We start from the raw sequence: 66,993 nt of genomic DNA on the forward strand, positions 1-66,993 counted from the left end.
TATGTTACACTTCTGAATAGGATTTGGTTTTTGTAGATTTATACCTTGGAGAAATGTAAATGTCTCTTAGCTAAACTAAAAAAAGGTAGTGCTAGCCTTGGGAGTGAGTAACTTATAGTAATGTTTCCGAACCAGTGTGCCTTCAGACCTGATCAGGTGTGCCACAGAAAAGTCACCACTGCCTGATTCTCAGATCCAGACCAGCACCTGAGCTCTGTTCTCAGCATATCACAGCATGTAGAAGCTCCTTTCATAGAAACGGTCCATCCAGTCTGCCCAGCAAGCTTTCACTCCCCCTCCCCACTTATCTGTTACTCTTGTCCCTTGTGACTTTTTTTGTTCTATTTCCCTTCCACCCCCGCCATCAATGTAGTTAGCAGTGCTGGAGCTGCATCTAAGAGAAGTATTTAGCTAATTGTTTAGGGGTAGTAACCGCCGTCATAGCAAGCTACTCCCACGCATGTTTATCCAGCCTGTGCAACTCAGTCCTTGTAGGTTGTTGTCTGAATATAAATCATCTTTTCAACATTCCCCATGCCATTGAAGCAGAGATCTTTTCATCATTCCCCCTGCTGTTGAAGCAGAGAACTATGCTGGATATTATTGAAAGTGAAGTATCAGGCTTATTTGGTTTGGGGTAGTAACCGCCATATCAAGCAAGCTACTTCCTGCTTTTTTGTGGATGCAAATCCTTTGTTTTCACATTTCCTCTTGCCGTTGAAGCATAGAGCAATGTTGGAGTCTCATTAACCGTGTGCTATGTTTATTGAATTAGGATATTAATCTCCAGGTTGTAGCCGTCATTCACAGATGCTTCCCCTTCCAAGCTACAGCATGAGCCCTGGACTGGAAATTAATAAGCACCATGCAGAGTGTGGATAGCAGAACCCCACTTTGTTTGGCACACATCTCTTCCTCCCCCTGCGCTTCCTCTTGAATCCTTCCAGCCTGTCTTGTCCCTAGGCTTAATGAGATAGGTAAAACATATACTGAGCACTGGATGTGACATTTTTAGTGTTGGGAGCACCAGCAATGGAGGAGCGCTGGCAGCATTGGTAAATAACTGACGGGTTGCTTCTCTTGTACTTGTATGTAAAGAGAAGAGGTCCTTAGGGATCATATGTTATCTTGGCCCCTCCCCAGCCGCTCTTTATTTTTAAATTTCAGAGAGAGGCTGGCAGGTTTTTCAGTGCTTCTGGCCATATGACTCCTCTCCATGTCCACATTGCCTGTTCCATGGAGGCTGGTGTCGCACATAAAATTGTTAATTGAGGTGAGCCTTAGGCTTGAAAAAGTTGGGAAACACTGATTTATGGAATCTGCCAGGTCCTTGTGATCCAGCCTGGGCACTGTAGGTGGCAGGATAGTATTTTTAGGTGCTGACTACAGGGGCCTTAGGGCCCTGATCTCAGATCGGCCACGGGCTTCAATGTTTTGTTGGGCCAGCCTGGGTGTTGCTCCAGCCCATGGCGATGAGCTCCCCTGTGTAATTTTCTGTACCCTTCATTTTAATACCGAGGTTGCGAGTTCTCTCAGTTGCTGCAACACCATTCCCTCTTCAGCAGGGAAACACCTCGGGAACCTGTGCTCCAGCTGGGCCTCCAAAGCTCAGTAGCCGGAGGTGGATGAATCAGGATAGGAGGCTCTCTTCATTTAAATTGGTTGTAATCTGCTTTGAGCCCTCAACTGTTCGTAAGTACGAACTGTTACCTTCACCCAAAATTAATTCCTAGACCCTGCTGCAGCCTCCGACGAGGAGCTGCTAAGGAATCTCTTGCGTAAGGCACGGAAACTTCCCGTGGCCCAGGCACCCTGCGCGCCCGGCACAAACTCTATGGTGAGTCGGACGCTCTAGCGGAGCGGCGTCTTGGTGCAGCCTGCGCCTGACGTCACGGGTGCCGGAAGTGACGCGAGGCGCGTGTGCGGCCTGGCTGCGTTCCTCAGGCTGCGGAGGTGACGGCGCCGGGCGGTGAGTCTCGGGTTGCGGGTCACTGCGGGAGGCTGGAGGCGGGCGGAGAGCCGGGGCTCGGGGGAAATCCCTCCGGCGTGCGCGCTGGGCCCCGAGAGGGAGCGCTGTGCGGTGATGAAATGCAGCCCCGCGCCGCTCGTGGGAGGTTCCGGGCCCTGGGGCGGCCTGCTGGCAGCTTCTGAGCAAGTGACCTCTTTACATTCATACACGCGCGCGCCCCCGCCTACCCGGAGCGAGGGAAGCCCCCTTTGATGCAGCCATTTAAGCTGACATTCATTATTGCACCTGTGCATTTACAGTGCATGCTAAGTTTGGTTTAGTAAGTGGTCTCGTGTGACACTTTCCTCCGAGAAGGACCTCCCCAGAGCTGGTGCCCCTCTTTATCTCGCTCTCCACAGGTCTGTCTGTATATGTATGTGCATTTAGTATAAATGAACGGAGTGAAGGGCTTTATTACAGTATAATGCTTCCGTTGTCCTCTCCCATCGATGAGCAAGCAGAAAATGATCAGTCATAGAACATTCAAATTGCATCTAGAAGCAGAAGGTGCTGGATTTCAGTAAACTTTTTTTTATGGCAGACCCACTGTGCACACGTTTCAGCATTATACACAAGCCTTGACAGAATCAGACCCAGCTGAAAACTTCAGCCAGCATGGATTGCCCCTTAAAGTAAGTGATCAGCTAGCACTTGAGAGAGAGCTGATGAAAAGTCAATGATGTGAAAAGCTCAGAGAGAATTAATGTGCATTTGTTCACAAGTGTGATAACCCCATTCTGTTATGAGGAGAGGCATTTTTTAAACCAGTTTGTTTGCTTTCCTACTAAATTCAGATTTAATACAAATCTGTGTAGACTGGCAGAGTTGCTTCAGTAAACTTGGTAGTAATTAGTTAATACAAATGTATGAACAAAGTTGTACCAAAATTGGTGTAGCATACACCTGATTCTTATCTCTTCCTCCGTTTCAGATTGTTCTACTTCAAATGGGGGATGAAAAAGATAATTGGAAAGTGAAAACGTTAGATGAGATTTTGCAAGAAAAAAAACGAAGGAAAGAGCAAGAAGAAAAGGCAGAGATTAAACGCATAAAAAATGTAAGTCGCCCTTTCCAAACACAACTTCTAACTAGCTAAATAAGTTTGGATCTACAGAATCTGTTCACTGCTTCTGTTCTGCAAGTGATGAGATTAACAAGAACATCGGGCAAGACCACCTCTTGCATGAGCCCGCAATTTTGGATCTCCCTGCCTGAAAATAATCTAATCTTTAGACAGTTGGTTCTTCCAACAGGCTTTTTATAGCTTTGCTGATTTATTTTATTTTGTTTTTTTTGTGAGATTAGTTTTATGGTACTTATTATGAAGGATTTATTTCTCTCCTTTATTTTGCCTTTTTAGTATTTGAGTCTGTTTTAATTGTTTGGTAATTATGATGATGGTAATTTGTGTTGAGCAATTTTTAATTGGAAAAGTAAAAGACTGATTTCTGTAAAAAAATTATGGATAAATATTTTTTAATGAGAGAGCTTTTTAACCACTGGGCTACACTACTAATTTTATTGAACACCCCATACAAAGGATCTTCTTTTTTTTTTTTCTCAGAATTTAATAAGAGCTACTCGTTTCTATTGGTTTATTCCACTTGATAATCCCTATATTTTACAGCTTGTAATTCAAAGCAATGTACAATAAAATTTATAAATTAACAGATTAAAGCTAAGTTTGAAACACATTAATGTAGAACACACAATATAAATGTAAAAAATTTAAAACAAAAGAGCTCTATTTTTACTATATATAGTTATTGTTTATCAGTATCGTTAAACACTTAAGGGTAAAGGCACCTCTTTGCATTAATTTGTGTGTGCTACTTTTTATTTTTTTTGGCATGTATCAATAGAAGTTATGGAGGCATTGCTTTAAGAGATTCACAATACATTTTTAATATTCCTTTTGTTTGCTACTATAAAGGTTTAGTATGGCATGGTTGTAACGCTGGAGCCTTGTGTTTGAGTATGCCATGGAGGTGATGCACTCAAGTTCTGGGGACAGAGGAGGCAGCTACCACTGTTGCAAAAGCCATGAGAATTAGTCTCAGAAAAGACTTCCCATCCAGTATTGGCCAATGAATGAGCTTGTGTTGCTTGAGCATGCTGCTGTAAGGGTGAGGGTGTGGGTTAGATTTAAAAGAGGGAAAATTGGGGTTGAGAAACATTTCCATTTTGTAGATTTTTTTTATTTTTTTTTTTGAGGTACCAAGATCATGCAGAGGAGTAAATTTCTTCAGGACAGAGATGAATATCTCCCTGAGAGAATGTTGCGTTATTTGAATTAGAATTTAACATAACATAAGGAATGCTATTCTGGGTCAGTCTACTGTTCATCAAGCCTAGCATCCTGTCTCTGATAGTGGCCAGTCCGGGTCACATGGAAGTACCCGGCTGATCCCAGCATGAATGTCTGTTTCATGTTGCTGTCCCCAAGAATGAAGAGGAGGAGAAACCAAAATCCCATAGTTAAATATTTGTAGACCCAGAAATTTGTGCAAATCTTTTTTTTTTTTAAACTCTGTTCTACTAGCCTTAACTACATCTTCTGGCAACAAGTTCCACAGTTTAAGTGAAAAATAATTTATTACATTTTTTTTTAATTTTCTAGCAGTTTCAGGCTGTGCCTCCTCCTCCTCTTACTGCTATTTGATAGTGAAAATAATTGCCATACTACATGTCATTCTATAAAGCTTCAGTCTGAGCCATTCCTGTAATCAATCTTATTATCCTTCTCCATTTCTGTTCTGCTTTATCTATTTTGAAGTGCAGTCAGTAAAGGATTTCTTTTATCAGGCCTTTGGATATTCGGCCATTGATGTTGGTCAGGAATTGTACAGCAATTTTGATGTATTTGGCTTTTCTGGAAGTTCCTGTTCGTGAATTTTACAGTTCATGAAAGGATTCTTCAGAGCACAGTGGCACTCTGAGACATGGGTTGTTGCAGTTATCTGTAAGATAGTACTGTGCAGAAAGAAATGCAGAATTTACTGGAAATTTAGTTGATGCTAAAAGTGATTTTCTGATCACTTAGAATGCAGTATCAGGTACATCTAGTGTGGCATTTGTTGAATTCATTCACATATTCCCAGGATCACTTGTTAACTTGCATGATCTACAGGAATTTCACTGGGACAAAAGAACAAGATGCCCTCTTACTCGAAGGTGAATAGAAATGTGAGTTAAGGATCCCTATTTCACTTGTAGTGTTTTGTACGTTTGCCAAAACTATACGCTTTCATGTTTTCACTCTTTTAGTCTGATGACCGGGATTCAAAGCGAGATTCCCTGGAAGAGGGAGAGCTAAGAGACCACAGGATGGAGATTACAATCAGGAATTCTCCATACAGGAGAGAGGATTCCATGGAAGATAGGTAGGGAGAGGAAGGAAAATCAGTCGTCTTTCTAACCCCCAGTGTCCTTGTTAAGCACTTTGGATCGATGCCATCTGTGTAACATTCCTTTTGAGAGCCAAATCTAAAAACCTACTGACACGTTCTCTTTCTGAGCTAAAACATCACATGTCTCTCTGTAAGAGCATCACCAGGAGGTCAGTTTTGTGCCTCTATACTGTAACTGACACTATTCTGGAGAGTCATTTGTAAAATACTTGTTGGAAATTGAGAGCTTTAACAGACTGCCCTTCAAGTCACTGGATAGCAAACACAATATTTTGTAACAATTCTCTGGTAAATGCTTCTCTAATAGACCATGAGGTGGCTTATTCTGTGTTTTACATTACAGAGGAGAGGAAGATGACTCCTTAGCTATCAAACCCCCTCAGCAAGCATCGCGAAAGGAAAAAACACACCACAGGAAGGAAGAGAAGAGGAAAGAAAAACGCAGACATCGCAGTCACTCTGCTGAAGGAGGTATTGCCAAGAGTGACATCCCCATTTCCCTTTGCACAAACCCAATTGTTTATTCTTCCAAGAAAACCTGCTCATGTAAATTAAAGGTGTGACAGAGTTAGAGATTTGAATGTATGTCAACGTGTGGACTCCTTCAGGAAGCTGATTAAATATGTAGGCATCTCACTAGGTACTGTTCACTTTTTATCAACCAAGAGGTTGATAACTTGAAAAATATCAAATAGCAGGCTGTTAAAGGAATCATCTGTTAGGCTGAAGACTTCTTTACAGTCTGCGGAATAGAAACTTCCTCCTGCTGACTGACTAATGTCACCCATTACCCATGCTGCGTGGAGAGGAGACGCGAGGTCCAGTATCAGGTCCTGAAGGGACATGCAATGTTTTGGTTCTGGCCATCGAACAGTTTTTTTTTATGGTGACCAGATTCAAGCTCACCTCTGCAGAAGATAACACATACCTCGGCTAGAAATGCAGGAGCCGGAAAATAGTCCTCTGATATCAGAAACCATGATAACCTGGGAAAGGCAAAAGCCCTCTAAACTTCCACACAGGACTGTGTGCCTTGAAAGAATCCCAGAACAGTACAGTTCTTATCTCTTCATTGCGTTCCTCAGTCTGGAAAGCTGATTTCTGTGTTCCTCCCAGCTACCGAAACTACAGGAGAGATTTTTGGGTTTTTTTTTTCAGCTACCAAAAGAAAGCAACACAGAAACTGAAACAAATATAGTTTGTAATTAAAAGCTCTCCAAACCCACAGTTCCCTGTAGTACCCACATCATTCCAGACTCCTGGGTTTTGCCTCCCTGCCAGCAGATGGAGACAGAGAGTCTCACTGACACTGTACATAACCCAGTGAGCCACCTGTAGTCCCTCAGTATTTCTCTGTCTCCAGAAGATGGTAGAGGTGCAAAAGCTCTGTCTGTAAATTAGTAAAAAAAAAAAAAAAAAGAGTAAAAAGGAAAGAAGAGGATTTCTTCCCAGAAGGTTGGCAGGTCCTGGACCATCCCTTCTGGTGCTGAAGTGGACGAGCAGGGGGCTGGGGACCCTTATTTGGCTCGCTCCTTTTGCAGCCGGGGGTAGATAATGGTGGGCCAGTTCCCTCACCCCCAGGACAACAACCGGAGCCTGCTGCTCATCTTCAAGGGAAGTGTCAAACTTTTACAGTTTAAAAAAAAAAAAAGAGGGTTTCTTTTTCTTGTCGCTTGACTGGGGGGGGGCGGGGGCAGATCGCAGGCAGCTGAGCAGGAGCAAGGCTGCGATGGCTCTGGCTTTTTTTTTTCTTCGGCATCCTCTGAGCGGCTATCGGGGTGCGCGGTCAAGCTGGCAGGAGCTATGCTGCATGGCAGCTGGTGCTCCGCGTGCGGTGATGTGTGCGCCTGTCCCGAACCAGCGTTTTCTCCCGCTGCCTCTCCGGGAGAGAGCGCAGCTTGGGAACACCCGAAAAAGGGTCGAGGAGGCATCGTAAGACCGCAGGGCTTGCGGGTGATGCCAGCACAGCAACGGGCACCTTCTCAGCACAGGAACTGCGGCCATTTTGGCTTCCCTCGCGGCTGCCTCTGAAACTGTGGTGGAGGGGAGAGGGGAATCTTCCTCCACCACTGTCTCCTGCCGATCGGAGTCCTATGGAGGACCGGGGGGGCCTGGGAACCTTTGTCGGGGGAAGATGAGGACCTCCTGGGGCAGGATCCTGATAATCCTGCAGTTTTTTTCTTCAGATTGTATTCTTTTGATGCATAAGGCGTATCTCGCCAGGCGAGGCTGCAGGAAAGCATTTTTCCAGGCAAGAGTGTTCGCAGGGTCTGTGGCCTAGGAAGAGGTCCAAAATTTTGCGGACCAGTGGTGCAGCCAGGATTCAGTGAGTCCTGGGTAAGGCTGCGGATGAGGCCTTGGGGGATTCGGAGGACGGGGGAGCCTCCTGTAGAGGTCCCTCCTGAGGTGGGTTCTTCTCCGGAGGGACACGATCCGGACGAGGGGGCACAGTCCAGCCCCAGTCGTTGAAGACGACGATCCGAAGGGAAGAACTGTGGCCCCCGATTCTGTGTCCTTAAGGAGCTGGGAATGAAGGCTCCGCAAGAAGAATCTGATCAGAAAGAGGTGGACCCAGTCATGGATGGCTTAAGAAGTCCGGCGAAAGCCTTCCCCTTCCATAAATCGGTAAAGAAGTTAGTGGTCAGGGAGTGGGATACTCCAAAGACCGGTTTGAAGGTTGGTGGAGCAGTGGATAAATTATATCCATTACCGGAGGACACGCTTGAATTGTTGAGGCTGCCAAAGGTGGATGCTTCAGTGTCGGCGGTTACGAAGAAAACATCCATTCCAGTGGCCGGTTCTGCAGTGCTTAAAGATATGGAGGACAGGAAATAAGAAGCCCATCTCAAAAAGATCTTTGAGGTGTCTTCTCTGGGCATTCGTGCTGCGGTTTGCAGCAGTTTTTGCTTCATTCTGGTCTGCGCTGGGTACAGCAGCTGCAGGCTGACAAAGCGATGTCCGCGTCAGAGGCAAATCAGGCAGAGCAGCTGGAAGCCATGGTGGCCTAAGGAGCAGATGCATTATATGACCTCATCAGAACATCCTCCAGGACTATGATGTCGGTGGTCTCGGACAGGCGGCTCCTTTTGGTTGAGTTACTGGTCAGCGGACGTTTGGGCTAAGTCTCAGTTAGGGGCGTTAGCTTTTAAAGGGAAACTGCTTTTCGGAGAGGTCTTAGAGGAGCTCATAAAGCATCTGGGAGAGATTAAAGGGCATAGGTTGCCCGAGGATAAGCCAAAGGATGGAAGAGGGTCTTTTTCTATCCAGCCCCACTTTAGGGTGAATTGACGGTTTCGGCAGAACAGGGCTTCGGGAGATAAGGCAGTAGTTGTGGAACCAGTCCTTTTGAGGCCGAAAGCCGAACAGAGATGGTTCCAGCCAGGAGGCATCTGGATCCAACTCCGCCCAATGAATCGAGGCCGGTCCAGTCCTCGATTCCAGTCATAGGGAGTCAGTTGACTCTTTCCTACAAGGAGTGGGCCATGGACACAACGGACTAATGGGTCCTAAGTGAGATAAGACAAGATTATGCTTTAGAATTTGCTAGTCCACAAAAGGACTTGTTCATGGTCTCTCCTTGCGCTTCCCGTACAGGAAACCATCAATCACTTGCAGATGCTAGGAACCGTTGTTCTCATTCCCATAGAGGAACGGTGGACAGGGAGGTATTCCATTTATTTTATGGTCCCAAAGAAGAAAGGGGCCTTCTGCCCTATTTTGGATTAAAAAAAAGTGAATGTGGCTCTCAAAGTTCCTTGGCAGTGCAACGGTGGGCAAAGAAGAGTTTCTGGCCCCTCTAGATTTGACAAAAGCTTACTTACACAGAGCAATCCGGCTGGATCATCAGAGATTTCTGAGGTTCATGATTCTCAGGACACATTTTTAATTTTGCGCCCTTCCATTTGGGTTGGCAACTGCTCTGAAGACCTTCATCTCAAGGTGATGGTCATGGTGGTGGCAGTTCTGAGGAAGAGGGCGTTCTAGTTTACCCGGATCTGGATGATTGGCTTATTCGAGCAAACTCAGAGGTTATTTGCAGACAAACCGTGGCATTGTACTGCAGTGGTTAAGATCCCTGGGTTGGCTAGTGAAGCTGTCAAAGTCATCTTTCCCCTACTCAGGTGTTGGAGTTCCTGGGGGCACATTTTGTACCAGAGAAGGCATTTGCAGTCTGCAGAGGCAGGTTCGCAGCTTGTTGGAGAGAGCAGTTCCCAGGGTGTGGGATTACCTGCAGATTCTCTGTTCTATGGTGTCCATGTTGGAATTGGTTCTGCAGAGGCCTCATATGAGCAGAGCATTGCTTTCCCGGTGGAATCCGTTGTCAGAACCATTTCATCTGCCACTGCCTCTTATGAAGATAGCCAGGTCCAGTCTCTCATGGTGGCTTGGTCAGGGTGTAGACTTGGAGGTTCCGAATTGGGTAGTAGTCACCTCTGATTCCTGTCTCTCCGGATGGGGAGCTGTGTGCCAGACTGTCAGCACAGGGCTGGTGGTCGCCGAAAGAGGCGTTGTGGTCTATCAGTCTCTTAGAGACTAGCAGTGTGGCTCACATTGCATGCCTTTTTACCTCTCTTACATGGGCAGCCGGTAAGGATTTTGTCGGACAATGCGACGGTGGCTTACGTCAACCGACAGGGTGGAACCAAGAGTCAGGAGGCCCAGGAGTTAATATGCTGGGCAGAGCAGCATCTGGAATTATTGGCATCTTCTCCCATCGCAAATGGGGCATGCCCCACATGGACGATGGCAACTCAAAGGAATGCCAAGGCTCCACACTTCTTCAGTCACAGAAGGGAACGCAAGTGGAAGGGGTCGATGCCTTAGTGCTTCCGTGGTCGCAAGGGGTGGTTCTGTACGTATTTCTGCCGAGGCTGCTGGTGGGCAAATTGTTGTGGTGAATAGAGATTCATCCAGGAGAGTTGATTGTAGTGGCGCCAGAGTGGCTTGGTATCCATGGTTTGTGGATTTGATCAATCTAGCGGTGGACGGGCCGCTGCATCTCGCCCATCTTCTAAACCTTCTGCATCAAGGTCCCATATTTTCAGATCAGGCAGCTCACTTCTGTCTCGCGGCTTGGCTTTTAAGAGGAAGTGTTTAAGATGGAAAGGGTAACCCAAGGATGTCCTTTCCACTCTGCTGCAAGCTAGGAAGACTTCAACATCCTTAGCTTATGTGAGGGTGTGGAAAGGTTTTGAGACTTAGTGCGCAGAGCAGGGGGTTGAATCTAGTCAAGTATTTGTGGCGCGCATTTTGACCACCTTACAACAAGGGTTCGTGAAGGGTTTGGCCTTTAACTCCCTCAGAGTCCAGGTGGTGGCATTGGGCTGTCTTAGAGGCAAGGTGCAGGGAGCAGCCCTAGCTGCACATTCAGATAGGAGTTTTCTCCAGGGGGCAAAGCATTTGCAACCTCTGGTGAGGAAGTTGTCCCTCCTGGAGCCTTAACTTGGTCTTCAAGGGGATGAGTGCAGCTCAGTTCGAGCCACTTAGGGCAACTATGGAAGATCTTGCCTTAAATGGTATTTTTTTTTTATGGCAATTTCTTCTGCTAGAAGGATTTCAGAACTACAGGCTCTGTCAGGTAGGGGATCCTTTTCTGAGAATTACGGATTCTGGAGTCTCTGCATGCGGTTCCTTTCTTCCGAAGGTGGTAACGTCGTTTCACTTGAGTCAATCAGTAGAGCTTCCGGCCTTCCTAAACCCAAACGTGGCGTCGCCTCACGCAAGAGAGTTGTGTCTCTTGGATGTAAAGTGAACCTTATGGTATCTCAAAGTCACTAATAGCTTTCAGCTATTGGATCATCTTTTTGTGCTATGGAGTGGCACAGAAAAGGGACATAAGGCTTCAAAGTCCACCATAGCGCAGTGGTTGAAAGAAGCGCTAGGTTTGGCGTACCTCTGTCAGGGCTGTCCTATCCCTGAGGGTTTGAAGGCTCACTCTACTCGATCTCAGGCAGCATCTTGGGCTGTACGACAGCAACTATCGCCACAAGAGGTTTGTAGGGGCTGCTACTCGGAAGTCGTTGCACACTTTCGCCAGACATTATCATTTGGATGTCCAGGCTCCGAAGGCCATGGGCTTTGGTGAAAGTGTATTTTGAGCGGGACTCTCGCAGTCCCACCCTGTTTAAGGAAGCCTGGGTAGGTCCCAGGAGTCTGGACTGATCTGGGTACATACAGGGAAAGGAAAATTGGTTCTCCCTGCTAATATTTGTTCCTGTAGTACCACAGAGCAGTCCAGAGTCCCGCCCAGTTGATGTGGGGAGAATTGGAGAGTCCGCTCGATCTGTTATTGTAATTAGTCTGAAGAATGGCACATGTTTTGTTTAGTTCCTCGCGTGGTTAAGGTTGGGAAGGATCGTTCCACTTCCTACTGCTCATTCAGGGGGACGTGTTTGTTTTCTTGTAATTATATTCGTTACTAAACCAGTTTTCCTTTGTGGCTTCTCTTAAACAGAAAAGCATCCTGCAATGCTGGGTCAGACCAAAGGTCCATCGAGCCCAGCATCCCTTCTCCATCAGGTTCACAAGTAACCAGCAGATCCCAAAGGGTAGACCAAGTCCTTGTTCCCACTCCCAGGGGTCATCGGTGGCTTTCCCCACCTGGCTAATTGTCGAAACTCCCTTTAAACCCCGCTATGCCAGATGCCTTCACCACATTCTCTGGCCACAAATTCTACAGCTTGATTGTACGTTGAGTGGGAAAATCACTTTCACCAATTTGCCCTAAAACTGCTCTCTGTTAAGTTTCATGGATTGTCCCCTAGTCTTGCTACTATTCGAATCTACCTGTTTCACCCCACTCGTGATTTTATAAATCTCTGTAAATAAATAGAAGTAGGCTAAAAATTTACAAAATGTAAAATTCCTTCTGATTGTAAAAGGAAAATGCTTCCTATATCTCAGTTTCCAGAAATATGCATAATAAATTTATGGCGTGTGACCGCATCATGACGGTGGTCCGCACGCGAACGTTTACTGCTGATAATACAAGGCTTCAGCAGTTTATTGTAAATATCTTTCTATAAGCCGGTAATGTTGATGCTGAAACTTGAAAGCTTTTAAAGCTGGGCACTTCTTTTGCATGATCAGCTTTTGTGATTTAATAAAAAAAAATAATTGTGACCTAGCAGAAGGTGCTCGAAGCTTAACTTTGTGCGCTGCCTAAACTGTCGTAGGGAAGCATGCCAGGGTTAAAGAGAAGGAGAGGGAGCACGAACGCAGGAAGAGACACCGGGAGGAGCAGGACAAAGCCCGCCGGGAGTGGGAGAGACAGAAGCGGAGAGAAATGGCCAGAGAGCATTCCAGGAGAGAGAGGTAAAAGGGGGCCACTCTCAGTCTTCTCTAGCCTCGGGTACTAGATCAGTCTAAGCAGGACCTGCAGGTACGGCACGAACTTAGGAGCCCGGCCCTGGCTTCTGCTGAAAGTCAGGGCCAAAGTGCACACTGATTCTGGCTGCTGATGCAAGATACAGAACAAATGGGTTTGTGTCCTGATTTTGTATTCAGGTTTTGGTGTTTGCACAAGATGCTTCACTAATCATAAGAGAAGCAATTAGCAGCCACTGTTAATTTAATTTCTGGAACTTCTGGTTTTCTTAGACCTTCTTATTGTCTAGCAGCACAGCTGGAACTGAACTGTACCGTACTTCCATAATGTCTCGCCACAGTCGCTGACATTTAATGCAGATCAGCTGAACCAAGGAAGGGGGGGGGGGGACTGAAACGGCGCTGAAAAACGTGACTCGACAGAGCAAAACAAGAACGGCTGCCATCCTCTGTAATCTGATACTCAGTGCGATGTATTGTTTGCAGGGATCGCCTGGAACAACTGGAGCGCAAACGAGAGCGCGAGAGGAAGATGCGAGAGCAGCAGAAAGAGCAGAAGGAACGAGACAGGCGAGCTGAGGAGAGGCGCAAGGAGCGGGAAGTCCGGCGAGAGGGTAGGGGCCTAGGAGTTGAATGTGTACACGGCATGGTTTCCGTGATTCGCAGGCAGAGCCACGGGCGTGCACGGTTCAGTATCTTTATTTCATTTCACACCGGAAGCAGAAGGGGCAGGCGGAGCCTGGTGACCAGCCAGATGGCTGTATTTGTAAAATATGTCCATTCTTTGACCTTTATCAGAGTCACTTTACTCGACCCGTGTTTATAACAAGAAATGTCATGTCTGAGGAGGAGCTGGGTTAAAGAAAGAAATCTTGGGATAACAGGACTCTCTGCGGATTGTGATGCAGAATTATCCTAAGACTTTTCAAGACCATGTTTGTCCCTTCTCTAGACTGGTCAGATCTGCAAAGAATCCAGTTTTCTGCAGGGCCAGTATGGCTCCTCCTGACTGTAATGTGTTGGCCTTTGCCTTCCACAGACAAGTGTCGGGGCACAGATGTTTTATGTATATCATGCTGTGCAAGGTAACATTAGTGTTCAGACACATTGCGCTTCATATTAAGACTCCACGAGCACAGAGCTGCCCAAACCTGTCTTGGCACCCCCTCAGTTAGTCAAGTTTTCAGGATGTCCACTGTGAAAATGCATGCAAGAAATCTGCATTTATTGGAGACTTTGCGTTTGTGGATTTCCCTGTACGTACCCCGATCAGTCCAGACTCCTAGGTTTTGCCTCCCTGCCAGCAGATGGAGATAGAGAAAGTTTTACTGACATTGTTACTTAACCACGTGTGCCTCCTGCAGTCCCTCAGTATTTCTCTGTCTCCACCAGTTCCTTGTACGTACCTGGATCAGTCCAGACTCCTAGGTTTTGCCTCCCTTCCAGCAGATGGAGACAGAGAGTCTCACTGACACTGCTACATAACCCAGTGTGCCATCTGCAGTCCCTCAGTATTTCTCTGTCTCCAGCAGATGGTAGACTACAAAATCTGCAGTCTGGGCAATTTTCAGATTTTGAACCTTCCTCCCAGGGATTTGTTTTGGATCCTGGTGGGTTCTTCCCTGACTGTTTGAGGTGGACGAGTTTGGGGTTGGTGACCCTTTAGTACGCTCGCTCCTTGTGCCCATGGGGTGTAAGTCTGGTGGTCCAGATCCCGCCCCTCCGCAAGGCCGCTTAGGTGGCTACAAGCTCTGGGTAGTTTTTTTTCTCCTGAGGCACTCTATTTTTGGTTCCTTCGTTTTTTGAGCTCTCTTCTTCAGCCTTGGGAGTTTTCAATAAAGTTAAAAAAAAAAAAAAAAAAAAGTCTTAGGCAGCAGCCCAGCAATGCTGTGCGGGCGACTTCCTCCTTTTGCTTTGGTGGCTGAGCAGTTTGAGTGGGGTGTTAGAGTGTGGGTTTTTCCTGCTTTGAGGTAGGTTCCCCGACTACAGTGATGGGCCACGGGTCGGCATGCCACGCATGCGGCTCGGCGCACTTGCAGCTTAACAGGCTCCGCTTGTGCTCTGGCTGTTCAGCGGGCGGGGAGGGCTCATCTGACGGCCGGGCGTGCGCTAAAAAGAAACGGAGGACTCCCGCTTCTGTTCCGGCATTGCTGCCTGGTTCGTGTGGGGGTGAAGATCCCTTCCCACTCAGGGCGGGAGCAGCGGCCATTTTGAATTAGCTTATGGCTGTTCCCACGTCGTTGGAGGGGGGGGAGAGGGGATGTCCTGTGCGTTTGTTTCCGGGCATGTTCAGGCTCCGGGGAGGATCAGGGAGGCTCGGAGGGGGAAGAGGTTCCCGTGCTTCCTGTCCCCGGGTTCCTCTTCTGCTGGGGCTGGGATCTCTAAGCCGTTTGCGGCTGACTTTGTACTGCTGCTGCATGAGGCTTATCTGGCCAAGCAGCAGGCAGCCTGTTCTCGTTTGTCGTCAGAGGGACGTGCTGGGGGGCCCAAGCAGGAAGCGCGTTTCCTCTGTTCAGAAACTATCGGGTCCCCCTCCGGGATCAGTGCCAGGTGGAGTTGACTCTGAGGATGTCCCAGTGAGGTCAGGGCATCCTGCTGGCAATGACTTGCTGTTAGATCCAGGTCTGGGGGATGGACCCGAAGGTAGCCCTTTAATTCCTCCGGCTGTTCAGGTGCTGGGGGCTGAGGATCCTCAGGAAGGAAGATTCTGATTTGGAAGGGACGGATCCGGTCCTGGATGGGCTGAGGGGTTCCCAGACGGCCTTCCCTGATCGCAGGTCGGTGGCAAGGGAGTGGGAAGCTCCTGATTCAGGGGTAAAGGTGGGAAGGGCTCTACCCATTACCCGAGCAGATGCTGGAGCTTTTCTCACTTCCTAAGGTTGGCTCTGCGGTTTCGGCAGTTACTAAAAAGACGACCATCCCGGTGGTAGGATCTGCAGCGTTGAAAGACGTGCAGGATCGTAAACTTGGAAGAACAGCTGAAGAGGATTTTTGGGGTTTCGTGCAGCAGAAAGTCTCCCAAAGTCAGGTGGAGAGGGCTGAACGTGTCGGGCCGGATGCTGTCTATGATTTGGTTCGGACGTCGTCTCAGATTATGGTGACTGCAGTGTCCGCCAGAAGGTTGCTTAGGTCACGTAACTGGTCAGCAGACCTCTCGTCTAAGCCTCAGCTAGGTTTGCTTCCTTTTAAAGGCCGGCTCCTGTTAGGTGAGGACCTGGAGCAGTTCATGCGGACTCCAGGTGATGATAAGGTTTTTTTTCAGGTCCGTTCTCGTTTTCGGGATGTTCGGAGGACTTGCCCGGCAGGGGCAGCGCCAGGTCTGCTAAAGCAGTTTTCCCTTTGGGGGTCAGTGCTTTCAGGGATCCCGGAAACCGTTCAGAGGCGCTGCCAGTGGTAGCACAGCCGGAGTTAAGTCCTCGTGGTCAGGCGAGGCTGCTCCACCCTTTTTTATAGGGGGTGGCCTGGCCCGGTTTTACGCGGAGTGGGCCAAGATTACTCAGAACCAGTGGGTTCTCAGTGTGATGAGAGACGGCTGCGCGTTAGAATTTGCTCGTCGTTTCCGAGACTTGTTTCTACTTTCCCCTTCTGGTTCCATAGACCAACAAATGACAGCTCGAGAAACACTGGGCCACCTGCGAAAACTGGAGGCGGGAACTCCGGTGGCCACGCGAGGAGCTTAGGTATTCCATTTACTTCATGGCTCCAAAGAAGGAAAGGCGCTTTCTGCCCAGTTCTCAGTCTGAAAAAGTAAATGCAGCCCTCAGGGTGCCGCGTTTCTGTGTGGAGACGACGAGGTCGGTGATTGCAGCGGTTTGCAAGGGAGAATTTCTGGCATCTCTGGACCTAACGGAGGCGAATCTCCACATTCCCAGACTCTCAACGCTTTCTGTGCTTCATGATTCTGGGCCAGCACTTTCAGTTTCAGGCCCACCCTTTTGGGTTGGCCATGGCACCAGGCACCTTCAGCAAGTAAGGTGGCGGCAAGCTGGTGGCGGCAGTGGCTTTGGATCAGGAAGGGGTTCTGGTGTATCCTTATTTAGTTATTTATTCACTTTTTTTTATACCGGTATTCGTGGGAACATCATATCGCTCTACATCAATACAATAAAAACGTAACATGATCAAATTAAAAAACATTCGTAAAATATATAAATCATTAAAATTATACTACGTCTATGTAAAATTAACTCATATTAGCTAAAAGCATAGATAAGACCAAAATAAAAAGTAGTAAAATAAGTGAATAACTCAGTTAAACATAAATAACGTAAAACAAGGTAAAATAAAATGAACTCTAGTCAGAAATGAGAAATATGAAAAAGAAGAAACCAGGGGCTGGGTCTGTTTAGGCTGAAGCCCGGTCGAAAGCTTGCTCAAATAGCCACGTCTTCAATTTGTTCTGAAATGATTGTGTGTGGGAATCTAGCCTTATGTCTAGGGGCAATGTATTCCATGTTTTCGGACCAGCTAGAGAAAGAGCTCTCGGGAACCGTATTCAGGTGCGCTAATTTTGGTGACGGGATGGATAATGATGCTTTTCTGGAAGATCTTCAATTTCATTGTGGGGTGTGAATATGTAAGGCCGCGTTTAGCCATTCAGTTTTTTCACCATGTATAGTTTTATGACTTAGGATCAGACATTTGAACTAGATTCTGTAATAAATGGGAAGCCAATGGAGGTCTTTCAGAACAGGGGTAATATGATTGTGTTTTTTGGTATTAGTGAAAAGGCGGGTGGCGGCATTTTGAAGCAGTTGGAAGACGCAGGAAGACCTAGAAGCAGGGCATTACAGTAGTCTAGTTTAGAAAGTAGGAGGGCCTGAAGTACTGTCCTAAAATCATTAAAATGTAATAGAGGTTTAAGTTGGGGTTTTTTTAAATCTGTAATTTATAAAATCCTTTTTTAACTATGGCTTTGACAGACTTATTGAAGTTGAATTTGCTGTCTATAATAATACCTAAATCTCTAATTTCACATAACATAGACTGGATTGAGACCGTTTTATATCAGAAATTATCTTATCGCTGAGTTTGTTACAAATCAATAAAATCTCTGTTTTTGAATGATTTAAGGATAAAAACATCTGTTTAAGGAGTTGTTGAAGGGAATTAAAATATATGTTCCAGACAACTGGCTTATCAGGGTGAAGTCAGAGGTTGTTTGTCGCCCGTCGGTATTCTTGAGTTGCTCGGCTGGGTGGTAAATTTGGCGAAGAGTCACCTGTCGTGGCGGACAGTACCTTCTTGGTTAACTAAGGTGGTGTCCACGTTTCATGTGAATCAAACAGTGGAGCTTCCCGCTTTTCCTGGTTGGACACCTCTGCTCCTCATGTGAGGGAGCTCAAGTTGTTAGATGTAAGGAGAGCGTTGTTGAGATATCTCAAGATGACTAATGAATTCCGGGGGTCGGATCATTGCTTTGCTCTGTAGAGTGGGCCGAAAAGAGGTTTGAAGGCATCCAAGGCTACTATTGCACAATGGCTTAAGGAAGCTATTGGATCCTCTTACTAAGAGTTGTCCAGTTCCTGGGGGCTTGCATGCTCATTCTACGCTTTCTCAAGCGGCGGCATGGGTGGAGACTCAAATTAGTTTCTCCGCAGGAGATTTGCAGAGCAGCGACCTGGAAATCACTACATACCCTTGCAAGGCACTATTGGCTGGATGTTGTCTAATGTGGGGGATGTGGGTTTCCTATCTTTTGGCGAAGCTGTTCTGCGAGTGGGACTCTCCAGGTCCCACCCTGAGTAGGGAGTTGGACTGATCTGGATACCTACAGGGAAAGGAAAATTGGTTCTTTAACCTGCTAATTTTTGTTCCTGTAGTACCACAGATCAGTCCAGAACCCGCCTGATTGGTAGAAGGGGAGAATCCGCTCATTCTGTTTTTATAGTATGAAATGCAGGATTGTTTAAATAAGATTAGTTGAAGAGAGTTTTGTGGTTTTGAAAGTTATGGATAGATTTTTTTTTTCTTTTTGGCTTGAGTACAGACTAATACTGATGAACTTCAGGTGGCACACGTAGTTAAGTAGCAGTGTCAGTAAAACTTTCTCTGTCTCCATCTGCTGGCAGGAAGGCAAAACACAGGACTGATCTGTGGTACTACAGGAATGAAAATTAGCAGGTAAGAACCAATTTTCCTTTATCTCGTGCATGCTCATTGAGGATGTCGAGAGAATCTGCCTGCTTGTGGGTTACCAGGACAGATTTGGGAGTGTACAAATGTTTTAAAAGCCTGTGCTTTTGTAAAGTGACGTTAAACCCGATGCAGTCGGCGGCTAGAGATTAATGTGCTCTCCTTTTCATTATTGACCTTTGATTCATTTTAAGGCGCCTTTCTCCCCTGCATGGGTCTTCCTCTGCTTTTAAAAGAAAATACACAGAGGGGTCCGTATGGGGCAGAGGGATGGAAGTGCTCCAAACCTGGTGCCGCCTTCAGTCTCCTGTGGCTCTCTGCATCAGATATGCTGAGGGAATTTCTTCGCATGGTCAGTGACCTGCAGCAAAGGGAGGCTGGCCCTAGTCCATTATTGTTAATATTTCAGTCAGTGGTTCTGAAACCTTTTTTTTTTTTCCCATTTCAAGCCTGTCCAGAAGCTGGTACAAAATCCCAAGGTCCGGTGTGAAATCAACTGCCTGACATGTCACAGTGTTAGTAATTCTCTCTATTATTAATGTTATAAACTGCAAACCTCTCAGATTTTCAGGCAGTGCAGCTACAAAAGCCAGCAGCTTTTTTTTGTTAACATAAAAGGCATCCACCCATTGCTGCTGCTGTCTCTGTGTCCGCCTGGGGTTTTCCTCTGGTTGCTCTTGGGCCTTTTCCTGCAGTTTCAGAACCACTGACGATAAGGTGCCCCGTTGCTCCAGCCCGATGTTGCAAAGGGCCTTTTGTTATGTGACTTTTCAATCGCGTCTGCCTCGCACTGTAACAAACCTGCCAGTTTAGCTTACCGACCTGTAAACGTACAGTATGCCTGCCTTCCAGGGCTCTCAGGACCTGCGCTTCATCTGCGCAGGAAGGCAGAAAGCTTGCAAGACTCAGAGAGTGAGAAAATGCAGTGCAGTACTGAGTTTCCCATTGCAGATGCAAGGATACTTGTAGAGTTTAGCACGCAAAGTAAGTTTGCTGGATTTTTTTTTTTTTTTTTAAATAATGTTATTGTCACAACATGGTAGTGTTCTTGTACTGCACTGTAGTTACACAATAGCGACTGAGGCAATGTGTGTACTGCAGTCTAACATGGATCTGGGTATACCCAATGGAAGACTGACTTCCTTAAAAAAAACCCCATGGAAATTCTGGTGCAGCTAGCAAGAGAGAAGTTCTGCATGGTGCGGATGTGTCTGAAGGGCCTTTTCCAGGCTTTAGTGGATGAAGGAAAGAGAAAACCAGGTCAGGGGGAGTTAGCAGGTTTGGAAAAGAGGCCTGCAGCACGGGGGGCTTGGCCATACTCCTCTGTGGGCTGGCGTTTCTGTCTGCCAGGGCCCGTGAAGGTGTTGGGGGCAGGAGAGGAGTGGTTACCTGATGTAGCTTCATCCTAGCCGGCTGTTATCAGGTAAAGCTGAAGGAAGTTTTACATCCGGCTGACTGTGTGGAGAGTGTGACGCGTTCCTGTAGAAAGTCAGCAGGAAAAGGCAGTGCCTCAGAGAAACACAGTTTTGGCCACTTCAAATAATCCCTTCCCCCATAACAAGAATACAGCATAAAAAATGAGGAACAAGTGTCACAAACAAAGCATTTATATATTACTCAAAGAACAGGATTTTATTTTATCCCGAGACAAAGAAGAAGTTTCATGCAAAAAAGTTTTTTTACAAAATGTTTCACAAATATCTGTTCCACAGGTATTACAAACCATCTTTTCATAGATATATATACACCAATATCAAATATCACACATAATATTTAAAATGTAATTCCTGCTCGTACCCCAGATCAGTCCAGACAAGTGGGTTTTGCCTCCCTACCAGCAGATGGAGACAGAGAACTAAAAGCTTTGAGGCTCTGCTACATAACCGAGAGCCACCCGCAGTCCCTGGATATCTCTCTGTCTCCAGCAGATGGTAGAGGTGCAGACCTGCAGCCTGGAGTTTCAAAAAGAGACATTTTCAGGAGATTTTGGCTCCCCGAGGTGCTAGGTTCCTTCGTGGGCCATCCCTCTGGTTGAGCAGGGCGAGCGGGGGTTGGAGATCCCTGTTCTGACTCAGCTCGTGGGGGGGGGGGGGGTGTGAAAGCCAGGGGTCCTGGTTCCCTCACCTCCTCTAGGTCCCTGGCACCCTCTGCACTCGGCCTCCTTCGGAAGCAGGGAAGTATCTGGATTTTCTTTCCTTCCCTGGCCCTGTTTGTGAGTGGCTGTATGTTTTAAGTTGTTTGGGGGAAAAAAAAAAGAGCTGATTCTGGGCAGGAGAGGAGCAGGGCCCGGGCAGGAGAGCCGCTGGATTTCTCTGCTGGGAGGCAGATGGGGGGGGGGGGGGGGGGGGGGGTGGAGTGCAAATTTGTTCCTCGTTTGGACCCGGGGGCTGTTTCAGCACCGGACAGCGCTGTTTTCTCCTCGCATCGGGCCTGATCGCGCCGGCATGCTGCCTTCCACGCAGTGCGGGAAAGTTTGTCGAGGCTGCGGATGGAAACGGGATTTTGTTCTTCTGCTCCAAGAGGCCTTTTGGGCCAGAAAGGGAGCAGGGACTAAGAGGTCTATTGGGCCAGAAGCCTAGGGATCGGGGGCATGCAAAGTCTGGAGGGACCCTGCGAGCCTTGGATCTCGAGTTGGACCACGGTAGAAGAAGATTCTTCAAAGGAGACAGATGCAGGGAGGGCCGATGCATCTGGACGCAGACCCTGTTAGTACCTTAGTGGATCCGGATCAGGATCCTGTTTCTGCGTAGGGGGATCCAGTGCAGGATCTGGATGAGGTTCTAGTCAGGTGGTTTGGCTGTTGTGTGGGATGAGCTGGGCCCACTAATTCCCCAGTTGCTGGAGGAGCTGGGGATTAAGTTCACTCAGGAGGATTCGGATAATGAAAGGGTAAACCCGGTCCTAGAGGGATTATGGGGACCCTCTAAGGCGCTTCCGGGAATCGGGAATGGGAATGTCCTGAAGCGGGTTTGAAGGAGGCCGGGGCTATGGCTAAGTTGTATCCTTTGCCGGAACAGACGTTGGAGTCATGGAAGATTCCCAAGGTGGATGCGGCGGTGTCCACGGTTCAGCCTGGAGTCTGCGTGCGGAAGCTCTGATGCAGAGAGCCTGCTCGTGCTGGGGGCAGAACTCGCACCACGAGTGGCTCTGGATCAGCCGCCGAGGCAGCTCAAGCTTACCCGCTTGGAAGTGGGCGTGGCCTGGGTAGCAGGTGCCCTGTGTGACATGATCCCATCTCCGCCAGGAGCGCGGTCTCTGCGATGGCGGCGCAGAGACTCCTATGGCTGCAGAATTGGCCGGCGGATGTGCTGTCTAACCGCCCCTTCAGGGGCGGGCTGCTGTTTGGGGGAGCATATGGAGCAGCTCGTGAAGCAGTTGGGAGAGTTGAAGGGTAATAAGTTGCCTGAGGACAGGAAAACTCCCCCAAGAAGTCTTTTCCTCCATGAGCTCACTTCTGAGAGGCAAGAAGGTTTTGCGCTGGCAGCAGCCCTGGGCCGGCGGCACAGAACCAGAATTCGGGCAGGCACAGTCCTTTTGAGCCCAATGCAGACCTCTGAGGGATGGTGGGTCCCAGGGAGGGGGAGGGAGGCTGTCCCTCTTTTTCACCAGGAGTGGGCCAGGATCACCTCGGACCAGTGGGTCCTGGAAGTGGTCAGTTCAGGGACGCCCCTGTAATCTCCCGCTGCCTCTCCCAGTCCAAGCGAGAGGTGGTGCAGCTCCTGCAGGCCGTTCTTCCAGTGTCCCCTCTGCAGAGGGGCAGGGTCGATACTCCGTGTACTTGCATGGATCTTCTCGGCCCATTCTCGATCTGCAGAAGGTCAGTGCTGCTCTCCGGGTGCCCCGGTTTCGGGTGGAGACGTTGCGCACGGTGATAGCAGCGGTGCACAAAGGGGAGTTTCTGGTGTCATTGGACTTGTCCCCGTTCGGGCCAGACACCAGAGGTTCCTGAGGTTCAGGGTCCTGGGGGAGCATTTCCAGTTTCAAGCCCTTCCCTGTGGGTTGGCGACGGCGCCGCGCCCGTTCACAGAGGCGATGGTGGTGGTGGGAAGGTTTCCTGGTGCAGCCGCACCTGGATGATTGGTTGGGACGGGCGATGTCGGAGGTGGAGTGTGCGGTTCCGGCGGGTCCTGGATTCATTGGGCTGGGTGTGATTGTGGTGTGTGATATTTGCTTTTGCTGTATATTTCTATGAAAAGATGTTTGGTAATATTTGTTGAATAGATATTCGTAAAACACATTTTAAAAACAAATAGCAGCTTGTAACTAAGTCATTTCCGAGTGATGCAGGGTATGTCTGGATTATCCCATGTGCTAGTGGAGTCAGCGTGCAAGGAGAGGAGGAAGCAAGTAGTCTCAGATTTTGACAGAATAATCACCTTTTTCACAAAGTGACCCCTGTCCATTGATGCTTCCCCCTCCTGTTTCCCAGGTATAGGAGATGACCGTGCTCGGAGGCAGTCATAACAAACTTGCACTGCCCAAGTAGATCATTAAAAATACCGAAGCATAGTTATTAGGATACCTATGTTAATTTCAATTGTGTTTAAAATGTTTGAGAACAGAACGATGTAAGGAAAGAAAGAAGTGTGATGCTCAGCTGTTAAGCTTCACACTAAACTGTAGGGTCAGGTTTCCTAGGTTCCTTTCATATCTCTGTCAGTGCTGCTTGTGAGGTTGCAGATGTTAATTATTGACCAGGGGTTAGGGTGCGTGCCGCCCTCTGACCTTGTACGGTCGTCATGCCCCAGCATGTTAGGGTACGTGCCGCCCTCTGACCCTGTACGGAAGTGATGCCCCAGCATGTTAGGGTGCGTGCCGCCCTCTGACCCTGTACGGAAGTGATGCCCCAGCATGTTAGGGTGCGTGCTGCCCTCTGACCCTGTATGGACGTGATGCCCCAGCATGTTAGGGTGCGTGCCGCCCTCTGACCCTGTACGGAAGTGATGCCCCAGCATGTTAGGGTGCGTGCCGCCCTCTGACCCTGTACGGATGTCATGCCCCAGCATGTTAGGGTGCGTGCCGCCCTCTGACCCTGTATGGAAGTGATGCCCCAGCATGTTAGGGTGCATGCCGCCCTCTGACCCTGTATGGAAGTGATGCCCCTGCATGTTGGGGTGCGTGCCGCCCTCTGACCCTGTACGGACGTCATGCCCCAGCATGTTAGGGTGCGTGCCGCCCTCTGACCCTGTACGGACGTCATGCCCCAGCATGTTAAGGTGCGTGCCGCCCTCCCAGCTTTAGTCTCAGTATTGTTGTAGAGCTGGGGCATCACTTCCGTACAGGGTCAGAGGGCAGCACGCACCCTAACATGCTGGGGCATCACTTCCGTACAGGGTCAGAGGGCAGCATGCACCCTAACATGCTGGGGCATCACTTCCGAACAGGGTCAGAGGGCAGCATGCACCCTAACATGCTGGGGCATCACGTCCGTACAGGGTCAGAGGGCAGCATGCACCCTAACATGCTGGGGCATCACTTCCGTACAGGGTCAGAGGGCAGCATGCACCCTAACATGCTGGGGCATCACTTCCGTACAGGGTCAGAGGGCGGCACGCACCCTAACATGCTGGGGCATGACGTCCGTACAGGGTCAGAGGGCGGCACGCACCCCAACATGCTGGGGCATCACTTCTGTACAGGGTCAGAGGGCGGCACGCACCCCAACATGTTTCCTGGGTATATTCCAGCACCATTCATTGTCTGCACCTCTTCCACACCCTCTGTAAATAACTGAATTACATCTCCAGAAAGCACACACCTCTATACTGATTTGTAGATTAAATATTGATGATGGTGCCTTAAACTCCGTGACAATGAGTATCGTAAGGCACTGTTGTACTTACCTCCTGGGGGGGATTGAAGTGTGAAATTCAGTACTTGATCTGTCTAAAACAGGGGTGGCAAACTCCGGTCCTCGAGGGCCACAAACAGGCCAGGATAACCACAATGAATATGCATGAGATAGATCTGCATGCTCTGCCTCCATTGTATGCAAAACTATCTCATGCATATTCATTGTGGATATCCTGAAAATCTGGCCTGATTGTGGCCCTCGAGGACTGGAGTTTGCCACCTGTGGTCTAAAGTCTTCAGCACTGCACATAGTGGTGAGAAGTCTCTCCCTGCCAGCCATCGCTCACATCAGAATATGCCTTGTTGGAAGTGTCACTGGACTCCATTCACTGCCTGTTTTTCTCTGAGAACAAAATGGAAGAGAACCTTGTGTGGCCAGAGAAGGGCCTGTCTGCTGTCGTGGTCAACTGAGGGGCTCGCTTGCTGACACTGATGTGTTGCTTGTTCATAGGCCTGTTTGCTGTTCGCTCGCTTGAGGGGCTCGCTTGCTGCCATTGGTGTGTTGCTTGTTCATAGGCCTGCTTCCTGCTCGCTTGCTGAGGGTCTCACTTGCTGCCACTGGTGTGTTGCTTGCTTGTTGATAGGCTTTGCCTGCTGCTCGCTTGCTGCCACTGGTGTGTTGCTTGCTTATTGATAGGCCTGCCTGCTGCTCACTCGCTGAGGGGCTCACTTGCTGCCAGTGGTGTGTTGCTTGCTTGTTGATAGGCTTTGCCTGCTGCTTGCTTGCTGCCACTGGTGTGTTGCTTGCTTGTTGATAGGCCTGCTTGTTGCTCGCTTGCTGCCACTGGTGTGTTGCTTGCTTATTGATAGGCCTGCCTGCTGCTCACTCGCTGAGGGGCTCACTTGCTGCCAGTGGTGTGTTGCTTGCTTGTTGATAGGCTTTGCCTGCTGCTCACTTGCTGCCACTGGTGTGTTGCTTGCTTATTGATAGGCCTGCCTGCTGCTCACTCGCTGAGGGGCTCACTTGCTGCCAGTGGTGTGTTGCTTGCTTGTTGATAGGCTTTGCCTGCTGCTCGCTTGCTGCCACTGGTGTGTTGCTTGCTTATTGATAGGCCTGCCTGCTGCTCACTCGCTGAGGGGCTCACTTGCTGCCAGTGGTGTGTTGCTTGCTTGTTGATAGGCTTTGCCTGCTGCTTGCTTGCTGCCACTGGTGTGTTGCTTGCTTGTTGATAGGCCTGCTTGCTGCTCGCTTGCTGCCACTGGTGTGTTGCTTGCTTATTGATAGGCCTGCCAGCTGCTCACTCACTGAGGGGCTCACTTGCTGGACTGAATCTTATTTTTATTTATTTTTTTTATAAGTGTCTGTGATTTTTCATGTGAGATGTTCGGGTTCCAAGGAATACAAAGCACACAGCAAAGCTGAATCTTTTCTGCCATTATGAAGTGAGAAAATGCCTTGAATTAATCAATGAGGACAGTTTGCAAATGGGTGAAGTCCAGTTGAAAATCGCCTCCTGCTGTGTGGGCAGAGCAGTCAATTCTAAAAGCTGCCCCTTCTAGACCTTTGAAGGAATTCTTGTAAATACCTTATAAAAGTCTATCACAGGGCTTCCCAAACCTGTCTTGGGGACCCCACAGCCAGTCGGGTTTTCGAGATAACCGCAATGAATATGCATGCAATAAATTTGCATATAGTGAGTCTCCATGATATGCAAATTTCTCTCATGCATGCTGGTTGTAGATATGTTGAACACCTGACCAGCTGTGGGGTCCCCAGCACAGGGTTAGGAAGGCCTGGTCTGAGGTTTTTTTTTATTTTTTATTTTTTTTTAACTTAAAAGAAACAACCTGTCCCAGCAGCACTTGGCAATGCAAGAGCTCAGTTACCGAGGTTTCCATTCCCCTGTCTTGAGCTGTCCTGCTTGCCGAATTATAAGGCACATAATTACTGCTCGTTCAGGTGCTTGTGTCCATGAGCTAGGACTGCAGGGGGTGCACCTCTCTGCCTGCTATTTATCTCCAGTGTAAGCCTGGATCAGCAGCAGTGATTCTCTGGGAAGCTTTACCCTGATTTTCCTAGCATTTGCTACTGCATACACTAAAGAAATATTGGTAATAACAGTAGATGTTTAAAAAAAAAGAAAAAAAAGGCATGGAAATAGGACTCGGCAGCAGATTGTGGGAGGGGGAGTTGCGGAGTCAATGTCCAGTATCTGTCAGCTGCGTGTGTACGGCAGCTTCCAGCAAGGCTGCCCCCAGATGGATGCAGGCGTTCTCTGCATCGCTGCAGAAAGGGGCAGGCCGACTTCTGTAGTAAGGACAGAGCAGTACAAGCAGCTTGTTGGCCACTTGCTAATAAAAACCGGCAGCCTGCTCAGTTCTTCTGGCTGCCGTTTGCCCTGGATTTCTGCCACACTGGGTAACACTGCAGTTTTCTAGCTGTGCTTTCTGGTTAAGTGTTTGGAGCAATGAGAAAGAGTCGCATGAAATTTCTAAATTGGTCACAGTGAATTCATAATGCAGCGTTACTGTAAAATGTGAGCTTAAAGAATGAAACAGAGTAGAGCTGAGCAGAGAAAAACCATAGTAAGTTTCTCTCTCTTTCTTGTCCTTTTCTTTGTTCTGCACTAGTTGCTGCTCATCATAGGACAGCGAGGGAAGAGCCTGGAGACAAAGTGAAAGTGACTTATCGAAGCCACAGTCCCTTCCGGCAGCAGAAAGAGAGATTTGAGCAAAGTGATGGCAGGAGGCCAGGTAGAAGGGGATGTTCTTAGCAATCAACCACTGTCAGCATGAGCTGAGGCCTAGGGAGGATTGTCCAGACTTGAGTCAGTGGCAGAGGGAGGATTTGAACTCGGAAGCCACATACGAACTGCCGCACCTGATCAAACCATTAATGCCCAGCCAGCCTGGCATCCTGTCTCTCGCCGGGGTGCTTGGAGGAAGCGTGTGGAGAGCTCCATTCCCTTCCAGTAGTCCTGGACTACGGATGCCCTGAACGTGTGGGATTAGTATGTGAAGTCGAAAGAACAGAGTGTAACCGTTAAATATTTCTTCTCTAAATCTATCTGATCCTTGTGTGGAACCAGTTAGACCATTTCCCTCTACCGCCTTCTGTGTCCATGGGTTCCATGTGTTACGAGCAAGGAGCAGCTGTTAGGCCACCAGCCTCTCCCTCCCAGAGAAGTTATTCTGTGCTCTGTGATTTCCTATCCTCTGCTTGTCTTCGTGGTCCTGATCTTTCCGCTGAATCTGCATGCTAGCAGAGCGGTCTGAAGCGCGCAGTGCGGGTCGCCGACGGTAATCTGTACAGCAGGGAAGCTTGCGAAGAAGGCCCCGAAGGCTGACCCGCAATCCTGAGGGCCGGTGCTTGACGTCTGGTCCCAGGAGAGAGTCTGTACAGTGGGGCCTGCACAAAATAATTGTGCCCGGAGGTCCCAAGCTAGAGCAGCTGTAAGGGGCCCCCTGATCAGCAGAGCCCGTCGTTACTCCCTCGCGCTGTTCTGCAAAACAAAATGAACATTTTCGAACAGCGCCTAACGCAGTCCTTGGCGGTGGGGATCTCTCTCTGCTCCGGTTAGGAGTTGCAGCGGATCTGAGACTTCTCAGCTGGGGGCCGGCAGGCCCCTCGCAGCCGAGTGGCTGATGGGGGGGGGGGGGGACACGGGGGACGGACATTTCCTGCTCCTGGGTATGGGGGGGCGGGGTGCATCTTTCACACGAGCCGTGGCGTCCTTTCCACCCGGTGGTTCCGGAACCGGAGCCACCGCCGCCGCCACGTTCCACAGGCTGGAAACTGCTTTGCTTAGCAACGAGCACAAACGACCACCACCACCATCTGTAAGCATTTGAATCGCCGGGCGGGGCGGGGGGGCCGCAGTACCTCTCGGTGCCTTGCGTGAGTCGTCCTCGTTTCAGTGGAAACGGTTGTGCGCAGGTTGGATGTGGGGGGGAGGGATTCCTCGGCCGGGGGAGGGGTAGTCCTCCTCCCCAGGCAGCCACTGTCACGCCGAGGGAGCCGCACAGTTTCTCCTCCCAGCCTGTGAGTGTTTTTTTTTCTCGTGGCTTTCGCGCGTCGCTCCCGCTCTTACTAGTGCTGCCAGGTAGCGACAGATGGATGCCTTCATCACCTTGCTTGAGAGAGGCCCTTTTATTTCTCCGAGGATCTCGTGTGCAAGTTACCCATCTCACAATTGTCCTTTTTGACAGTTTTTAAAGCAAGAAGCACGTTCAGAGCCGTTGGAAGGACTGAAGCTTTGCCTAGCAGATTTTGCTGCCTGCACTGTGCAGATTGCTTTCCTGGCCTCTTTCTCGGGAGAGGCGTGAAGCCTCCCTGTGCATCCCGTAGGGCCCTCTCCGTGTGATGTTCTGCAGGTTCTTCACAAAGCATTATTCCCTCTCTGAAATCACAAGTATAGTGACCTTGGCCGGTGGCTGGCCTCCACTGCCCTCACCAGCAGAGCACGTTACACGAGCAATGTAACTTCTGCCAGGCGAAGTAGGGATTATCTTTTTTTTTTCCTGAAATCCAAGTCTAAGAGGAGGCACTTGGTTCACCAGTAAGGGCTCTTCATGACACTGTTTCTTTTACCTCCCAGTAAAAGAGGAGAAACTGGAAGAAAGAGACCCCCTGTTGGACCTGCAGGACATCAGTGAGAGTGAGAGAAGAACCAGCTCTGCTGAAACCTCCTCAGGTTCGTTACCAGGGAGGAGAAACAAATTCTAGGAGAGCAGTAATAAAAAATCCAGTATTTATCTATAACGCTCCTTACCCCCCGGGGTCTCGGAGCACTTGCCAGGCTCGATACCCGGGTACCATTTGATTTTCTTAAGAAGGCTGAAGGCCTGAGTCGCAGATGCTGGGATTTGAAACTGTGGCCTCCAGGTGTGCACAGATGTCTGCGGCAGCACCGTTTCTCTGACTCGCGTGTTTTGATAGCGCTGGGCTTGCTCTGAGGATCTTTCCTGGTGAGAGCGCCCCTGCTGAGCAGTGCATAGGGGATGCTGATGGCTTCAAGCCCTACTTTACCGTTTTGCATTACTGCGTTTGACTTTCAAAGTAGCTGTGCCGACCAGAGAGCCTTTTAAACTGAGAAATTCCTGAAGGTCATCGTGGGTTATGCCTTTCATTGCTTGCAGGATCTGGGTCAGGCACAGAGGAGGAAGAGGAAGAGACCAGCAGCGAAGAATCGGAAGAGGAGGAAGAGGAGGAGGAGGAGACTGGAAGCAATTCTGAGGAAATGTCGGAGCAGTCAGCAGGTGTGAGGCCTGATGTCCCGGGAAGCACTTTTCCCTATGTTATAACTACTGATACCACCACCAAGAATTGGATTGACCGAATGATTTTGCTTTTGGTTTGCAGAGGAAGTGAGTGAGGAGGAGATGAGCGAGGAAGAGGAGCGCGAGAACGGAAACCACATCCCAGTTGGTAAGAATGAGAGACCTTGGTTTCTTGTTTCCCCTTCCTATTTTGATTTTTATGTGCGTTGGCTCTTAAACAAAAGGTTTAATTTAATAAACTTCTAAATCTCCCTTCTAACAAATAGCCCGAAGTGGCATGCAAAATAGTCCTTTAATAGCAGCAACAGTTCCTAGCTCATCCTCACCCAGCCTTGCATGAAAACAAGTCACAAACGAGGCACAGAACAGCCTGCCCTTTCTCCTTGTAAACTCTGGTTGCTGTACCCTTTTCCGGAGTGCTGGTGCCACGTTTGATTCTAACCTCACAGTTACAGAGTCACGTTTTGACCACGACTCAGGAGAGAGTGAAGATGGGGAGGACGATGAGGAGGAGGACGTAGGCGAGGTGTCCCCACATTCCATTGCTGTGACGGAAGGAGACTACGCACCCGACTCCCCAGCCATGTCCCCCATTGAGTCGAAGCAAGAGTTACCGAGGTACCTGCCTGCCCTTCAGGTACGTCCTCGGAGGACTCTTCCTGTACTGATCTCAGCAGCTGATTGTTTTCATGCTCTGTGGCTGTACCACTTATTTCTCCAGGGCTGTTACAGGATTCTTGGTTTGCTGCAGCATCATAAATAGAACGGCGATGCTGCGTCCAGACTCCGAGGTTTTGCCTCCCTGCCAGCAGATGGAGACAGAGAGTCTCACTGACACTGCTGCATAACCCAGTGTGCCACCCGCAGTCCCTCAGTATTTCTCTGTCTCCAGCAGATGGTAGATGTGTAAAACCTTTCCTGAATAACTATCTGTTTTTTATGAAACATCTCGCATTATTATTATTTTAATATTGCTTTTAAGGATTTGTAGCTTTACAGTATTTAGCCTTCTCTGTTACCTGCATAGCTGGGCTGTTCTATGGCTATTCTGTGGGCTTTACTTGTGTTCTTATGCTAGGATTTTAATTGTCGTAGTATTTAGTTTATTTTATTTTGATTGTTGGATAGACGTCCCATAAATTTTACAAAAGGAACAGGTTCTTTGTACTCGTAAGGTCCTCTGTAGATCAAAGTGCATTTTCAATAGGGATGATTTTCTCTTCTGCTGAGAAGCTGCCGCTGTACTGAAATTGCACTGCACTTGCACTGCCCCTCCATACGTATGCCTCGAACCCTTCAGATCGACATTGGGCAGCGTGTTTTACCAGCTCAGGGAGGGGCAGGCTGCTGTTAAGCTTGCGTATCTCCTTTTCCAGGGCTGTCGCAGCGTGGAGGAATTCCACTGTTTGAACAGGATCGAAGAGGGAACATACGGTGTGGTGTACCGAGCAAGGGACAAAAAGACAGGTGAGTCCCAGGAAGAGAGCACAGAGCCGACGTAGAGAGACTACAGCCAGCGCTGCTCAGAAACCCAAACTGGTTCACCTGGATCTGGCAGGAGTTAGTAGTCCCAGCCATAACGAGGCGCCAGCTCCAGCTTCCTGCAAAATTAACACAAGAAAGATATATCCAACTTAAGACACCCTACAAAGGGGGGTTAGGGACATCAGAGACTTGGCTACCTACCTACAACGTATTTAGTTGGCAGTAGCTGACAACTGTTGCAGCAAAACAATCTTAGACCTTGTCCATTTGTTTAGATTTCTCCTGCATTTTAAATCACACCTGTGTATGAACATTCCTTTAATTTTCATGAAATAAGAAATTGTTCACATCAACATCCCAATCCTTTTATATTCACTTTGATCCTTCCAACAACCAGCATTCATCTCCAATGGCAGCATGACCATGACTCCTACCAAAATTTAAGTAATAGCTACACCAGGGAAAAAAAAAAAAAAAGTGACTGGATAAGGTTTGCAGCTGCTTCAGTGTCTCTGACGTTCCCGCCCCGTTGTGTGATACCTTAAGATAGACTTCTCTATTGATGTATTAGTTCTGTGGGAGGTTGGGGTTTGAGGCCGCCCTCCCCTATATGACTTTTTATTTGTTCTAATATCTCATCTTGGAGTATCCTTCACTTCTGCATTAAAAAGATGCCTTCAGGGGAATTAAATTATATCATATAGTGACATATAGTTTATTATAACAATTTTTATTTCAATTACAAAAAATATTTTAATAAAGATCTTTTCACAATTATTTGCATTTTAAATATACAAAGGAATACATGTCTCCAAAAAACATTGAATATTAAAAAACATCCATCCACACATATATTAAAAATACTTATTTATTATCTCTCTCGTAGTGAAAACTATTATTTTTCATTATTATTGGGAAAAAACTCTCTTGTATTTCTCCACAATGCTTTATAATACTCCCGACATGTTTCGCCTTCTCACAGGCTTCTTCAGGAGAGTATGGTTCAATTCACCACTGAACCCATGTCTTCCAACCCATCTTCCCAAGTATCCCCATGCATAGAAATTGCATGTAGTGAACTATATGTCACTATATGATATAATTGGATTGATGGTGTGATATTATTATTAAAATTGCCAGGATATTTTTATCTTCAGGGGAATTAAAGCAAGACATGCAAGGTTATAGGTCACAGAGCCCTCGAATGAGCATTCAGCTGGCAATAACGTGTAGACCCCTGAGTCGCATCCTCAGTATGCAGGCGCTCCTCTCCAGCCACAGGCTTCTGTATGCGTGCTGTTAGGAAGGATGTTTGCCGTAAGATCCCTTCTGTCACTGACCTCGCTCCTCTCCAGCCACGGGGCTTCTGTACGTGTGCTGTTAGGAAGGATGTTTGCCATAAGATCCCTTCTCTCACTGACCTCGCTCCTCTCCAGCCACAGGCTTCTGTATGTGTGCTGTTAGGAAGGATGTTTGCCATAAGATCCCTTCTCTCACTGACCTCGCTTCTCTCCAGCCACGGGGCTTCTGTACGCGTGCTGTTAGGAAGGATGTTTGCCATAAGATCCCTTCTCTCACTGACCTCGCTCCTCTCCAGCCACGGGGCTTCTGTACGCGTGCTGTTAGGAAGGATGTTTGCCATAAGATCCCTTCTCTCACTGACCTCGCTCCTCTCCAGCCACGGGGCTTCTGTACGCGTGCTGTTAGGAAGGATGTTTGCCATAAGATCCCTTCTCTCACTGACCTCGCTCCTCTCCAGCCACGGGGCTTCTGTACGCATGCTGTTAGGAAGGATGTTTGCCATAAGATCCCTTCTCTCACTGACCTCGCTCCTCTCCAGCCACAGGCTTCTGTATGTGTGCTGTTAGGAAGGATGTTTGCCATAAGATCCCTTCTGTCCCTGACCTCCCAGTGCTTTAATTCTCTCTACCTCGTGAAGGCACGATTGTGGGCGCAGATGGGGCTCGGGCTAACAGACACCACTGTCAGAGCACCAAAGAGTGGTGCAGGCCCCACCATACACAGTCTGCAGTTTCCTTTCACAGTCATCTCAAGGCGTTTCCAGTCCTGTAGAAGATAATTTGTAATGCAATATTTAAACATTCTGGATTGGAGGTTTTGCTTCCTCCTACCAAGATGAATCTTTAAGCAGACTTTTTTCTTTTTTTTTAAACTCTCTCATGCAGATTCGCCAGGAAATTCACGATCAGGGAGTTTAAAATTGTTTCCGTTGTAGGGAAAGAGAAAAGAATCTGCAATATGTAATGACCTCCGTCTTCTAGATTTAGACTTTTTTTTTTTCCCCTCTTTTTGTTCCAGAAGAAATTGTGGCGCTGAAACGACTGAAAATGGAAAAAGAGAAAGAGGGCTTCCCGATAACATCCCTTCGAGAAATCAATACCATCCTGAAAGCCCAGCACCCGAATATCGTCACTGTCCGGGTGAGCAGCAGCCTCGGCATAGAAAGCGCTGTCCCTTTAACTCTTTCCTTTTAATTTAGATAGTATACAGCACGTTGATCCCCTGCAGGCTCTGATGCCTTTATTAATGGCTTTGGGAGCGCACACAGCTCCACTGCTCCTGCCCACTCACTCTCTATTTTTTTTTTCACTGGTTTCTGGGTCTCTTTGCTTTTTTTTCAGGAAATAGTGGTTGGCAGCAACATGGACAAAATCTACATAGTGATGAACTACGTAGAGCACGATCTGAAGAGCCTGATGGAGACCATGAAACAGCCTTTCTTACCAGGTAGGAGCTGGAGAGGTGACGTGAAGTTCCAACGCAGGTCCCCGTTTGCACAGGGAGGGTTTCTCAGGCCTTCTTTTTCCCTCCCCCCCACGTTTGCAGGAGAGGTGAAGACGTTGATGATTCAGCTGCTGCGTGGAGTCAAGCATCTTCACGACAACTGGATTCTGCACCGGGACCTGAAGACCTCCAACTTGCTGCTCAGCCACGCCGGCATCTTAAAAGTGAGAATCTGGGTCCCAAACGAGGCGCCGTACAAACAAAAGTGCCGCGGGAAAGTTCTTCCCCGACCCTTCAGTGAATTAAAGCCTGCGTAGTGCGGTGGTGGCCCTGCCACACTGCTTCACCCTGGAATATTTATAAGAGCACTGGGAATTTGTTGGCTCCTGCCTCACTTAGTATTTCATATCAGAACTGCTAGAAGTAGTGAAATGGAGACTTCTCTTACGAGGGTGAAGTTTAAACTTGCTACGTACGTTTAGAAAATGAACACTGATTTTGTGAACTATGTTGAAACCCTGCGTGTCCTGTGCGGCTGCAGGAGAGAGAAGCGATTGCCATCTAACGTCCCCCGTAGACAATTTAGGTTCCTGCTCATACCCAGCTCAGTCCAGACTCTCCTGAGTTTTGCCTCCCTTCCAGCAGATGGAGACAGAGAGCGTTTTACCGACGCTGCCAAATAACCTGGTGTGCTGCCTGCAGTCCCTCAGTATTTCTGTCGCCAGCAGATGGCAAAGGTGCAAATCCTGCATTCTGGAAAAATAAAAAATGTTAGAACTGGAGGATTCCTCCCAGGCAGTTGCTAGGCCTTGGTGGGGTTATCCCTCCTGGTACTGAAGTGGACAAGCAGGAGGTTGGGTGCACACATGCGGCCTCTGCAGAAGTCTCTTCTCTCTCGGTGGGATCCATTCTTGGAGCAGTTTCATCTTTCTCTGCCTCTCGAGGAGTCCACCAGGTCCACTCATTTGTGGTGGTTTGGTCGGGCCCATCTGAGTCACAGGCTGGACTTGAATGTACCAGACTGGATGGTAGTTACCACTGATGTTTGTCTCACTGGACCAGGTCAGTTGCCCAGGGGCAGTGGTCCAAGGATGAAGCATCCTTGGACCATTGCCCCAGGAGTTGTTTTACTAGGCTTAACAGCATCTGGCATTGCTGACGGCATCCCACATAGCCAGGGTGGACAACATTCAAGCAGATTTTCTCAGCAGCTGCTAGACCCTGGAGAGTGGGAACTGTCAGAGGACACAATGTGTCTTCTCCAAGGCAGGTGGGGCATGCCTTACTTGGATTTAATGGTGTCTCAGCGGAATACCAAGGCGCCTTGCTTCTACAGTCGCAGACGGGAACACGGAGCAGAAGGAGTTGATGCCCTGGTTCTGCCTTGGCCCCGAGGGATGATTCTTTACGTGTTCCCCCGTGGCTGCTGGTGGGCAAGGTTCTACGGCGGATAGAAAATCATCTGGGAGAGGTGATTCTGGTGGTGCTAGAGTGGTGATGATGGTCGTGGTTTGCAGACTTGATCAATCCTGGTGGTAGAGGGGCAGTTGCGGCTCATTCATCTAGCTAAGCTTCTTCGTCAGGGGCCAGTATTTTTGGATCAGGTGGATTGCTTTTGTCTTGTGGCTTGGCTTTTTAAAGGAAGCGTTTGCAGGGGAAAGGATATTCGGACAATGTCATTTCCACCTTGATGCAGACCAGAAGGCCATCCACATCATTGGCTTACGTGAGGATCTGGAAGGTTTTCGAGTCCTGGTGTACAGATCAGGGAGTGAAACCTACTCAGGTGTCTGTGGCACACATTTTAATCTTTTTGCAAAGAGGGTTGGTGAAAGGTTTGGCCTTTAACTCCTGCAAGGTGCATGGACTGTCCTTAGCCACTCATCTGGATGTGGTGCAATTTCTTCAGGGGAGAGCGGGGGAAACATTTGTATCCTCTGAGGTGGAAAATATGTCCTTCTTGGAATCTTAACTTGGTCCTGATAGGAATGCGTACGGCCTCTAAAGAGGGCGACTGTGAAGGATCTCACTCTTAAGATGGTCTTTCTAGTGGCAATTTGTTTGGCCCAAAGAATTTCTGAACTTCAGGCATTGTCATGAGCAGATCCCTTCTTGAAGATCTCTGATTCCAGGGTCTCTGCATACGGGTCCTTTTTCTCCTGAAGGTTGAGTTGGCGTTCCATTGGCGTCAAGATGGTGGAGCTTCCAGCTTTCCCAAATTTGGACCTGTCAATGCCACACATGAGGGTTTTTTGTGGCTCTTGGATGTAAGACGGGCTCTGTTATGTTACCTCAAGATCAGTAATAGCTCTGGGTATCTGATCATCTTTTTGTGCTATGGAGTGGGCCTTAAGAAGAGGCAGCCTCAGAGTCCATGATTGTGCAGTGATTGAAGGAAGCTGTAGGCTCAGCTTACATCTGTCAGGGGCATCTTGACCCGCTGGGGTTGAGAGCTCACTCTACTTGGTCGCAGGCAGCCTTTTGGGCTGAGGGCCAGCAGGTGTCACTGCAGGAGATTTTTCGGGCAGCCACTTGGCAGTTGTTGCACACTTTTGCCAGGCGTTATCGCTTGGATGTTTAGGCTGCAGAGGCCATGGGCTTCGGTGAGAGTGTTCAAGTGGGACTCTAGCAGTCCCACCCTGGTTAGGGGAGCCTGGGTACATCCCAGGAGTCTGGGCTGATCTGGGTATGATCAGGAAAGGAAAATTGGTTCTTTCCTGCTAATTTTCATTCCTGGAATACCACGGAGCAGTCCAGAGTCCCGCCTTTGTTGAGGAGAGTCCACTTCTGCTGAAGAATTGCTCAGGATTTCAGGCTGGAAAGAGCTTTTCTATTTTGGGGTTCCATTTTCCTCCTGCTCGTATGGGAGTTTGCTCAGTTACATTAGGATGTTCATGGTAGGCATCTTGGCTTGGGTACAGGTCAGTACTGAGGGGACTGCAGGTGGCACACCAGGTTATAAGGCAGTGTCAGTAAAACTCTGTCTCCATTTGCTAGAAGGGAGGTAAGATGCAGGAGTCTGGACTGATCTGTGGATTCCAGGAATGAAAATGAGCAGGTCAGAACCGGCTTTCCTCTTGGCTGTATTCTGTCACAGTGGATGGTACACGTTGCAGAGCTGCTGTAGTAACTCGACGTGTCTCTTTCTCGAGGTTGGTGATTTTGGACTGGCAAGAGAGTATGGCTCCCCACTGAAACCCTACACACCGGTGGTCGTCACACTGTGGTACCGAGCACCAGAGCTGTTACTGGGAGCTAAGGTCAGTTCTTCGCTGCTACTCTGGTGGTCTGAATGTCTCGCCGCCTCCTTTTGTCTGCTCGCTAGTAAGTTAAGAGTAAGATGGAGAGGCTTTACTAGGTTTCAAGATGAGGCCTTACTTTGGATGGTAAGTTTTAATGTGAGTGGGCGTCTGGCAGTAAGGATAGCAGACTGTCCAGCAGTGGCCGTGGGTCGTTGGTGAGCACAGAATCATGAGTAGGGGAGATTTCTATGCAAGATAAAGGAGGTAACCCCGGGCAGTGGGCTGCTTAGCCTCTGTGCTGTACATATAATGATGCTTTCTCTCATGACAGGAGTACTCCACAGCCATTGACATGTGGTCAGTGGGCTGCATATTCGGAGAGCTGTTGACACAGAAGCCGCTGTTCCCAGGGAAATCTGAAATTGATCAGATTAACAAAGTCTTTAAGGTAAAGTTTATGGTGCTCTGAGAACCGTGAATCTTTGCAACCAACCGCACTGAGTGGCCAAGGAAGCCCGTGAGCTCATCGGTAAATGTGCAGGGGGGACGGGGGTGAAACGGGCATGGGAGTGACTTGCCCTAGGATTGCGCCTTCCTGCCGGGAGCTGTCCCTGGTCCTTATGCTGTGTGACTGTTACTCCGTAGGACCTGGGGAGCCCCAGCGAGAAGATATGGCCCGGCTACAACGAGCTGCCCGCAGTAAAGAAGATGACGTTCACCGAGTACCCCTACAACAACCTGCGCAAAAGATTCGGCGCTCTCCTCTCTGACCAGGGCTTCGATCTTATGAACAAGTATGTCCCAGGGTTCCCTGCCGTGCATCTGCAGGCTCCAGACCTAATGCTTGACTTCATTGGATAACGTTTCCTCTCTCTCAAAAGGCTCTGTTAGGTGTAAACTTTTTTTTTTTTTTTTTTTTACTAACGCTACCTCCAGCGTTTACTGTGCCCTGTCTTCTTCCGGTCCCCCCTCCCACCTCCAGGTTCCTAACCTACTGCCCAGCTCGCCGAATCAACGCGGAGGACGGCCTGAAGCACGAGTACTTCCGGGAGAGCCCGCTGCCCATCGAGCCCGCCATGTTTCCTACGTGGCCAGCAAAAAGCGAGCAGCAGCGAGTAAAGCGCGGCACCAGCCCCCGGCCCCCAGAAGGAGGTCTCGGGTACAGCCAGCTGGTAGGTCCAGGACTTTGCAAAGCACCCATGGGTTTTTTTTTTTGGGGGGGGGGGAGCTGATTGGGGTTCCCTGCCCTTTTTGGCCTCGGTGAAACGCTATAACTGGAAGGGCCCTTTGCGTACGAAGAGGGTATTGCAAATTTTGTGAGCCCTAACGCCGGCGGCGCTGCTGGCCCTTGTCCAGCTGACAAAAAGTCCAGGCAGGCGCCGCAGCCTTGCGGGCAGGTTGGAGGCTTCACTGATGCACTGTTCCCTCTTTTCACAGGGGGATGACGACCTGAAGGACAGCGGCTTCCACCTCACCACCACTAACCAGGGCGCCTCCGCGGCCGGACCGGGCTTCAGCCTCAAGTTTTAATACCAAAGCATGGGAGAGAGCGCCAAAAAAACAAAACAAAACAAAAAGCTGGAGAAATCAAGAGCCTGTTCTGATGCCTGGACGGAGACTGCTTACTGTTCCTGCCACAGGCTTCGTTTTTTTTCCCCCAAAATATTGAAATTGTGTCTTCACCAGAGCTCCCGCCAGGACGCAGGGAGCCCTGCCTTCTTTTGATTTACCACTTGGGTTAATAACTTACAGGCAAGGACCTTTTAAAAGGAAATTAGCAAACGGACCCTGAAAAAAAACAGTGCGAGACTCATGTTTGATACTTTTTTTTGTGGTTGTAAATTTGTAGAATTAAAATCGACATTTTTTTAAAACTGTGGCAGCTGCTTCTTCTCTAGATTGTGCACGAAAGGCACGTTTTAGTCTCTCCTCCCGCTGTTTCCATCACTACCAGAGGAGAAATCTCATCCAGCGTTGTGGGTAGTAAAGCTGCAAGTAAATCCAGCAAAAGAAGACTCCGTGGAAAAAGATAAGCAAATGCATTGCTAGTACTTGCCTTATGAAGATTATTTTCTGGTTTGCAACTTTTTTGTATTTTTTTTATTTATTTTTTTTTTTGTACACAAGGTCCAAGAAGCAAAGGGAGATGAAGCGACTTAGCCAGGGACCCACAGAGAAAGTGGCAGATCTGGGATTAGAACCGAGATGAAAAAAAAAAAACCACCACTTGCATATCTCTAATTTCAGATTGGCTTTTATTTAAACATTTCAGATACAGAAGCATAGGACAGTAGGAGGAAAGGTTGCACGGAGAACACGGGCCCAGGGAGGGGTCGTGCACACGGCCAGTGCAGCCCCGGTGGCAGCAGCGGCACTGGGCTTAACCGTCCTGTGGTGGTGGTGGGGAGGTGCAAGGCTTTCGTGTGCAGGTGACCGAGCCCTCGGCTGACCGAGCTGCAGGATTCTAAAACGGCTCCCCCTCTTCTCGCCTTTGTGGACAATGCATGCTGCTGCGCGGGCTCAGGACAGACAGGCAGACTAGCGCCACACCTGAAGCACTACAGGAACATTGGTTCTTACCTGCTGGTTTTCGTTCAGACAAGTGGGTTTTGCATCCCTACCAGCAGATGGAGGCAGAGAACTAAAAGCTTTGAGGCCCTGCTACATAACTGAGAGCCCCCTGCAGTCCCTCAGTACTGACCTGTACCCAACCCAAGATTAATCTTTAAACCCCTCCATTAGCTGCCAGTAACGGTGCGGCTGTAAGACGAGACGTCCTTTGGGAGCCCACTCGGTGTAGGGGTGCTTGCTTGGGTACATCCCACTTGTCTGGACTGATCCTGGTATGAACAGGAAAGGAAAACGTGTTCTTTCCTGCTAATTTTCGGTCCTCCTAATACCCCAGATCAGTCCAGAGTCCCACCCTGTTGATGCCGATAGACTGATTTTCCTGCACAAGCTTTTACTCTTCGGTGCTGTTTGTGCACTCTGCCATAGTTTTAAGGTTCGTTGGTCTGGACTTTAGAGCTCCAGTGGCGGGGGCTTTACAGCCCCACTGTTACTGGCATGGGTACAGCTCAGTACTGAGGGGACTGCAGGGGGCTCTCGGTTATGTGGCAGTGCCTCAGTTTTGGTCTCTGCCTCCTGCTGCTAGGGGAGGTAAAACCCACTTGTCTGGGCTGATCTGGGCATGTTCAGGAACAAACGTTTCTATCGGGGCGATTCAGTACGGTGCGCTCAGGCCGAGCGCACCGTTAGCCCCCGTTTGGACGCGCGTTTTCCACGCACTATTATTACCCCTTATACAGTAAGGGGTAACGGCGTCTGGAAAACGCGCGTCCACCCCCCCCCCCCCCCCCCCCCCCCGAAACTAATAGCGAGTGCTAAACATGCAAATGCTGATGAGCCTATTAGTCCCGCGCGATACAGGAAGTAAAACGTGCAGCCAAGCCGCACGTTTTACTCTCAGAAATTAACGCCTGCTCAAAGCAGGAGTTAATTTCTGCCGGCACCAGGCACCATAGCAATATTAAGTCGGAGACCCCAAAAATAAAAAAAAATCTGCCCGCAGCCCGCGGGTTGAAAACCGGACGCTCAATTTTGCCGGCGTCCGTGTTCCGAACCCGTGGCTGTCAGGTTCGACAACAGATGCCGGTAAAATCGAGTGTCAGCTGTCAGACCCGCTGACAGCCGCCGCTTCTGCCAATAAGGAGGCGCTGGAGACGCGCTAGTGTCCCTAGCGCCTCCTTATTAGCGCGGGCCCTCATTTGCATACTGGATCGTGCGCCCGGGAGAGCGGGCGCTCGCCTCGGACCGCCAGCTCTCCCGCGTAGATCACTGCATCTGCCTGATTAGTAGTACACGGTGCACCTTTTTCTGTAAATCAATTACTTTTCTCCCTTCATTGTGATGTAAGGATAGGAAGAGAAATGGTCCGAAACCAAGAGAAGGCGTAAATAATCGTAAAACATGTTTGGGGTTGTGGAGATACGGCAGAAGTAACTAACCTGAGCTGAATTTGATCACTAAATCTTAGTTGCTTTCAGCGTACAGCCCTGCCGATGAGCAATTACAGGTCAGGATTATTCCTGTAGACTGTGCAATAGCAGCAGATGATTGAACTGTGCGCTGATTTATTTGTAGTTAACTTTGTGGTTTTTGTGTCTGAAGTATTTTTAATGTTTTTGTTGAGGGTTAGAAAACTGGCACTATTTACAGATGTCTGGGAATGTTGTCCATATTCAACTCTGCCAATGCTCCTCACTCCTGCCCTGCAGCACCCCCTGCTATTCCAGTACTGAGACCCCCCACACACACAGCTCTGCCAATGCTCCTCACTCCTGCCCTGCAGCACCCCCTGCTATTCCAGTACTGAGACCCCCACACACAGCTCTGCCAATGCACCTCACTCCTGCCCTGCAGCACCCCCTGCTATTCCAGTACTGAGACCCCCACACACAGCTCTGCCAATGCACCTCACTCCTGCCCTGCAGCACCCCCTGCTATTCCAGTACTGAGACCCCACACACAGCTCTGCCCATGCACCTCCCTCCTGCCCTGCAGCACCCCCTGCTATTCCAGTACTGAGACCCCCACACACAGCTCTGCCAATGCACCTCACTCCTGCCCTGCAGCACCCCCTGCTATTCCAGTACTGAGACCCCCACACACAGCTCTGCCAATGCTCCTCACTCCTGCCCTGCAGCACCCCCTGCTATTCCAGTACTGAGACCCCCACACACAGCTCTGCCAATGCACCTCACTCCTGCCCTGCAGCACCTCCTGCTATTCCAGTACTGAGACCCACACACACAGCTCTGCCAATGCACCTCACTCCTGCCCTGCAGCACCCCCTGCTATTCCAGTACTGAGACCCTCACACACACAGCTCTGCCAATGCACCTCACTCCTGCCCTGCAGCACCCCCTGCTATTCCAGTACTGAGACCCTCACACACAGCTCTGCCAATGCACCTCACTCCTGCCCTGCAGCACCCCCTGCTATTCCAGTACTGAGACCCCCCACACACAGCTCTGCCAATGCACCTCACTCCTGCCCTGCAGCACCCCCTGCTATTCCAGTACTGAGAGCCCCCCCCCCCCCCCACACACACACACAGCTCTGCCAATGCACCTCACTCCTGCCCTGCAGCACCCCCTGCTATTCCAGTACTGAGACCCCCCACACACACACACACACAGCTCTGCCAATGCACCTCACTCCTGCCCTGCAGCACCCCCCTGCTATTCCAGTACTGAGACCCCCCCCCACACACACACACACACACAGCTCTGCCAATGCACCTCACTCCTGCCCTGCAGCACCCCCTGCTATTCCAGTACTGAGACCCTCACACACAGCTCTGCAAATGCACCTCACTCCTGCCCTGCAGCAGCCCCTGCTATTCCAGTACTGAGACCCTCACACACAGCTCTGCAAATGCTCCTCACTCCTGCCCTGCAGCACCTCCTGTTATTCCAGTACTGAGACCCTCACACACACAGCTCTGCAAATGCACCTCACTCCTGCCCTGCAGCACCCCCTGCTATTCCAGTACTGAGACCCTCACACACACAGCTCTGCCTATGCACCTCACTCCTGCCCTGCAGCACCCCCTGCTATTCCAGTACTGAGACCCCCACACACAGCTCTGCCACTGCACCTCACTCCTGCCCTGCAGCACCCCCTGCTATTCCAGTACTGAGACCCCCACACACACACAGCTCTGCCAATGCACCTCACTCCTGCCCTGCAGCACCCCCTGCTATTCCAGTACTGAGACCCCCACACACACAGCTCTGCCAATGCACCTCACTCCTGCCCTGCAGCACCCCCTGCTATTCCAGTACTGAGACCCCCCACACACAGCTCTGCCACTGCACCTCACTCCTGCCCTGCAGCACCCCCTGCTGTTCCAGTACTGAGACCTCCCCCACACACACACACACAGCTCTGCCAATGCACCTCACTCCTGCCCTGCAGCACCCCCTGCTATTCCAGTACTGAGACCCTCACACACAGCTCCTACAATGCACCTCACTCCTGCCCTGCAGCACCCCCTGCTATTCCAGTACTGAGACCCCCACACACAGCTCTGCCAATGCACCTCACTCCTGCCCTGCAGCACCCCCTGCTATTCCAGTACTGAGACCCCCACACACAGCTCTGCCCATGCTCCTCACTCCTGCCCTGCAGCACCCCCTGCTATTCCAGTACTGAGACTCCCACACACAGCTCTGCCAATGCACCTCACTCCTGCCCTGCAGCACCCCCTGCTATTCCAGTACTGAGACCCTCACACACAGCTCTGCCAATGCTCCTCACTCCTGCCCTGCAGCATCCCCTGCTATTCCAGTACTGAGACCCTCACACACAGCTCTGCAAATGCACCTCACTCCTGCCCTGCAGCACCTCCTGTTATTCCAGAACTGAGACCCTCACACACACAGCTCTGCAAATGCACCTCACTCCTGCCCTGCAGCACCCCCTGCTATTCCAGTACTGAGACCCTCACACACACAGCTCTGCCTATGCACCTCACTCCTGCCCTGCAGCACCCCCTGCTATTCCAGTACTGAGACCCTCACACACACAGCTCTGCCAATGCACCTCACTCCTGCCCTGCAGCACCCCCTGCTATTCCTGTACTGAGACCCCCACACACACAGCTCTGCCTATGCACCTCACTCCTGCCCTGCAGCACCCCCTGCTATTCCAGTACTGAGACCCCCACACACAGCTCTGCCCATGCACCTCACTCCTGCCCTGCAGCACCCCTGCTATTCCAGTACTGAGATCCCTCCCTCCTAATGACCTCCCAGGGTCAGGGCCTTTCCAGAGCAGTATCAGCTATTTTCCCCACAGCGAGCAGCTTATTTTCTTGACCTGAACAAAAATCCAATAGAATGTAGGATAAGAAGAGAAAGCGCTGCTGTGATCCTCTGGAGTGCAGGGGGCAGCTCAAGGTAAAATGCCCCCCCCCCCCTGCCACCATACTCTAAGCTAGGCTGCCAGTTGGTGCCCATAATTCAGAAGCCCGCGCCTGCTCTCATGTACCCCATTCTTTCCCCCCCTGTTCTGTAACCAAGCTACATCGTGTAAGAAACGCATCCCACCTGTGTGGCATGTACAGCCCTTACAGACAGGCCATGCCTAAAAGTGGGGTTAGCTGATGCTGTGTCTTCAGATTCGGGCACCTGACTGCATCTTGCAATTCTTAAAACAGAAGCTCAGCACTCAGATAAAATCCCGTTTGTGGTCTTGGACGGTTAGAGGTGAATTCATGGGCAGAAACCTGCTCTGGCCTCCCTGCTCTTTTATTTTGATGCTTATAATGGCATCTTCGCTGCTTGGGCTGGTTGCTGCGTTCCCCGCTTCCTTCCTTCCTGCAGTGAGGTGGGTGTACGAATTGAAGAATCGCTGTTCCTGGAGATCGAGAGCTCCATGCCCTGCAATTTCAGGAACCGCCCAGAATGCCCATAGGAAGCCAGAATTTCAGCTCAGGCCTTCACTTTTACCCTCCAGGAATAGGTGGTGAGGATTTGCTCTCTTTTCTTCACCAGGCAGGTATAGAAGCCCTCGTTAATGGCGTTGGCAATGATGCTCATGTGGTTGTCGTTCAGCGAGAGGTATCCTGGGTAGGAGTATTCCAGGAGCTCTTTGTCTTTAAACCAGCTGCAAGATCAGGAGAGAAGGATTAGGTCAACGTCATAAACACAGGTCAGCAAGTCTTGGCAGAAGCAGAGAAACCACTTGTTATGTCAGAAAAGCGGGCACTGGCTCCGGTTCTCAAGCCCATGCAGCTCTGACAGCTGTTGGTGGCCCTTGAGAACTGGCGTTTTATCACTGCTCTATGGGTTCGCAGGGTCAATGTGGCTTCTGCCCTGCTGAAAATTTCCACACCCAAATCTTACCCCCTCTGCCTCCTTCTTTTCTCTGAGCTTGGAATTAAAATAAAAATGCAAATAAGTCTTAGCAAATACTAATAGAGTAATGCAAGGGCAGGGCTAGAGGAGCTTGATAACTTGGGAATAGGTTCACAGCAGATATAAGGGAAATGAAATGGAGAGCTTGGAGATTAACAGATATACCCTGCAGAGATGGCTATGTACTGTACATATCATGAAAGAATTAGGACTGGAACGAGGGAGCAGTAAGCCTGAAAGGAGTAGAATACCGTCTCATCAATAATTGAATCTGGCGCACAGCCTGTCTTCTTACTGAACTTCCCCAGCCTGGGTGCGAAGGGCGTGCTGTCTCTTATCTGATCTTCATCGAGCAGATGCTCATGAAACCCAGCTTGTGTTTGCAAAGCAACTTTTATTCACAAAGGCATAGGTTACTCTATGCAATTCCCTCTGACAGAGATGCAGTGGCTGCAGTGCTGGACGATCAGGTGGTGGCCGAGCCACACTAGCTGTGCCATCACAGCCCAGAGGTACCAGAGTAGCACAGTCTGGCCAGGCTTAGCCTTTGGTGCTCCAGGATAAGCAGCCAAACCATGACTACACAAACAATGGTCCTGTTCGTACCCCAGATGAGTCCAGACAAGTGGGTTTTGCATCCCTACCAGCAGATGGAGGCAGAGAACAAAACTTTGAGGCACTGCTACTTAACTGAGAGCGCCACATGCAGTCCCTCAGTATTTCTCTGTCTCCAGCAGATGGTAGAGGTGCAGACCCTCAGTATTTCTCTGTCTCCAGCAGATGGTAGAGGTGCAGACCTGCAGTCCCTCAGTATTTCCCTCCTTGATTGTTAATAGGTCAAGTGTTTAGACCCACTGAGAAGCATCCGGGCCAGATGGTACTGGTGGTGCCGGAGAGGCTGCGTCATCCATGGTTTGCGAATCTGGTTCAGCACACAATTGACAGGTCCCTGAGATTGGCTCATTTGTAGGGGCTGTTAAGGCAGATCAGGTGGATCACTTTTGTCTCGCGACTTGACTTTTGAGAGCAGGTGTTTGCAACAAAAAGGATACTCTGAGCCAATGATTTTCAAGGGCTTTGTTTACAATTCCTTGTGGGTTCAGGTGGCAGCCTTGGGGAGTCTCAGAGGTATACTCCTGGGAAAAGGTTGTTGGCCTCACGTCCAGATGTTGTGAGGTATTTGAAGGGGGTTGATCATCTGTGGTCGCCGGTGCATAGATTGGGTCCAGCGTGGAGTTTAAACTTGATCTTGCGGTTGCTTTGTGGGCCTCCATTTTGACCTGTTGCAGAAGGCATCGTTAAAGGCAATTTTTTCATTTAGAAGGATCTCGGAGCTGCAGGCTTTGTCCTGTAGGGAACCATTTTGGAAGAGAGGGTGTTTTTATGCATGGTACCTTTGTTCCTATCTAAGCGGGTATCTTCGTTTCACCTGAATCAGACTGTGGAGCTCCTGCCTTCCTGAATTGATCTGCTGAGTCGCCGGAGGCAAAGGTCACAAATAGTTTTCAGCGGTCGGATCATTTGTTTGTATTGTTTGGAGGTGCCAGAAAGGCCTCCAAGGGCATGGTAGTGCATTGGCTGAAGGAAGCTATTGTTTTGCCCTACCTTTGTAAGGGGAGAAGAATTCCAGAGAGGTTGTGTATGAACTCTACTAGAGCGCAGGCAGCATCGTGGGCTGAGTGTCTGTCAGTGTCACTGCAGGAGATTTGTAGAGCGGTGACGTGGTCTTCTCTTCACACTTTTTCTTGCCGTTACTGTTTAGATGTTCAGACTCTAGGAGAGCTGATCTTTGGCGAAAGTGTGTTGAGAGGGGGTCTTTCACTGGCCCACCCAGTGTAGGGATGCTTTGGTACATTCCACTTGTCTGGATTGATCTGGGGTATGAACAGGAAAGGAAAATTGGTTCTTACCTGCTAATTTTCATTCCCGAAGTACCACAGACCAATCCAGAGACCCAGCTCCTTAATGTTCAAGACCTTTAGGGCAGTCTGTATTCTGGCATGCTTACTGGGAAGAACTGTCAGATGTATATATACAGAACCTAAAGAAGTTTGCTAGGTTGTGGTTAGCCCCTTGGGTTGTTCTGTGGTTTTTCTGTTTGTGGGCTCCAACTCATGGGTTGGCGTTCACCCTCATTTAGGGGGTTGAGTTGTTGAGGAGTTGTTACTCTATAGTTGGCTTGGGTACAGGTCAATACTGAGGGACTGCAGGTGGCACTCTCAGTTGTGTAGCAGTGCCTCAAAGCTTTTAGTTCTCTGCCTCCATCTGCTGATAGGGATGCAAAACTCACTTGTCTGGACTGATCTGTGTTACTTCAGGAACAAAAATTAGCAGGTAAGAACCAATTTTCCTATTTGCCCCGTGGTACCAGTTTCTTCAAGAAAGTCAGGTCCACAGATGCAAAAAGAGGAAAACTAGGACTGGCTGCCCCTCCCCGATCTCCTTTTCTTATAGGCAGAAGTGACAGCCTAGGAAAGATATTGTACTGCGAGGAACGGCTAAAAATCTCACTTACTAAACTTTGCCTTTTTTATGACTAATCTTTTTCCCGCACCGGAAGGTGACGTTCCTGCCCTCGGGCACTACCTTCGTTTTGGTTCTGGGTGGTGCAGCCGTTGGCACCACGGTTGGGAAGGGGAATTCTGTTGGTGAGGAGAGAGAAATGTCAGACAGATAAGCAAATGTCACACTAAGAATTCATCAGCACCATTAACAAAGCCCATATCCGGTGTAGTGAGCTCTTCCATATGTCTCTTGGGATCCTGATTTTAAAAAAAACAACCTTTTTTTGTTAGAACCCCTAGTTCCTAAGTAAAGTAGCAGGAATAATGAATAATACCATAGCAGAAATCACAGCTGTAAGGACAGTGCTTCTTCATCAGTCTCCTGCGTGTATCACAGAACCCCTTCCGAGCCCATGAAGGACAGACAAAGAGCCTGTCCAGGCACCCTGTGGGGAAGGAGGGTGGAGAATTATTTATTTATTTAGATTTTTATATTCAGCACTTCAAAGGGTATATCAAAGCCTGGGTGCCCCTTCAAAATTCTGCCCAGCCCCCACCTCACCCCGCCTCCCTCCCAACTCCCCCACAAGACTGACTAAAACACCTCGTGCTCCAGTGGGTGGCCCGAGAGCGATCTGCTGCTACTAACCAAAATGGCCTTTAGCTCCTAGCATGTGACAGGGCCTACCACCGCCATTGGCCGGCCCCTGTCACATGCTAGGTGCAATGGACAGCCCACTGCTCTAACCACTAGGCTACTCCTAGTTCCTCCTCCTGTCTGCATGTGCTGTACGTAGGCAGAGCTTTCTGAGTAATGATTAAGGAGCTCTTTGTCTGTTTTCTAGGGCCAGAAATGGCCCTGTCCCCCAGGCACACAGATAATGCTGTGTACAGCATGGGGTGCCTAGAGAGAGACGTGAACTTTACTGGACAGCTCTCTCTTCTCGAGACCCATCATGTAGACAAACACACATAGCTACATCTACAGTCTTACAACTGCAGCACAATATATGGAGTCGTCTTTCTCTTACCGTAGAGTCTGTATATTCCCCACACGTCATCCTGTGAAATGGTATTTTTCCCTGACAGGGTGGCATTGATGTGCATCAGGGCATTGTGGTTGAGCGAATGCATGAGCCCCAGGGCATGCCCGATCTCATGGGCTGCCACATGCACCAAGTCTGTAAGCCAGACTCCTGAGAGAAGAGAGAGACAGCTGTGACATGGAGAACACCAGAGGTTAGCAGGCACAACTATGCAACACCTCCGAGGTCCCATGGCTGGAGGCCAGGAGAAGGACCCAAGCTGTCATTTGCTCTCCACGTCACCCGGGTGCGAGGGTGGCCAATCATGCTTTTCATCCACCATCTCATTCTGCAGCTCTGCTCTGAGGATTATTCCCAAAAGCAGAGACCATTGTGCTCTGAATGAATGCAGGAAAGCTGATGAAGGAAACCCAATTGGGTGGGCCCTTCTTCCCTGAAAATGGGGCCAAATTTCTAAGGTAGATGGTGGAACATTAGCAATTTAGTTACTAAACGGTTTTGGTAACTGCTAACTGCAGCGTCTTGCAAGAATTCCTCCTCTGCCTCTAATGCCATGAGGCCACCTCAGCAGCGGGAATCCAAGGAGCTTTACTTAAAATAAAAAATGCTTCTTTCAAAGCACGTCAAAGGCTCCCATTAACTTGAGGGGAGGTCGAATGAGATACGAGTGACCCATGAAAGCCTTCTAGCTCCCTAGTTCTGGATGTGCACATTTCTGTAAGTTTTGCGGAGGCTGCGAGCCAGCTGCATCCTTTCCTCTGGATTTATTTGGAAAGACAAGGTAGCTGCAGGCAGACACTCGGGGGCCGCAGCGGATGGATGACAGCTTTTATCTTGCTGGTAGCTCATAGCATTGACATGCAGAGTATCTCCATGCCCCACTCTCAAAATCCTCCTCTGTGGAAAATAAAGGCCTGAGGGCAGCATGGCCATACACAGTCGTTCTTTCTCTAGCTGTGCAGGACGTGAACAGTTCATACGGCTACAAAGGGCCCCTCCCTCAACTCTGATGCTTCTTGAGGCCAAAGCCAATACACACATTCGCCTCAAAAAGCAAACATGGCAGGTCAGGCCATCCATAAATCATCAGCGATGCATGGTACCTGTGCCTACAACGTTCTCTTTCATAATCTGCCTCAGGGACTGTCCTCAAACAGGAGATGATAATGTCACCAAGATTTCATCAGCTTAAGAGCTTGTAGCTCCCGAGAGTCGGGAAAGTTTATAAACTGCAGAGAACCAAATCTTAACCAAGGGACAGCGAATCCAGGGAGAACTCTGGAGCCCATCCCTGTGCAGAAAAGACTTCAGTTGGACTGAAAGGGAAGCAAACAGTTTTTTTTTTTACATAACATTGAGTCTCTCACCTATAGTGAAACATGAGGCTACAGTCTCAGGCCATTGCTTTCAGCTGAAAACCGGACCTGGCTGTCCCTGGCCTGAGCCTGCTATGTAAGTCTTTGCGCTCAGGCTCCTGTGAGCATGAACCTCTTACTACTGTCGCACTCGTACAAGTCCTGCTAGGGAGAAGGCATGATCTAATGGGGCGGCTCTGAACAACAGACCAGGAGGACTGCCCAGCCTAGTCCAGAGTCTACAATGAATATGCAGGAGATGTCTCCTGAATTAAACCCAGGACAGGCTCGCTTGAGAAGCCCTCTCTTAGGAGTTCAAATCTCAGTTTTGCCAGTTCTCTGTTAGTCAGGTGGTAGCTCCCTGTGTCTTCAGTGCCCAGAGTACATCGGACGGATGGGTCTTACCTTTCTTCCAGCTAAATCGAGTCTTCCCCAATATCCAGTACTCGCTGTCATCAAAGTGTATTTCCCCTGTGCGTGGGAAGTATGCGTGGGCCAGCTCACCCGTTGTCCCATCGAAACAGTGATGGGTGAGGGATTCCAGGCAGTCTGTGTGGTTGATGGGATAGAAGCCTGTCACCAAAACAGAAAAAGAAAAGATACAGCAAAATCGCTTACCTGGGACAGCAAGACAAATTAGCGAGACTGCACTGCAGCGATGAGGAACATCTAGAAGTCTTTGAGCATGTGCAGATGTTCCTGCACGAGTCTCTTCGGTGGGGAGGAGGGTGGGATTATGTGGCTGATTGTTCATGCAGGCCATAGCTAGCACTTGTTACGAGTAAGCAATTTCACTTTCTCGGAGGACAAGCAGGATGTATTCAGCCACACGAGCGGAATTCCCAAGCTGAGGGTTGCTTTGAAATATTTCGTCTTTTGCTGGGTAAGGATAGCAATTCTATTGGAGATGATGGAGGAAGAGGTGTGGCTCTTAGTTATGTAACTAGGGTTTTAAGAACTTCTTGGCCAAAATTCCTATAATTGTGAGAGTCTTCCTGGAGACAGTAATATTTGGTAAAGGTGTTTGTAGAGGACCAAGAAGCTGCTGTGCATATGTCTTGGAGAAGGTGTGCTGTTGACTGGCCAGACTAATTTTATGAGAGAGGTAAAATACAGTCAGAAAGCCACATAGAAAGGGTTTACTTTTGGGCTGGTAAGCGTTCATAGCTGGATCACAGGGGAGAAAGAGTTTGAGATTTCTGAGAGGTTTAGATCTTTCCAAATAAAAGAGCACGGCTCTTCTGCAGTCTGAGGTATGAAAAGTTATTTCAGCTTTGCTGAAATTAAGTTTGGGAAAAGATCTTGGAAGTAATGGATTGATTGAAATGAAATTGCAAATCCATCTTTGGTAAAAACATAGGGCAAATTCTCAATTTTCTCTTCTTGAAGATTTGTGTGTAGAGAGCATGGACTACTAGGGGCCTGTAGCTCACTCACTCTGCATGCTGAAATTATTGTTGTCAAATATAACACTTTCCAAGACAGAAACTTGTGTTTGACCATTGCTAAGGGTTCAAATGGAGACTTCATTAATCTAAAAAGTACTACATTGCAGTCCCATTGAATGGAAGGGACTTTAATTAGTGGGCAAATATGTTCGAGATCTGATGAATTTAGCCACTATGAGAGAGTAAGAAACTGGATGACCTAAGTGTTCAATATAAGAACATAAGAAGCTGCCATACTGGATCAGACAAAGGGTCCATCAGGCCCAACATCCTGTTTCCAACAGAGGCCAATTCAAGTCACAAGAACCTGGCAAGTGTTACAATAAATCACCCAACCCTCAATCTCTAGCACTTGCATCATGGATACTGAAACTGAGCAAGTACACTCGATGCCCTTACCTGGGGCAGTAAAAGGAGTCATTTTTGAGAGCAAGAAGATCTTCCTCCAGAAGCTCCTAAACCTTGAAATGGAAAAGGTTTTCCATTGAGGCGTACGTCCCAGAACACGACGACTTCGATACAATTTCTTAATCTTTCCAACGTGGAATTGAAACCTAACTCTGTGTACGTTTAAGTGCTATCGTGATGCCAGTAAAAGGAGAGAAGTGGACGCTGGAGGGATGGGGAGGGGGGTGTCAGACCCACTCCTCCCTCCCGGGCTTGCTGTGTTTACCTATTTTCAGATCACTCTCCTGGTCAGGAGGAACCTCTTTGAACTGAAAGGGAGAGATGTCATTCCACATCTGGAAAGCAGCTGCAAATCCCTTCCTTGTGTCGCTCTCATTGATCAGATTCCGTGGGAAGGACACCACCCTGCAAAGGCACAATGCAAACTCTCATAAATAACCCATGTCAGTCTACAGGTCTTCTAACATCAGGCCTGTGAACTTTTCACGTAATTAGCAGTTTCCAATGATATCGATTTAATGAAAGCAGGATGCTCCTGTACTGCTCATCATCAGAAATCACTACCATCACTGGGCTAGTGCACACCACGTACACCTAAACAGTCCAAGAGGGATGTCCAGGAAGGAGATGTTTAAAAACATGCATGCCAAACAAGACACGTACAAATACCCAGAACGCTTCAAGGAAATAAAAGGCAGCAGCACTTGTTTCCATTAAAAAAAACAAAACAAAAAACAAATGCTAGAAGGAAGGTAGCTGAGAGAAACACTTCTTCAGGAGGAGAGTGCGTAGCTGAAATCGCCAACCAGGAGAGAGGCTAATAATCAAAATAGAGGCCCCGGTGTGATAAGGCGTTCCCTGCTGAGCTTTAACAAAAACTGTGCTCCTCCATGCACAAGATATTGGCTGCTCCTTCCCAGTGCAGAGAGGGGCGGAGGTTTAACGTCCATGTTTTTAGCACCGCAAATTTAATTCCTGCTTGGGAGTGGAGTAAAGTTTCTGGGGCAAGGGTTAGTCTATGGGGGCTGAACCTGGAGTTAAGTGTTCCCAGATCATGTTTACTGCATGCAATAATACACTTAAGTCATATTATATGCGTGCCAAGCTAGGTCAGCACACTTTTCTAAACTCCTAAGGCGTCACCCTCATCTTTGCTTCATTTCTCCAGCAGGAGAGTTCACAGTGAGTTTCAAACAGTTAAGCAGTTGTCAGCTACCTGTTGCTGTGTGACCCACTGTATCCTTATAGCTCACGTTTTCTTAACATGTGATAAAGAAAATCTGTGGTAAAGTTCAGGGCCAGAGAGAGAGCATTCAAGCCTGCATGGAATGGAGACAGAGACTGGGTGGGCTATGATAATTTTCTGCCATCAGTTTCCAGGAGACAAGGGTAAAGCAGGCCTTTTGGTGCTGACCTAAGTTTTAGCTTTAACAATCTTGCCAAGAACAAACTTGAAACAGAAACAGCCTTACAGCTATCATGGAAAATATCAAAGAAAAACACATTTTCAATTCAAGAAATATACAATGCTTAGAAATGATTTGTAATTTTGTTTTTCAATATTTCGTAAAATGCAGGACCGGTTGCATGTGAAAATGTAAACAGATTGGGACAGGAGCGTAAGGTTGCCAGACAGCAGTTCTGAGTCCTGCAGGCAGGTTTCGAAATGATTGTGAGACAGAAAATGCTCCGAGGCAAAGTGTAAGAGGAATGCGAGGCCTGCCCTTCTCACCTGTATGTGAGGTTATAGTGGTGCCATCTCAGCAGGGATGGGGTTAGGGTGTACCGCTTGGGTCTCAAACGGGACAAGGCCTCAGGCACGGTGACCTCCCACACACCATGTGCTGCAGCTTCTTCCTGGAAGAGAACAGATTACAGGCTGGCAGGCAATGACTTTATGAACCTCTGGCTGGCTTTCAGTCTAACTATGCAATTATGCAGCTGTGTAATTGTCCTGCGTTTGGAGAGGCAATCCCCTATTGTGGCCAGAAAACGAAAAACAATGCTCTGAAGTTTATGTCTCTCAAAATAACTTGAAAGCTTGAGCTGTCCCCACGGCTCAGTTTGGTGTGCCTGTCAGTCCTGGGCCTGGTGGCTCTGAAAGTGTCTCGGAGGAGCGGCTCCTCCAGCCCTCGTTTCTGCCAGGATTCCCTCGCCCTGCCTAGGCACATCGTTCGGAGGGGAGGAAGAGAGAGACAAACATATAACATTAAAGTGGGAGCTCCCCAGAGAAAAGAAGGAAGGGCCGTAGATACATGGGGCAAAGACTTTGTCATTTCTCACAAGGTCCGTGACCAGCTAGGACCTCTCTCTATAATCTTTTATTCTGCAACTACCTCCTGACCCAGGTCAAGCTCTGACAGCTCAAGCCAGTCCTGATTTTGTCCAATTCCATCTCTGGAGAAAGACAGGTGGTATGAGAAGTCACTGGGTGGTATGAGAAGTCACTGGGTCTGCTACAGTTGTGCTGCTTTTACTCTCATTGCTGCTCATGCCAAGATGCACTCGGGCACTAGATCAAACACCTACAGCGGGACAGGTGCATGAAATTCAGAAATCCAGCGCCCGGTTCTGAGGACCTTGGCTTTAAGAGGGACTGGCTAGGTGAGTGATGTGGCCCTGGTCTGCAGAACCGAGTCACCGGTTCAGATCCACCCCGGGCAGCTCACGCTTCTCTAGGGAAGGACGGTGACCTCGGTCCGCCCTCCCACGAGGATGCCAGTGGGCACCGGTGCTGCTGGCATCCTTGTTGGTGATCCTAAGAGAGAGGCCAAAGGTTGATCAGGTGTGGGGATCCCAGGACAGGGCTCGGGCACGGCAGCAGCGTGCGTGGGAGAAGCTTTCACTGCCGCGCTTCCTGTTCTGTGCACAAGAGAGGAGTTTATGCCCGGGTTATCAGTCTGTCATCTTGCATGATCACTGAAAAACAAAGAAAAGAATTAGTGTGGCTTAGCTTCCTACCTGAGCAGCAAATCCCACCGCGTGGTGAAGGCAAATCAGTGCTAAAGACACAAAGGCAGAGAGGCATAAAATGCCCCCGGTGGATTTCCATCCGTGCCTGCCATCTGTGGAAAGTGCCTGCGCTTCCTCCATGCTTGCCTTCGGTGACGAGCTGCCGGCCGGCACAAGCTGCCTTCTTGCCTGCTGCTGGAAGTAGCTGCCTGTCACTTGCTGATGGATTTTTGCAGGAGCGGCGGGCTTTGAGGAAACGCCTTGGGATGCTCCAGAGTTGCCTGTGCTCTCTGGAAAGGAAAGCGGCTGGGATGGCCCTGAGCCCTTTCAGCTGACTTGCCCGCCTGTCCAGGAAGAAGAAATCTGCTGCTGTCAGCTGGACCTGCAGGGCAGAAAAAAAAAAAAAAGAAAAGACACCCAGAAGCCAGCATCCTGCCCAAGACCATATTATTCAAATTGCTTGCAGATGTGTACAGCCCTGCAGGCCCGGCCCACAGATGTGCAAACTGCGAAGCAGGCAGACTGCAGCCTGATTTGGGAAGATTTCCTCTGATTCGCCAGAATCACATTTTGGGGAAAATAACAAATATCCAAAACCTCTGAACAAAGTGAAAAGCTTGCTTTGGGTTTGTTTGGTTTTTTTGGAAAGATACGTGGAACCCCAGTCTGAAGAAATGTGAGCCTTTGGAAGTTTGAAAATTCATTTTTCAAATCATCTTCCGTTTTCTTAAAATAAAAAAGGTTTGAAATGTTTCCAGGTTTATCAAATTATTTAAAAACCTAATTTGGAGCTGTCCCTACAGCTCCAGCACAGGCTCATTGTCTGTATACGTGAAAGGGGAAAGCCGAGAGCATCGAGCTTCATCCAAGTGTTTCATAATGTGGCAATTCAAATTTAACTTCAATGCATTGCACTTCTGCTGTACACAATTTCCTCATGAAAGGAATTTCCCCCAAGGTCGCTGACCCTTCCTCTAATACTGAAAAACATCGGGAATCTCCTGGATTAGCGTGCCAGGCGGTGCAAACGTCTTTCACTCTGAGCCGATTGCAGAAAGAGAAAGATAATTCACGAGTGAGGCATACATGAAGTATTTTCTTGGCAGTGCCTTTCGTATTCTGGATACAGGCCCGGGAAAGGAGTTATAGGTTGCAAAATGGCTGCTCCCAGAGGGAATAGAAAATGTGGATGTAGGCGATGGAAACTTCTTTAGATAACCTCTATCTTGCTTTAAAGCTGAACAGGCCGTTAGTTATATTCCCCTGTGATCTACAGCAGAACCATCGTACTTGTATTTATGGAACACTTATAACCCGCGAGTCTGCAGAAAGCTTGCTCCTAGCAGGTCATGTCCTGAAAACAAAGAACAATGAGAAGCCCGAAGCATAAAAAGCCAACAGACAGATAACCAATAAATAAAACAGACCATGTCTAGCACAAGCAAAATCATGCAGTACAGGAAAGCTAACCACGACAACACCGCATATTCAGAAATCTCCCCAACATGCAACCCAGAGACTTAGCCGGATAAAGGGGGATAAACACTGTGGATCCATCAGGTCTAGAGGACGTGTATAAAGAGCAGGCAGCAAAACACTGCACGGAGCGGCAGTAGCCACAGAGGCATTCACGGAGCGGGATGCCAGTGGCCAGTAGTTAGTGTTCCACCTTCACGGAGCGGAAGGATGGAGGGCTGCCATCTCCCAATTAAAAAAAGAAAAAAAACAACAAAAAAACAGGGATGGGTTCATGGGCTATAGGTATTACCAATTATTAGGCTTATTCAATTACCAATTATTAGGCTTTTCAATATTAGATGATAGTTAATGTGACCTTCAAGGCATACTTCACTTTCAATGCATATCAAGCATAGCTCTCTGCTTCAACGGCAGGGGAGAAGTAAAACTAATACTTCACGCATATCCAGCACAGCTCTCTGCTTCAACGGCAGGGGAGAAGTAAAACTAATACTTCACGCATATCCAGCACAGCTCTCTGCTTCAACGGCAGGGGAGAAGTAAAACTAATACTTCACGCATATCCAGCATAGCTCTCTGCTTCAACGGCAGGGGAGAAGAAAAACTGATACTTCACGCATATCCAGCATAGCTCCCTGCTTCAACGGCAGGGGAGAAGAAAAACTGATACTACACGCATATCCAGCATAGCTCTCTGCTTCAACGGCAGAGGAGAAGAAAAACTGATACGTCACGCATATCCAGCATAGCTCTCTGCTTCAACGGCAGGGAAGAAGAAAAACTAATACTTCACGCATATCCAGCATAGCTCTCTGCTTCAACGGCAGGGGAGAAGAAAAACTAATACTTCACGCATATCCAGCATAGCTCTCTGCTTCAACGGCGGGGAGAAGTAAAACTAATACTTCACGCATATCCAGCATAGCTCTCTGCTTCAACGGCAGGGGAGAAGTAAAAACTAATACTTCACGCATATCCAGCACAGCTCTCTGCTTCAACTGCAGGGGAGAAGAAAAACTGATACTTCACGCATATCTCTGCTTCAATGGCAGAGAGCTATGCTGCCGCTTACCCAACTAATCAAACTTAATATTTCACTTGGATGCAGCTCCATCACTGCTCTCTACATTAATGGTGGGGGTGAAAGGGAAATAGAACCAAGGTTGCTAAGAGCCAAGAGAAACAGATAAGTATGAGGAAAAAGAAGTGTGAAGCTTGCTGGGCAGACTGGATGGGCCGATTGGTCGTCTTCTGCCGTCATTTCTGTGTTTCTATGTTTAAAGCGTGGGAGATGAAAATCCAACCAGTGTTCCGGGTGGGAGCCAGCTTAGTCAGATCATACCGATATTTGGCGTTATCTGGATAACTTTATGAGTGTCTGAGAGCTGTTGTAAAATTAGTCAGAAAAAACCCATCTGGCCTGGTGTATTCAGTGGAGCATCCGGATACGTTTATTTGGCTCACTTAACTGGACGTCCTGTGGCTGAATACTGACCCCTAAGCTTTCAGTTTCTTCTGGAAAGTCAGATACATCGGGGGAGAGAGTTCCATAACTCTGGCCTGGTGACTGAAAAGGATCTAGCAAAGGTTTCAGCTGGATGGAAGGCAGAAACAGAGGGGAGACCAGGAACGGTTTTCCCCCTTGGCGCAGTAACTGAGAAGTTAGAACTACAAGGAGCAAAGCCACGCCACCAACTGTATCCTCGCCCCGTGCTGTACGGTATAAGCATTGATCTTATGGTTAAACTGCTCTAATAATCTACACTGGAAGCACAGCAGCGTAATCCCCAAGGGACATCGACACCGAAGCCTCCGGTGAAATGATTTGCAGCAGCGCGCGCTGGATATACTGGGAAGGCCCGCATGGGGGTAACTTAGTGCCGGGCTGGATTTAAGCAAAAGCAATAGAGGCCACGTGCCAGGGGTGCAAATTCAGAAGGCACCCCAAATTGGGATTTTCCCTGTTGCTTTTTGATTTTCTGGGGCAAATAAACCCCCCCCCCTTCTGTATGTGGGGGCCCTGACACAGAGGCTGATGCAATAAAAAGGGCCCCCAACATGAGCGCCCATTCTCACCTGACGCAATATTCATATAAGAGCGGAATGGGAGCTGCGCTAGGAGGGAACGTTTATTGTGCGTTAGGCACAACTTCAGCTTAATTGCTGAGAATGCACTTTGAGGATTCCAATTAAAATCCTGACCTTTTCCTCAGGCTGCACATTCCCTTCACTTATTAAATTGGTTACGAGGAAAGCAGGTGAAGAAGAATATATCCAAGCTGAGCAGGGAAACCAGAGAAGTTGCAGATATGTTGCTGCGCAGGAAGCCGCATCTTTCACAATACAGAGGAACAATTTTTTTCTCTGTTTCTCCTGAGTCCTTGACTGCGAGAGAACTTTACTCCACCCCTGGATCTGGAGTTAATTCTCTGGGTAAAAAAATGCACTTAGGGTGCACTTCCCTGCATCGGGCACTAATAGGTAATGTTTCATTGCCATAGAATTTGCATGCGTTGGGCGCTATCGGGTACATGTTTGTTGGAGCACGTGTTTTGGACCTGCTGATTTCCTTACTGCACTGGATGCTGTTCTTGCGCGCCCAAAACATGCACCCAAGCATGAGTAAACCCATGTGCTAGGCCGGTCGCGCCTGCTTGCATCGGCCTGGGAATGGGATGATTGTCTTTGTTGACCGGCAGAGCTAAAATCATTTGTTGGCTGGACCTTGGTTGTCAGCTTCTGGTTCTGTTTTGACTTTTTTTTTGATACAGCTTTGTGTTTCTTAAGGCAAAATTAAGATTACAAAGTAGCGCTTGCTTAAAGTTGAACATTTATGTACAAAGAAAGGGCCTCAGGTTGCAGGTGAGACCCTGGTAAATTTGTGAGGACCTTTCAAGATGTATAGTCCCTTTATCAGCTCCCTGCGAACTGAATGAAGGATGATGAGGTGATGGTGGCTTCGCAACACTCACGAAATATTTTGCCCTTGGCCTCCCTTTTGGAGGCTTCATTGGAGGGGCCCATCCCCGTTCTTTAGCATGGGTGCTGCCTCTGTGTAAAGCTTGGCTGAGCATGCTCAGGGGGAGAGCCTCTTAAGACCCTCTAGGGTTGACGACTGAGAGGCCGGAGTTTTTGAGGTGCGATTTTGCTAGGCGCTTGTTTGAGAGCTTTTGAGAGTTGTTTGTATTTTTGACCATTTCCTACAGGAGGGCTGCAGTTTCAGCGAATCTATCCTATGACAGTGTACAGTGTACATGAATAGATCTGGATTATGAAGATCAGGTGCATAAAAGTTTGAAGATGACATTTTTTTTTGCTTGTTTGTTCGTTTTTCCTCCCTTTATTATATACTAGTGAAAGAAGAGGATTTCCTATCCTCTACAACATGGAAGGAATATTGGACACTGATTCAGGGAGAGTTAAAATAGCTGGAAGAGTTTGCACCATGCATAAGGAGACTGTGGCTTTTGCAGTTATAGTTTCTCTTTTGTAGTTTGATTTTCGCCTCTTCTCTCTGTGTTTGGGTTCCTGCCCTGCCAAGGGAACCCTGGCTATGGTGAGTATTTTGGACAGTGACCACTACACGAAGGGCATTGGAGGTCTAGACCCTCCTTCCGGCCGGTGAATGCCAGGAGCTCCTGGAGCAGTGCGATGGCAGAGAGAATCAGAGGTCTGGGGAGATAACCATCCTGGGAACTGTGTAGCCCCTTTATAGAGTCCACCAAATGAAGAGGGGGTTATAATGAGATCTGAATATGCAAGGCAACTGAGGTTGGATTATACATAAGAACATAAGAACATGCCATACTGGGTCAGACCAAGGAGTCCATCAAGCCCAGCATCCTGTTTCCAACAGTGGCCAATCCAGGCCATAAGAACCTGGCAAGTACCCAAAAACTAAGTCTATTCCATGTTACCGTTGCTAGTAATAGCAGTGGCTATTTTCTAAGTGAACTTAATTAATAGCAGGTAATGGACTTCTCCTCCAAGAACTTATCCAATCCTTTTTTAAACACAGTTATACTAACTGCACTTACCACGACCCTGTAACAAATTCCAGAGCTTAATTGTGCATTGAGTGAAAAAGAACTTTCTCTGATTAGTCTTAAATGTGCTACATGCTAACTTCATGGAGTGCCCCCTAGTCCTTCTATTATGTGAAAGAGTAAATAACCAAATAACATTTACCTGTTCTAGACCTCTCATGATTTTAAACACCTCTAACATATCCCCCCTCAGCCATCTCTTCTTCAAGCTGAACAGTCCTAACCTCTTTAGTCTTTCCTCATAGATATAGTGATAGACAAGGATGTGCTACATATACTTTTAAATGATAGGAATGTGGTTGTGATTATCCCATCAGAAATTACACAAAACTACCCCATAAATGAACAATCTTCCCAGACATGCCACTAAAAAGATTTGTGAGGACTGTGAGAAGTCAACCAAGAGCAGAATTTGAGGAGCATTTAAAGATGAACAAAGATTGCGGTATAATATTATTCTAGGCAGGATTTGTCCATTCCCCTCTCCCTCAGTGTGCAAGAGCAGCATTCTGGAGGAACGAGAACTCTCCAGGACTGGAAGACTCATTTGCATACTGCTCCCAGCATCCCCTGGGAGAGGAGTCCAGAGGTCACCGCAAGTAATCCAGGGATTGACTTCCACAGCCCCAGCTTCCAGGGGCCCCGCACCCTTTGCAGTAGAAGACGACCGGAAGCACGCACCTAACGGCGCGCAAATCTCAAACCCTTCCATTAACTGAGTGAAGATTAATTTAACGGTGGTTAAAGAGGATTGGTAAGTATAGCTTCAGAAATTTTTGGGCTTATAAAGGTTTGGTGAAAGGTGAAATTAAGGGATATAAGAGTTTGTGTGTGTCTGAGGTAATAAGCAAGCCAGAGATAGTTAATTCTAGTGTCTGTCTTTCCCACCCACTCAACCCTTGATTTTTAGGCACAAGACACTTTCTCATTAAAAATCAATCAGGGTCTTATCTAAATCATGGTACAATAGTGGCTGGTAGGACATTAGCTGATTAATTAGTAAATTCACCTGTAAATTTAAAGTACTCTCATTCCAACTCCCTTAGTATCCTAAACTTAACTAGGAACTCAATAAAACTAAGATGAAGGCAGCAGTCCAGCAGCAAGAGGGGGGCTTTCCAGTCTTTTGCATTGAGTGTCATATGTTTGGTTTTTTACCCGCCGGTGAGAGATTGTATGGGTGTACTCGGTGCAAAGAGCTCCTGGCTCTCAGGGAACGAGTCCGATCTCTGGAGGCTAGAGTAGCAGACTTGGAGGAGCTGAGGCAGACAGAGAGGTACATTGATGAGACCTTCAGGGACATAATAGCCAAGTCCCAAATTCAGTCTGGCAGCCCCAGTACTGCCTTGGATCAGAAAGGTCTCCCAAAAGGAGAACATCACCCTGGTGTAGCAGGAAGTGATCCTGTAGCAAGGACCTGCTCTCCAGGTGATGTATTGTCCTCTCGCACTGAGGACAAGTCTCCCAGGGCTACTGCCCAGGAAGGAAGGGTTAGGCTGGCCATCATAATTGGTGATTTGATTATTAGAAATTTAGATAGCAGGGTGGCTGGTGAATGTGAGGACCGCCTGGTAACTTGCCTGTCTGGTGCGAAGGTGGCAGACCTCAAGTGTCACCTAGATAGGATTATAGACAGTGCTGGGGAGGAGCCGGCTGTCGTGGTACATATGGGCACCAACGACATAGGAAAATGTGGGAGAGAGGTTCTGGAAGCCAAATTTAGGATTTTAGGTAGGAAGCTGAAATCCAGAACCTCCAGGGTGGCATTCTCTGAAATGCTTCCTGTTCCACGTGCAGGACCCCAGAGGCAGGCAGAGCTCCAGAGTTTCAATGCGTGGATGAGACGCTGGTGCAGGGAAGAGAGATTCAGCTTTGTAATGAACTGGGGAAATTTTGGGGGAAAGGGGAGACTTTTTCAAAAGGATGGGCTCCACCTTAACCAGAGTGGAACCAGTCTGCTGGCACTAACTTTCATAAAGGAGATAGAGCAGCTTTTAAACTAGAATAAGGGAGAAAGCCGACAGTCACACAGCAGTGCATGGTTCGGAGAAATGTATCCTTGAAGGATACTAATGAAACAGGAGAGTTAGGGCATCCCAACAGAGAGGTTCCATTAAAAGCAAACATAGTCCATGTGCCTATATGTAAAAATCACCTCAGCTAACTATTTCCAAATTATCCCTAACAACTGAAAAGCAGGTTATTAATACAACAAAAAACACACTTTGAAATGTCTGTAAGTCAATGCCAGAAGTCTAAGAAGTAAGATGGCAGCGTTAGAGAGTATAGCAGCAAATGATGAGATTGACATAATTGGCATCACAGAGACTTGGTGGAAGGAGGATAACCAATGGGACAGTGCTATATCAGGGTACAAATTATATCGCAATGATAGGGAGGATCAACTTGGCGGGGGTGTGGCACTTTATGTCCGGGAGGGTATAGAGTCCAACAGGATAAAGATCATACAAGAGAGTAAATGATCAGTAGAATCTATATGGGTAGAAATCCCATATGTGTTGGGTAAGAATATAGTGATAGGAGAATACTACCGTCCACCTGGACAAAATGGTCAGACAGATGATGAAATGCTAAGAGAAATCAGGGAAGCAAACCAATTTGGCAGTGCAGTAATAATGGGAGATTTCAATTACCCCAGTATTAACTGGGTAATTGTAACATCAGGACATGCTAGAGACGTAAAGTTCCTGGATGTAATAAATGATTGCTTCATGGAGCAATTGGTTCAGGAACCAACAAGAGAGGGAGCTATTTTAGATTTAATTCTTAGTGGAACACAGGATTTGGTGAGAGAGGTAACGGTGGTGGGGCCACTTGGCAACAGTGATCATAACATGATCAAATTTAAACTAATAACTGGAAGGGGGACACTAAGAAAATCTGCAGCTCTAACACTAAACTTTCAAAAGGGAAACTTTGATAAAATGAGGAAAATAGAAAAAAAATGAAAGGTGCAGCTGCAAAGGTTAAAAGTGTTCAACAGGCATGGACATTGTTTAAAAATACAATCCTAGAGGTGCAGTCCATATGTATTCCACACAATAAGAAAGGTGGAAGGAAGGCAAAACGATTACCATCATGGTTAAAAGGTGAAGTGAAAGAGGCTATTTTAGCCAAAAAAAATCCTTAAAAATTTGGAAGAAGGATCCATCTGAAGAAAATAGGATGAAGCATAAGCATTGTCAAGTTAAGTACAAAACATTGATAAGACAGGCGAAAAGAGAATTTGAAATGAAGTTTGCCATAGAGGCAAAAACTCATAATAAAAACTTTTAAAAATATATCTTAAGGAAGAAGCCTGTGAGGGAGTCGGTTGGACCATTAGATGACCGAGGGGTTAAAGGGACTCTTAGGGAAGATAAGGCCATTGCAGAAAGACTAAATGAATTCTTTGCTTCCATGTTTACTAATGAGGATGTTAGGGAGATACCAGTTCCGGAGATGGTTTTCAGCGGTGATGAGTCAGATGAACTGAACGAAATCACTGTGAACCTGGAAGATGTAGTAGGCTAGATTGACAAACTAAAGAATAGAAAATCACCTGGACCGGATGGTATGCATCCTAGGGTACTGAAGGAACTAAAAAATGAAATTTCTGATCTATTAGTTAAAATTTGTAACCTATCATTAAAATCATCCATTGTACCTGAAGACTGGAGGGTGGCCAATGTAACCCCAATATTTAAAAAAGGCTCCAGGGGCAATCCGGGTAACTATAGACCAATGAGCCTGACTTCAGTGCTGAGAGAAATAGTGGAAACTATTCTGAAGATCAAAATCGTAGAGCATATAGAAAGACATGGTTTAATAGAACAGTCAACATGGATTTATCCAAGGGAAGTCTTGCCTAACAAATCTGCTTCATTTTTTTGTAGGGGTTAATAAACGTGGATAAAGGTGAACCGGTAGATGTAGTGTATTTGGATTTTCAGAATGCATTTGACAAAGTCCCTTATGAGAGGCTTCTAAGAAAACTAAAAAGTCTTGGGATAGGAGGCGATGTCCTCTCTTGGATTACAAGCTGGTTAAAAGACAGGAAACAGAGTAGGATTAAATGGTCAATTTTCTCAGTAGAAAAGGATAAACAGTGGAATGCCTCAGGGATCTATGCTTGGACCGATGCTTTTCAATATATTTATAAATGATCTGGAAAGGAATACGATGAGTGAGGTTATCAAATTTGCGGATGATACAAAATTATTCAGAGTAGTTAAATCATAAGCGGATTGAGATACATTACAGGAGGACCTTGCAAGACTGGAAGATTGGGCATCCAAATGGCAGATGAAATTTAATGTGGACAAGTGCAAGGTGCTGCATACACGGAAAAATAACCCTTGCTGTAGTTACACAATGTTAGGTTCCATATTAGGAGCTACCACCCAGGAAAAATATCTAGACATCATAGTGGATAATACTTTAAAATCGTCTGCTCAGTGTGCTGCAGCAGTCAAAAAAGCAAACAGAATGTTAGGAATTATTAGGAAGGGAATGGTTAATAAAACGGAAAATGTCATAATGCCTCTATATCGCTCCATGGTGAGACCGCACCTTGAATACTGTGTACAATTCTGATCGCCGCATCTCAAAAAAGATATAGTTGCGTTGGAGAAGGTACAGAGAAGGGCAACCAAAATGATAAAGGGGATGGAACAGCTCCCCTATGAGGAAAGGCTGAAGAGGTTAGGGCTGTTCAGCTTGGAGAAGAGACAACTGAGGGGGGATATGATAGAGGTGTTTAAGATCATGAGAGGTCTTGAACAAGTAGATGTGAATCGGTTATTTACACTTTCGAATAATAGAAGGACTAGGGGGCATTCCATGAAGTTAGCAAGTAGCACATTTAAGACTAATCGGAGAAAATTCTTTTTCACTCAATGCACAATAAAGCTCTGGAATTTGTTGCCAGAGGATGTGGTTAGTGCAGTTAGTGTAGCTGGGTTCAAATAAGGATTGGATAAGTTCTTGGAGGAGAAGTCCATTAACTGCTATTAATCAAGTTGCCTCTGTTGGAAACAGGATGCTGGGCTTGATGGACCCTTGGTCTGACCCAGCATGGCAATTTCTTATGTTCTTATGAAGAATTGGTGCACAGGGCATGGGAGGTACTAAAGTAGGAACGATGATCTATAGTTTCTATACTCGTCCAGAGTGGACTGGCGACCTCTTGGGGGATTCTCCAATCCTTCACAGACCAACATGTCCATTGCACTTTTTTCCTACTGAATAATTCTCTATCAATTAGGTTTTACAGACCAATAAATAAGCAGCTTAATGCTTAGAATAACCACCTCTCAGACGGAGATGTTTTCTCTTTCTTGTCACCTCAGATGCCCATTAGGGGTTCACTAGCCCTCTCGTCTGCCCTAGCGCCTAACATGTTTTTGATATTCCTTAGCAGAGCAGAGCTTTATACTGTGATGTACTCTGACAGCACGGTATGTACGTTTGTTTTCTGCAGGGGACATGAGTGGGAAAGTTGACTAAAGGGGCTGCAGTTCTTAAATAAGGAGCCAGAAAGACAAAGGAAAGGGGTTTTCCTATGCTTAGCACAGCAGGCTTGTTAACTACAAGGTACAACAGTTGTGACTCCTCTGCTTTGCAATTAAACGCAGCCGTACAGGGTGTCCCAGGAACACACATGTACTGGGACTAGGCCATGCATCTCTGCCTGTGTCCTACCCTAGGGCTTGAGGCATCAGCCTGAGGCATGGCTGAGGGACTCATTCTTGGAAAGCCACTTCTGTTTTCTTTTCTTTGGACAAATATTTGGATTGCACAAGCAAGGTATCTCCCTAGAACACTGGATAAATGGCTGCTGGCTAGGATGCAGTTTTAAACATTTTTTTTGGATACTGGGAAGTGCGTGTAATTAGCTTGGAATTAATATGTGTGTCCATTCATGGCCAAGATCAACTCTGATTACCATGGCAATGACTTGGCGCGCAGCGCAGCTTGTGGATTATCCAGATGATTTCTTATTCCTGGCAGAAAGGTGCTGGTCATTTGCCCAGAGTTGACATGGGTTCACTATAGATTAACCATTACCAGGACCTTCTGAATATGAGGTGTAGCTTGGTTTTGTTTTGAGAAATTATAAAATTCAGTGTTTTCTAACCGAAAACTATTTTCATATTTTGGGCAGGTCTAACGATTTGATTGGGTTCTGCATAGCTAAAATTTGCCAGGTTAATATATTGGCACTGAAGAAAACCCATGGACCCGATACCACGAACAGCTGTAATGTAGGTTCTGCTGCTTCTCGCACATCTCTGGATTGCACTTCATTTGGCCTGGATCTCATTTACATGTCAGAGGCAGGAGGGCCTCTCTGTCACTAATACCCCCCTCCCCATGCCAACACAGGCTATGGCAGTGTGTGTAA

The 66,993-nt window shown here is 48.1% G+C and overlaps 2 protein-coding genes across 16 annotated transcripts; one reads left to right on the forward strand and one right to left on the reverse strand.

The window, feature by feature from the left end:
- Positions 1 to 1,752: 1,752 nt before the first annotated feature.
- LOC115076479 (cyclin-dependent kinase 11B) lies at positions 1,753 to 39,296 on the forward strand. Of its 15 annotated transcripts, XM_029578009.1 has the most exons (22): positions 1,753 to 1,969; positions 2,550 to 2,640; positions 2,940 to 3,065; positions 5,276 to 5,391; positions 5,762 to 5,889; positions 12,594 to 12,732; positions 13,231 to 13,358; positions 19,732 to 19,863; positions 27,304 to 27,426; positions 29,271 to 29,366; positions 29,812 to 29,931; positions 30,035 to 30,100; positions 30,402 to 30,589; positions 31,329 to 31,419; positions 33,757 to 33,878; positions 34,080 to 34,185; positions 34,285 to 34,406; positions 37,335 to 37,442; positions 37,756 to 37,872; positions 38,070 to 38,218; positions 38,407 to 38,596; positions 38,862 to 39,296. In XM_029578009.1, the coding sequence occupies exons 3-22, from the start codon at positions 2,955 to 2,957 to the stop codon at positions 38,952 to 38,954; spliced, it is 2,445 nt and encodes an 814-aa protein (XP_029433869.1). In that variant the 5' UTR covers positions 1,753 to 1,969; positions 2,550 to 2,640; positions 2,940 to 2,954; the 3' UTR covers positions 38,955 to 39,296. The 15 variants fall into 15 exon arrangements, with proteins under 15 accessions (XP_029433869.1, XP_029433868.1, XP_029433870.1 ...); XM_029578008.1 differs by lacking the exon at positions 2,550 to 2,640; XM_029578010.1 differs by lacking the exon at positions 1,753 to 1,969 and having other exon boundaries at positions 2,423 to 2,640.
- A 4,806-nt stretch (positions 39,297 to 44,102) lies between these two features.
- On the reverse strand, positions 44,103 to 55,909 carry MMP23B (matrix metallopeptidase 23B). The gene is made up of 8 exons (XM_029579261.1): positions 55,072 to 55,909; positions 53,843 to 53,967; positions 52,376 to 52,515; positions 50,660 to 50,827; positions 48,885 to 49,049; positions 48,189 to 48,299; positions 47,865 to 47,991; positions 44,103 to 45,098 (listed from the first exon to the last, which is right to left on the reverse strand). The coding sequence occupies exons 1-8, from the start codon at positions 55,201 to 55,203 to the stop codon at positions 44,924 to 44,926; spliced, it is 1,143 nt and encodes a 380-aa protein (XP_029435121.1). The 5' UTR covers positions 55,204 to 55,909; the 3' UTR covers positions 44,103 to 44,923.
- Positions 55,910 to 66,993: the final 11,084 nt, after the last annotated feature.

This window comes from Rhinatrema bivittatum, chromosome 15, assembly GCF_901001135.1.
Source record: "Rhinatrema bivittatum chromosome 15, aRhiBiv1.1, whole genome shotgun sequence".
NCBI classification, from domain to species: Eukaryota; Metazoa; Chordata; class Amphibia; order Gymnophiona; family Rhinatrematidae; genus Rhinatrema; species Rhinatrema bivittatum.

What these genes read in the sequence shown, in the direction of transcription:
- MMP23B (XM_029579261.1), bottom strand. Translation starts at nt 55,203, where the DNA reads ATGGAGGAAGCGCAGGCACTTTCCACAGATGGCAGGCACGGATGGAAA. An exon ending in GGAGAGTGATCTGAAAATAG is followed by an intron (nt 50,828 to 52,375) that starts GTAAACACAGCA and finishes TTTTGGTGACAG; the next exon opens with GCTTCTATCCCATCAACCAC. An exon ending in CATAAAAAAGGCAAAGTTTA is followed by an intron (nt 45,099 to 47,864) that starts GTAAGTGAGATT and finishes CTGATCTTGCAG; the next exon opens with CTGGTTTAAAGACAAAGAGC.
- LOC115076479 (XM_029578009.1), top strand. Translation starts at nt 2,955, where the DNA reads ATGGGGGATGAAAAAGATAATTGGAAAGTGAAAACGTTAGATGAGATT. An exon ending in TGTAGAGTTTAGCACGCAAA is followed by an intron (nt 19,864 to 27,303) that starts GTAAGTTTGCTG and finishes GTTCTGCACTAG; the next exon opens with TTGCTGCTCATCATAGGACA. An exon ending in CTCTGCTGAAACCTCCTCAG is followed by an intron (nt 29,367 to 29,811) that starts GTTCGTTACCAG and finishes CATTGCTTGCAG; the next exon opens with GATCTGGGTCAGGCACAGAG.